The sequence below is a fragment of the Suricata suricatta genome, chromosome 3 (genome assembly GCF_006229205.1).
Source record: "Suricata suricatta isolate VVHF042 chromosome 3, meerkat_22Aug2017_6uvM2_HiC, whole genome shotgun sequence".
In the NCBI taxonomy this organism is placed as follows: domain Eukaryota; kingdom Metazoa; phylum Chordata; class Mammalia; order Carnivora; family Herpestidae; genus Suricata; species Suricata suricatta.
Window position 1 is genome coordinate 154,425,081 of NC_043702.1, and position 70,372 is coordinate 154,495,452.

The following is a 70,372-nucleotide window of genomic DNA, read 5'->3' on the forward strand; positions in this document are numbered from 1 at the left end:
CCAGCCCTGCAGGTGGCTGATCTTAGGTCAGGGCACACATCTCTTCCCCCAGCAGCTCTTCTGGCAGCTCTCCACAGCCTGTAATTGTTTTTTTATTGAAGTATCTTTACCTGTAATTTTTTTTTTGGTAGTATCTTTATTATCTTGATAATCAGGGCAAAGCTGACATTGTAAAATGAGTTTGGAAGTCATTCTTCCTCTTCAGTATTTTGGAAGAAGTTAAAAAATGTTAGTATGGAGTATTTAAAATTTTGATAGTATTCACCAGTGATGCCATCTCATTCTGGACTTTTCTTTGTTGGGAGATATTTGATTATGAATCCAATCTCCCTACTTGTTATTGGTCTGTCCAGATTTTTTTATTTCTTTGTGATTCAGTCTTGGTAGGTTTTATGTTTCCAATAATTTTATCCATTTCTTCTAGGTTACCCAATTTGTTGACATAATTGTTCACAATAGTCTCATGATATATTTATTTGCAATAAATATAATGTGTCTTCTTTTATTTACAATTGTATTTGTTGAAACTCCTTTTATTTCTTGGTTAGTCTAGTTACAAGTTTGTTGATTTTATTTATCTTTTCAAAACCCCCTTAGTTTCACTGATCTTTTGTGTTGTTTTTCTGATCTGTTTCATTTATTTCTGCTCTGATCTTCTTTTTTTATTTTCCTTCACATTACTGTGGCTAAGCTTATTCTTTTTCTTTTTCCTTGTGGTAAAGCATTAGGTAATTTATTTGAGATCTTTCTCTTAGTTTAATGTAGGTCTTAATGGCTATAAACTTCCCCCTTAGAACTGCATTTTTCCATTCCCCATATTTTGGTGTGCTGTGTTTTCATTTTCATTTGTTTCCAGATATTTTTCTATTTCACTGATTTCTTCGTTAAACCTTTGACCTTTCTGACTCATTGACTATTCAGGTATGTATTATTTAATTTCCAAGGATTTGTGAATATTCTAGGTTTCTTCCTGCTACTTTCATGTCCTTATAGTCAGAAAATGTACTTGTTTATTGGTATTGATTTATACCACCATTGTTTTCTGACTGTTTAATATTTCTTCTTCCTCTCATGCTTTGTGATTTGATGATTTTCTTTAGTGGTATGCTTCTTTCTTCCTTTTAGGTTTCAGGTTAACTACTATAGGTTTTGCTTTGGGGTTACCATAAGGCTTACCTAAGACTATTATAGTTACTGTAATAGTTAACTGTAGTTATTACTATTATAGTTATAATAGTTTAAGTTGATAACTTTCATCACATACAAAACCTCTACACTTTCACTTCTCCCCTAATTTTATATTTTGATATCAAAATTTACACCTTTTTATATTATATATCTACCAACACATTATTATAAATGTAGTTATTTTTAAGGCTTTGACCTTTTAACCTTATACTACTGTTAAAAGGTGATTTATATACCAAAACTACAGTATTCGTGTTTCAAGTGTGGATACCATACCCTCACCAGTTAGTTTTACACTTCCATATGTTTTTATGTTGTTACATATATTTGTTGTATTCTTTACTTCCAGAATTTGTTTTTTTAATAATTTCTATCTTCATTGTTCAAAATATCTAATTTTGTTCATAGACATTGCAACAAAATCTGGAAAATGATACAACTAATTCTCTTACAGCTCTCTGGCTTCCTCAAAATAATGATTTTTAATTCTTTGTTGGGCACAGATAACCCTTTCTTTAGGGTTAGTCGCTGGAAAACTGTGTTCCTTTGGTGGTATCATGTCTCCTTGATTTTCAGTGTTCCCTGAAGTTTTGCACCACTGTCCTTGCATTTGAAGCAGTAATCACCTCCTCCAGTCTGTACTGATTAGCTTCAGGGGAGAAACACTTCTTCAGCCCACCGAGGGATCTCAGGCTTTCTCAGACCTTGTCTATGAGTGTGCATGCTCCACATCCCCCCTTCCCTCTTTCAGGGAAAGCTTTAAGATTGCATGCCCTCTCACAACCTTGCAAAGCCAGGCCAAGTGTTGAGAGCCTTCTTTTTGTTTCCCCTAGGGCAGTTCTCTAGGGAGCTCAAGTTTTTGTTTTCTTCCAAACATGCAAAATTGAACAGGCTTTCTGCACATGCACAATCCATCTGCAAAAACTTACTCTTGCCACCTGTGAGGGTGCATGGGGAGTCAGCCACGAGGTAGGACTGGATGAAGCATGTGGAGTAACGGGATGCCCATGGGCCAGTTGGGGATTCCACATAAAAGGTATCCCAAATAGTTCACAGGCAGGCTTCCTGATGGAGACAGTCAAACATACAGCATCTTCTGGTGAGTTCCAAAGTCCTGGCTGCTATGCTCCCAGCCTCTCCCAACCTCCCAGCTGTGCTGATCATCTCTGTATTGTCAGTGGGGTGAGAAGAAGTGAGCCTTTTGGTGAGTGTTCTGTACATCTGGGGAAGGCAGGTGTTCATTCTCTATGCTTTCAATTCCCTCTGAGGGAGAAATTGTGGGCCAAGAGGGTCTTGAGCTGAGTTGCCTTGGGAAGGAGTGATACAGGAAAAGTAAAACTATTCTTAGACTCTTCAAGGTGTCTTTTCTTGGGGTTTTGCTCCAACAATGTGCTATGACTTCTCCACTACACTCCTGGACTCCCACAAAAGTACTCTCATCTATAAGTGGTTGACAAAAATCAATGTCTGTGGTGGGATAACAGTGAAAAACTCCTATTCTACCACCTTGCTGACATCACTAAAAAGAATCCTATTATAAAAAATTTAGAACACTCAGAGGCACATATAATACAGAGATAATGGCAATGGCTTTACAATTCAACACCGTTAACAGAACTAATATTTGTAAGCTCTCATTTCTAATATTACACATAAATATGAATTATGTTTTAAAAACTCAATGTACTCTTTATTTGCCAGTCTCTACTTCCTTATTTCTTTACACTGAATTAAAAAGAAGTACTTCAAAACCTGTGACAGACATCACAATCAATATTGAGACATTATCCAGCTCCTATCAGGCACTGTTGTCTCATTAACAGGCAACTTCATTAGAGGCTTTAAAAATCAAATATCTAGGATCAAACTTGCCAAAGAACCTCATTTAAAACTCAGAAATAATAACTGGAGGAAAGTAACCATATAAATAAATGTTGTTGAATCATAAAAGCATAAAATGGCATTTTTATATATAAAGTCTGACATCAGGATGAATAAAAGGACACCATTAAATTCTTAAATTAAGAACTGAAATTCACACAATCTTTCAAAAATAACATATTAGTTTCCTTGCCATAATGTTCACCTTTTCCAACCTTGAAACTGTCCTTTCCAAACTTCGCATTAAATCCCCAGAGTGCAGTCTCTAAACCCACATTGATCTGATTTTAACAGCAATCACTCTATCCTTTCTCTTGAACCCTTTATTGAAATAATCATCATCCAAAAAATATACAAAATCTGAAAAAGCTTTGTATAAAACAAATACAATTATGTTCAAGTGCAGTCCTTGAAAGCCTATAAAATATTTAGTACATCAGTAGTAGATTTAAATGTTTGAATCTCAAAGAACCTTATGAAAACAATACTCATCACCAAAATAAGCAGTTGAAAATAAAGTATGCTAGAAATACATAAAAGTCACGTATTCTCTATCTGTTTAACACATTTTTAAGTCCTTAAAATTTTCAAGTCTAGGGGAAAATAACACTTTAATGAGAGAATATTTAATTCCTATTTCTCTATTTTCAAATGATTAGTTTGGATGGATGACTTGCTTTCCATTGTGTTCTAGTTACACGTGGAAGAACTCGCATTTTACAACAGCTAAATAACTAATGTTTAAACTTAATGGATCAAACATACCTGAAATTGTCAAATAAATTCAAAATGAATGTTGGCATAGTGCTAAATGTTTGAAATACTTTTAAATAGCAAATTTTATAGAAAAAAATCAAAGTAATATAAATTAGCCCATTAATGCAGGAAAAATATTAGGAGGAGGAGAAGGGCAAGAGAGAAAGTAGGAACAAAGAAAGTATACAAGGGAGCAGAGGAAGGAGGGTCGGGGTTAAGGAAGAGAAGATAGCAAGGAAAAGAGATACAGTAAGTAGTCTCGAAGGCCCAGTAGATAGCAGGAAGGGGAATAAAGGTAGGTCGCTCAATGGGATGACCTGAACACCATCTGCTGAAGAGGTAATTACGCTTTAAAAAATATGTCACCGACTGTAATATACATCAAATAAAATTTTCAATCTTCATAGCATAAAATTTTAAATCTTACATTATCTGACTCCTGTTCACTTTCTACCCTCAACACTTAGCATTTTCCAGTATAAACCTTCAACTTTAACAATACCAAATTAGCTACATTTGATGACTTTTCCATCCTTTCTCAGACCACTGGGCACTTGCTATTTGGTATTTCCTTTTTCTCCCTGTCTCTTTTCCTTTTCCATGGTCCCTTCTCTAAACTCCTACTCCTACTATTATTCTTCAATTTCAGTTCCAATCTCGACCTCTGTGTTAAGTGTTCCCCGACCTGTCCTGCTCTTCAGGAAATGTCTCCTTCCTCAATGCCCACTTAGCAGCTTGGAAAAACCTCTATTCTGGCATCTAACTCTTGCAATGTGCTGTAAAAATATGAGCTTCATGAGTACTAGAACCAAGTCTTAACCACCATCATCATACCCTCAGTGAGGGATACACATCTAAACTTTTAAAAAGTAAAAACAAAATTAAAAGAAGTGTTTATTGTGGGAATTATTAGACATTATGAGGCTGAGTGAATGAACAAGTCTAATTATGAATTAGATTCCCATTTAAAGAAAGATAAATTAGTTGCAGTATTCAGTGTTATTGGTCAAATTCGCTTGATTGTTTCCAACACTTCCTTAAAGTCTGTTGATTATAGACCAAGACTAACATTTAATTACTGCAAAATGAACTTTTCATAAAGTAGCCTGAATGCTGTGGTCTACGGAGGGTTCACAAAGTTCAAAAACATGCCAATTTTGTACAAAATAAGGTCTGTGGAGCTCAGGGTGCCGTTGCTGCTGAGCTTGCAGGAGTGTCTGATAATTAATCTGAGCTTTGGGGAATTTTCAACGTTGGCAAACATGTTTTAAATTTTAAATATGTTGTTTGATGGGACATCCCTGAGTAGAGGTTATGCTATGGGAAAAAAAAATAGATGTTTAAGCCTAACTTGTGCTTTTTATTTGGTCCAATGAGCCCAACAAATATTTGTGGAAATATAGTTTGATTTCAGAAAAGCATGCTTGGCAGCTCTGGTGAATACAATATAAAGCATTTCTGTATAATGGTTCACTGTGTATGAGCTGCCCACCAGCCATACATTTTTAACTTTCTTATGCTGGATATTACTAGGTTTTATAATATGAACCTGGGGTTCAATGTAAATTTGTTTGGCACCATCTGTCATAGATATGCCAGTAGATCATGGATATTGATTGGGAAGCTACATAACCCTTTATGCAGAATAGGATCAAATATCGCCCAACCAAGCAATCACAGGGAAAGAAGCAATATGCAAAATACATGTTATATGCAAATGAGATGAAATACATTCATCTGGGTACCTCAAACCCAGGAAGCTAGAAAAGATCTGGAGGAATTTCAGAGAGGCACAGCGAAACTGACTTTGTGAAAAATAAGTCATTTATATATTAGGTTAAATCCTTAAATATGTATGGGTTGAGTGAAAGACAGCTAAAAATTATGAGCCCCTGTTAGAAGTACTTGAGAAGTACATTAAGAAGAAAAGGAAAAATTGTTACGGTCATAAAATGCAAACCATTTAAGACATAACAACTGAACTTTGCAGAAGCCAGGACAAACCAGACCAAATAACAATTCTTCAGTATAACTTATAAAAATTTCTGAGCAGAATAATGTAAATCAAACACAAGATTAATATAGAATTCTAGTTTAATACATAAGAGAAAAAATATAGGTGCTTTTTTTGGGGAAGGACTTTGAAGGTTATCTTTTCAATGTCATATCTAATGCTTACTAGATTGAAAACCTCCAAAGATAAAATGATAATATATAAATTATACTCACTGGGGGGCAGGGACTCCACTTACTACCACTAGTCTGGTGCTAGCAATAACATATTAAAATAGATATATAAATAAATGGTTACAATACAATGAGAAAACCTCCACTTGCCCTTCAAAATGAGAGACTTCTTCCTATGTCACTTCATATCTGCCAAAAACATCCAGAGAAAGGTAAGTACCCTTTGCCTCTTCACAAATAGTTCTGTGCTTATTTCTACCATACCACTTTCCACACAGTTTGGTAATTTTTTATTGTGTTCTGAGTGTACCCCGCTGAATGTAAGCTATTTAAAGACTATATTTTTTATCAGGGCACCTGAGTGGCTCAGTCAGTTAAGCATCTGACTTTGGCTCAGGTCATGATCTCGTGGTTTGTGAGTTCAAGCCCAGAGCCTGGAGCCTGCTTTGGAATCTGTGTTTCCCCTTCTCTCTGCCCCTCCCATGCTCATGCTCTGTCTCTCTCTGTCTCTCAAAAGTAAACGTTAAAAATTCTTAAAAGACTATTTTTATTACCCTATTTGTAGTCTATGACACAAGGCCTGGCAAACAATTAGTTACTCAATAAATACTCAAGACTACAAATATGGGAGTTTGGAAAGATAAACTCTTTGGAAATTACCATGCTCAGGCAAAGCATTAAGGGCTTGCACAGATTCATAGGCATAGTTAGACTTCAGATAGTTAGAAGTGAATGAGGATACTCAACATGAGGAAATAATAAAATAGAGTCAGATGTCTGAATTTTCTATGGCATTTTCTATCTTTAGCTACCATTAGTAGGAATAACTATATAAACTTTGGATACTACATTAATCATTAAAAGGATGTGTAAGGGGTGCCTGGGTGGCTCAGTTGGTTAAGTGTCTGACTTCAGCTCAGGTTATGATCTCCTGGTTTGTGAGTTTGAGCCCTGCATCAAGCTCTGTGCTGACAGCTCAGGGCCTGGAGCCTGCTTCAGATTCTGTGTCTCCCTCGTTCTCTGCCCCTCCCCCGCTCTTTCTCCCTTTCGCTCTCTAAAAAATAAATAAACATTAAAAGTCTTTTAAATAAAAAAATAAAAGGCTATCTAAGCATATACAAAGTATGGCACAGGAGACACAGTCAATAGCATTGTATTAGTGCTGTATGGTAACATGGTAGTTACATTTTTGGTGAGCACAGCAGACGGCTATATGCCTAAAACTAACACTGTGTGTCAACTACAATAAAAACAATTACTGTGTTGTATGCCTAAAATGAAAGTAACATTTTATGCCAACTATACTTCAATTAAAAAAGACTATGTAAAAGCATAAAGAAAATTTTTCGGAGGATTCAAAAAATTCATTTTCCCTATTTATAATATAGTAAGCACAACTGGAAACTGGCATGATATTTTCCATGCCCTCCCTCCCTTTCTCCCCATTAAAAATACGAATAAGAAAGATTAACATGGGTAGTTAACAACTTAGGCAAATACTAATTATTTAGTGAATAACTTAACTATTGTATACAGTAGGTTCTCACCCCTTTCATACACACACACACACACACACACACACACACACACACACACACAACGAACGAAAAAAAAGAAAAACAAAAAAAATCATAAGACCGATCTAAAAGGAAATCTAGCAGAGAAAACCTCAGCAACCTCTCACAGGTCCTGGGTATCATCTCTGCCGTGTCCTGAGCTTCTAAGAAATGTCCCTGTCGGAGGGCTCTGCCAGCACAGGGCCCCTGCATAAACATTTCTCATGTACAATTTTTTAATCTAATGCTTTCTTCATACTTCCCCAATGAGAATAAGGAAATAAATGTTTCAGAGTAGAATGTGCATGGAGGAATACAGGTATATTAAGAAGAAAGATATATAAGTCAGGTCAGGTGGGGAACAGATGAAGAAAATTGGGAAAACAATTTTGTCAATTATTGGCAATCACCAACCATGATGCATTTTGGGGCTCAGCATAAGGAAGACATTACTAATAATTAAAGCAATTCAAGATGAAATCATCTTGGAAAGTAATGAACTCCAATGACAGGAAGTGCTCAAGCAACATCTAAATGACCATCTGTCAGGGATATTGTAGAAAAGAGACTTTCATTGAGCAGGAGGTTATGCTAAATTATCTCTAAGGCTATTTCCAACTCCTGAGATTCTATAACTCAGTGAAGTAGAGCTTGAAGAAAACCCCAAAGAACTATTAACTAACTCTGTGTACTCAATATATATACATATATATCAGCAGTTAATTTCAAACCAACCATTAACTTTATCTAAGCATTTAATCTGTCTCAGAAATTTGAAGAAAATGGTCATAAAAAAAGAAACAGAAAAATCCCTTACCTGCATGAATGATCTACTTAAATGGTTTTCAAATTGGGCTCTTCAGATTCTTGGTAACAGAAGAAAACCTTGGAGCTACTTCAGAGGCAGCCTTGTGGCAGAAAAAATTGGAGGACAGAACAGGGAAGCTAAGCAGGTGAGGTTTTAGTTCCCCCAAATCCACTATAACCAGGGCAGCTCAGCCCTTCCATCTTCATATATGTCATTTCTGAGCAACATATAGTATCTGAGTAAGAGAATTTATAGCTTAGAAATTCTGATCAGAATATAGTTAATTCTAGTATTACACAATCAGCATGGGGAAAAAAATAGCAAGTAACAGAATACTCCAGATCCAATGAAAGTTATAGAAAGAAAATAGTTCTTCTTTAGGGCCAATTTAAATATACTATTTAAGCAGCTATTTCAATAATCAACATTTTGGTCTACCAGAATGTGTGGATCATAAGTTAGAGCATCAATAACTATGCATTTTGCTCACTAATGTATTCCCTGAATCTAGAAAAATACTTGGTACAACGTCAGTGATCATTAAGGTTTATTGACCTAATAGAAATGCCAGTGTTCTTCCAATTTAGCCTAATTTTAAAAATACTGCATTGAGAGTTCTACTTTTAGCGAGGACGTAGAAGTTCACAAGAAAACACCACTTCTACCTTAATTCTGAAGAAAACACTGGATAATATAAAATATTATGTATTTCTTTAAAACCATTAAAGGTCTGTGGGTTCAAACAATTCCACAAGTGAATGAACTCTCCTTTTAAAGAAGGCTTTCAAGCAGGGAGTATTAACAGATTCCAAGGGCACCCTGAGAGGGAGTGAGCCTGCTTTAAGGAGAAAATTTTGCTGCTGATAAAGGAGGAACCACTGGAGTTTTAATTGCCATGCATTTGCTGCTGTATAGGATAGGGACCTGAAGGAGTCCCAAATACAGAGTTTATCCTTCCTGTCCACTCATTTTACCTCAAAGAACATTTGTAGAATAAGTGACATTGCTGGATACCAAGAGAAGGGCTGAACACAAGGAGATCATACAATTTAATCATACAAATAGAAGCAGCCTTCTATCTCCCCTAAAACATTTACAACCTGAGGTGAGTTGATAGTCGCTAATCCAACCCAAGCTCAGTTCAATGCTTTAGATTTAAAAAACCAACAAAGCAGACAAAAACAAAAAAACAGAGACCTCCACTCCACTCTAGTTACCTGACAAAGGCAAGTAGAATTGATTTCTGAAAGGAAATTATCTGCCTCAGTTTATTGTTCTTTTAGATGCAATCAATAGCACACAATAAAAATTTATGAGACCAATGAAGGAACAGAGAAACATAACCTATAGTCAAGAGAAAAAAACTCTTTTTTGGAGACAAAACTGTTAACAGTGGCAGATCCAACAAGGACCCAGACCCAGATGATGCATTTAAGCAATTTTTAGCAATTTGTGTACATGTGAATCTATATAAAGAGTGAGTGTGCACACGTGCACACAAGAGGAAGAGAATACTTTACAAAATGGATTAATAAGAATTCCACAAATTGAAAAACCAGAAAATCTAAAATCTAGCCAAAGGAGTTAGAGTATTAAAAAATGCATATTTGAAAATAGAAAATCATTGCATGGGCTTCCAACCGACTAGATAGAGTAGAAGACAAGAGTAGCTAGTGCAAGGGGAGGCTAATAGAAATTATTCAAATGGAACCACAGGAAAAACCCAACAGAGCCTCAGAGACCTCTGGAATAAGACATATTTTAAAATAAAACCCAGATTTTGAGGAGAAAGAGCATGGGGAATGTTTTTATTTTACCTATGGCCATGATTTTTCCAATTTTCCAAACTTAAATTCATCAAACCATATGCTTAGCATATCATAATTTAAAAACCACAAATAAAGGCATCTAAGAGTAGCTGGCAGGGGTGCCTGGGTGGCTCAGTCGGTTAAGCACCCAGTTTCCTGCTTCGGCTCAGGTCATGATCTCACGGTTCGTGGGTTCGAGCCCCGCATCGGGCTCTGTGCTGACAACTTCAGATTCTGTGTCTCCCTCTCTCTCTGACCCTTCCCTGCTCATGCTGTCTCTCTCTGTTTCTCAAAAATAAAGGGGGTCACATTATGTTCAGAGTGACAAGGATAAAAGCTAAAAGACAAGAAACTCACTTTAAAATAATGAAAGAAAACATTCTTCAACTTGAATTCTATATCCAATGAAAATATCCCTGAGATAGGAGAGCAGTTGAAGAAACTTTCAGAAAAACAGAGGTTGAAATAATTTGCTTCCAGAAAAGTACATTGTTAAAAATCCTAAAGAATCTTCTTTTTTTATGTTTTTTTTTTTTTTATAGAGAAAGACAGCACAAGCAGGGGAGGGTCAGAGAGAGAGAGGGAGATACAGAATCCAAAGCAGGCTCCAGGCTCTGAGCTGTCAGCACAGATCCCAACGCAGGGCTCAAACCTACGAACTGTGATATCATGACCTGAGCTAAAGCCGGATGTTTAATCAACTGAGCCACCCAGGCGCCCCTGAATATTCTTTCAAAGAGAAGTGATATGAGATGAGAGTCCAGATAACAAAAACAATCAGAAAAGGATAATGAAAGAGTAAATATACAATATTACTTTAAAATTTATTTAGAAAAGTAGGGACTATGTTAAAGAAATATAGTAATATCATTGTGTTATGTACAATATATATGAGTAGACTATCCAGAAATAGCCAAAACAACAGGAATGGTAGTGCAGCAAAGCTTCTATATTGTGAAGTAGAATAATATTAACTCAAAATGGACTGTGTAAGTACTTAAGCTCCTGCATAATAACTAAGAATACAAGAATGAATAGCAAAAGAACCAATGGAAGGATAGAGTGGAGTACAGTTCCAATTAATCCAAAGCAAGGGGGAAAAAAAGGTACAAAGAAACTGAGAGTAAGTGACACAAGCAGACAACAGAGAGTGGATTTTAACTTCAGTCATATTAAATATAAACAGACTAAACACTCTAATTAAAATATGCAGATTATTAGATTGCTGTCATTATAGGCTATTGACGAGACACACTTAAATCTAAGGACCTTGATGAAAATAACAGAAAAACCACACAAGGGCCATTCATAAGAAATACTTATATATGGCTATAAATAACACACAAAGTAAACTTCAATATGAGATAGTACACAGATAAAAAGGGATATTTCATAACAATACAGTAGTAAGGTGATCAGGAAACATTTTCCTCTTTCTCCTCTCAATGTCCGGGATTTTTCCCACATCATCTCTTTTTATCTTGAGCTTCATCTTCAAGCAAATCTGCTACTGAACATCCAGGATGGCAGCAAAAATGAGACATTTTTACCTGTCTTCAGAGGTAACTTAATTCTCTATCATTTTTTTGACATAGGAACTCGCTTCCATCTAGTAACATACTTTTGCCCAATTTTGTACTGGACTTTAATTTTCAGGATACTCTTTGGTAAATAAAGCTGATTTAAATAAGAAGTTGTTTGGTATACCAGTTAAATGACAAAGCCCTAGGGAGTACAAAGATAAATACCTCCTGTCCCTGAGCAGCCACAGTTCAGCTACAGAGACAAATAAGTGGGTAATTGCAATGCTTTAGGAAAGGTATGCAGGGATTGCTCAGAAGAAGCTAGGGGAGTACAGGCAAAACATCTAATTCATTTTAGATTCTGGGGGAAGGGAGGTCAGGGAGTGAGCGATGCTCTGTGAGTGCCCTGAGCAATGCATGGTAAGCTGGAAGACCATCAACAACAACTAATCTTCTCTGTGCTATCTTGCAAGTAGCTCACAATTATTTTTAATTAAGTGAGGGGCAATTTTAAAGATGCAACAATATCATGCAAAGAGATTTTGATCGATATGAGATACAATCCACTAAAATTCTATTTAGCTAGCTGAAAGTGCACTCTGAATGTATACTTTATCATCCTCTATATCACAATTTATCCTCATCCTTGCAAATTACTATGAAAACCAACCTGTATAAATCATATTTATCTTGACCTACTTACATGTGCTATGCTATTTTTTTCCTTTTAATTCTATCGATGGCCCTAAAAATGTATCAAAAGTACAGTATCAGTACAAAATTTTTAATATTTCACTTTACATAATAGGAAAAAATGAAACTGCATAGATAACATAAATTAATGTATAAATTCAAAATACTCATTTTGGTCAATAAATTCATAAGCTGATGTTCTTTTTTACCTTTTCTCTTCGTACTTCCCACCATTTACATAACAGCAAAGTAGCCCAAAAAGTACAAAAAAATAATAGATGAGAGAATTACTTGGCATGTACACAAATTATGTATTGATGAATAATACTGTAAATTCAATACAAACTTTTATGTGGATTTGGCTAAAGACATTGCGACCTCCATTTCAAGTCTGTAAGTAATGCTGCTCTCAGCTCTGACGTCAGTTTGTGTTTGTGGAAGCTCCCTGAGAGCTGATTTAAAGGGAGTTTCACCCTCAGAGGATACGTATCTTTGCTTCTGCCAGGCAACAGCCCATCCAATTGAAATTAACTTTTTGGTTTCAAGATTTTAGGGCCAGCTGCCCATGTAGCATGAATTCATCATTGAGGATGGGGAAGCCAGCCTGGGAAGCTGGATACCAACTAAGCGGGAAGATAATTATTCTCATTCATTGACTGTCAACAGGAAGTGGGCGTGGTAATTCTAGTTCACTCTTACTTTGAAGAGATGCTTTACATTCAAGTTCTAATTGGGGCTGGGGTCAAGAAGGGTATATCAGTTTCCTATGGCAACTGTAACAAATTAGTGCAAACGTAGGGACTTAAAACAACACAAATTTATTATCATACAGTTTGGTAGTTCATACATCTGAAATGGATGTCAACCAGCTAGAATCATGATGTTATAAATGCCAGGTTTCTTTTTGGAACCTCTACGGTAAGATGTGTTTCCCTATCCTTTCCAGGTGACAGATTCTTCAGCTCCTGAAAGCCAGCAATGGCTAGTCCAGTCTATCTTACGTTGCATTATTTCAATATGGACTCACCTGCCTCCCTCTCCCACTTTCAAGGACATTTTTATTACACTGAGCCCACCTTAAGCTATGAACAACCTCAGTTCCCCTTTGTCATGTAACATGTTTAGGGGTCCCATGAAATAGGACATGGGTATCTTTGAGTGCAGTCATTATTCTGCCTATTACAAAAAGTCTCTTCTTGGAGTTTTGTCCTTGAGTGGACACTTGATTTTCTCCCTTATTCTGTAAGCCCTGAAAGTCATAAAGAATGAAGTTCAATTTCACCAGATTTGTTAACTGCCTTCAAGGCTAAACCTGGATCAATGCTCCATTTACCACTCTACATTCCCTAATTGACTTACTATTTGCCTGGATTCTGCTTATTTCTTACATTCTTGGCAGCCCACTTGATACATTTAAAAATGTATTTTTATAGTCTTTCTTTCATTTTAGGTGTTTTGGGGAAAAAAACATCAGGATAACTTGTATATCATTTTAGGTGTTTTGGAAAAAAAATGATCAGGATAGTCCTACTATAAATGGATGACAAGGTACTATTTATCTGAAGACTCTTACTGGTTAATTTCAATTAAAAATGAAAGTAAATAACAAAATCTTTATACAGTTATCTTATATATGAGTGTATAAATACGTATATTAATCATAGTAAGCTTATCTTGTTTCACCTAAAATATTCTTCTCTGGTTTTTCATTAGCAGAGGTTAATCAAAAGATAGTGTGCCTTCCAGTCATACCATTGTTGACAGGATTTGCTAAAGTACCACCTCACTACCACTTCCTGATATACTCCTTGACATGTAGGAGGGGTTCTGGTTTCTTCTTCAATTTATTTCCACTCCACAAACTTTTAACGAATATCCATCTATACAATTAATTTACTAGAAGTAAACGAAAGCTAAATTAAATAGAACACTACCTCTGCTCCCAAAGAACTCTGAATCTAATACCAAATACAGTATGTAAAAATAATAAGGCTATGATATCATACAAGCAATAATAGAACATTTTTACCGAGTACAACAGTAACAAAAAGTTATCTACTACACTTCAGTATATAATAGGAAAGAAACCACAAAGCAAAAGCTCACTCTGACTTTAAAAAATTGTAATATGTGCCCCAATGAGAGGAAAGGAAAGTCGCATGCCAGGAAAAAAGGATGAATTTCAAGTAGCTCAACATAACCTGAAGGCATATTACATTTCACAGAGAAGTGAACGATGCAGTGAGAAAGGCAGGCAAGGATCATATCCCTTCTGGGATAACCACACAAAAAATGTAAAAAGGTTTTCCGATAGTGGTTTGCAAACCCGGCTGCCAATCAAAATTTTCGGTGGAAACCGTCCATACATGGATTGCTGAACTTATTCTCTGAACTTACTGAGTCAGAAACACCATGGGGTAAGTAATTTTAACAAACTTTCTGATACGTGATATTAATTTTATCATTTAGGATGCTAAGGTCTACAAGTAACAGAAAACTTTATAAGTAGCAACTTAAAAAGATGTATTATATACCTATTATATAGTCTCAAGATAGGATAGTTCTATTATCCAATAAAGTAGTGGCTCAATGGTATCAAGAAGAAATCAGATTACTTCTGTTTTTCTGCTTTGCATGTTATCATGTGTCAGCCACTCCTCCTCCCTATTCTGACATGAGTTCATAGCTTTAGGCTTTTTACCTTCACACAAGAATACTCAATGAAAGAAATCTTTTCTTCTATGTATCTCTCTTCTTGTGAGAAAGAAAAACTATCACAGAGATGCCCCTGCTGGTAGACACTTCCTTATGTTTCACTCTCCAAAATTTCAATATGTATCCACTTTTAAACCATTCACTACCAAGGGCAAAGGATTTGTTGTGACTGCTAATCAATACTGGTCCCTTATGTCTAAGGAGAGACATGGGCTACCATGAAATACACAAGCACTCAATATCTGAATAATGTAAGTGAATGATGTCAAGGTTCTGATATAATAGAAATGTAACATATTGCTGGTGGGCAATCAACAGTATCTACCATAAAGAGGGTCAATGGACCAGTATCTGGGAACTACTGTGTAAATGATATTAGCAGTTTATATTAGAGATAAACATAGTTCGGTTGGCAGTTTCAAAAAAATCAGCGGGCATTTTGAGAATCATACAACTAAGTCAGATCATTCCTACTTTTCAAGCAGAAAAAGTTACTAGAATCTTTTACTAAGCCAAAAAAAATGATAGTAACATTTTTACCTAAGAAAGTAATATTGGTGATGAACAGAATATGTGTATGTTTCTATACTCATTTTGTATCTAAGTATAAGCATTAGTAGTTGGGATCCCATTAAATTGCAGTGGTATGAAGAAAAGAGATGAATATTTCTACCAGGTTCCTCGGTGGCTGGTGGGTTAGGGCACTAACCAAAGAATCACAAATAGCTTATTAAGTGAAGTTTATTTTAGTGAGAAGAGAATGACCATAAGGCCAAATGTTATGAGGAGGTCAAGTAGGCTAAAGACCAAGAAGTAGTTTTGAGCGAGTCACTGCTGACACTGCAAGAGTGATTTTAATGCAGTAAAAAAACAGAAGTCAAATTACAGTAATTGAAATGGATATTTTAAAACACAGATGATGAGGTAGACTCCTTTTTCAAGTACTTAATTGTGAAGGGAAAGGAGCAATAGGTTGATGGCTAGAGCTGGTCAGCTTGAAGAAGGGCAGTATTTGGATGGCAAGTTTTTAAAACGTAGATCATACATAAAACAAAAAATCTCTGAAGATATAGATGGACACATGAACTAAAACGTGAGCAAAGAGACTGTTCCTGTGCACAAGACTCTTTTCCCTAACTGAAGGGAAAAGAAAGCAAATATAGATACATTTGGAGGCTGAAGTGACGAGAATTAAGGTGATTGAGTAAGATCTCTATCAAGTACAAAAACATGCACTGATAAAACAGTTGTGATAGGGACCAGGAGAAAACTCATGAAAGCCCCAGTGTTCTCCATAGGCAATAGCAGAGCAAGCTGGCCACAAAATTAATTAGGATTACTGAGTGGGCCTGTGTGTCCACATGTCCATATCACACACACACACTTTGGGGACATTCTCAAAAAGTTTAGAGAAATCTAAATAAGGTAGCAGAGGGTAGACATTAGATTGAAACGTCGAATTTGGATAACATGCAAGAGCCAGCCAATTAAAGAGCTGATGGTATTATCTGGTGTTGGGGGGGAAGACATGCACAGCCTAGTAAGAAAGAAAATGGGGTGTAGAATAATGTGGAAGTCTAGTTTAAAAGGGGGTGAGTGAGGAAACTATAAAATTAGGAGACCATGGTTATAAGTAGTCTTCTTTCCCATTAAATAGTTCACTCCTCACATCATTTGTTTAAGACCTTGCTAGTTATACCAGCTGCTCTGACAAATTTCATATCAAGTGTTAATGAGTGGGAGAAGTTGTAATGTTACCCTTTTGAGTGTAATACTCTTCACAGGTTGAACACAGCCTTTGAAAGCTTTAATTTCAGGAGTAACTGATAAGGAAGTTTCAAGCCTAGCACAGCAGAAGAATTCTGGGAAGAAGACATAAATCTACCCTTCTCTGGGAGCCACTGGTGGTTTACAGCTGCTAAAGTGAAGCTCTCTCCTGTATCCCCCACTTCCATGAGGTGGGAAGGGAAGGAGAGGACACCATGGTCAATAAGTTACCTCAGGAGTAGCACCACATGACAGGAAAACCAAGGTGTGGCTTTCAACACAACTTAGGACATGTTTCTGAATAGCCAAAAAGTGCATGGTAGAAAAACCTCACAGGTTTGGGGAAGTCATAATATAACCCTGTCACTGTCAAAACAGTTATTCCGTCCCCAACCTGGGGTCCACATGCCATACTTGTGCATGTTATCCAATTTGCTGATGGAATTTACTTCCCTTCGAAGATAATAAGTCTCAAAAAAAGTCACCAAAGTAGCTACTATTTTGGTTATAGCTTATTCTTGCATTTTCCCAAGTACAGCACATGCACATACTTCTTTGCACTGAACAGGATTAACATATTTATAAATGGGCTAAGTGAGCTCGAACTTGTGCTGACTATAAAACAGAAAAAGCAAATAACAACAAAAACTCCACTTAATCTCTAAGTGAAACTGGGCTACAGTGAAATGATGGAGAACTCATTAGGGGTCAGTGCCTTTGTCAGGATCTAAAATAGGAAAAGTATTAACTATCTTCTTGTTAAAAATTCCTTGAAGGTATATTGGATATTTGTTGTGAAATTTTAAGATCACTGAAATATAATTTATCAAATAGGCATTTCATGATCAAAATTCTCTTGTCATAGTATTAGGATATCATTTTTAAATATCCTCTTTTCTTCTCTTCATGCTTTAATTTTCCCTTGCTTCACAGATTACAGAAATTGCCCACTTACTAGAATAGACACATATAGAAAGATATATACGAAATCAGAATATGATAGGACAAAATAAAAGCTGTCAAATTGTGACATTACAAATCTTTATCTGAATCAGAAATCTAAAAGCAAACCTGAACACTCCAAGCATTACTTTGATTTATAAAATCTCAATGAAATTTTGGGTCCATAAATCAAAAGAGATTACACTGGAGTATTTTCAACTGTAACAAATATAACTTTGTTCCAATCCTTTGAACACTATTTAAAATACAATGGCACTCCTTTTGCTATACTCAGCAGTCTTAAAGGTCAAAAGTTTTTTAAAATTTCCCATTAGGAAAATAGTGTAAAATAAATGTAAAAAATTAATATAAAACATCAAATTACCATAAACAATTATATGCTAACACATCAGATACCTTAAGGGATAAAACAGTTCATTCCTAAAAATGTACAAATTAAGATGAAATCATGAGTCTTGCATCCAAGATATAGATTTTCTTAGACTAATAAGAATGAAAGTTGAATTAAGGAATCAAAAATGCCTCAGCACAGAAAAGCCTAAAACCACATGGCTTCATTGGTGAATTCTAACACTTTTTTAAACATGACAATCTTTATCAAAATTATACAAGTAATGAAATAAAAGGAACACATTCAAAATCGTTTCTTGAGGCCAGTACCACCCATATAGCCAAACAGGATAATAACAATACAAACAACATTAGTCTAGTTTGTCCAATATAAGTACTGCTACTCCCACTTTCTTTTGATAACCAACTTTATCTTTCTTTTGATATCTAAATGGTTCTCCACCCCCACTCTTTCAATCTGCAAGTGTCTTTAGGTCTAAAATGAGTCTCTTGTAGGCACATAGATGGGTCTTTTTTTTTTTCTTCTATCCATTCAGATACTCTGTCTTTTGATTGGAGCATTTAGTCCATTCACATTCAGAGTAATTATTGATAGATCTGTATTTATTGTCATTTTATTATTTGTTTTGTCATTGTTTCTAGAAATTTTCTCTGATCCTTTCTCGGTTTTGTAACCTTTGGTCTCTACTTTGCAATCGAAGAATCCCCTTTATTACTAATTGCAGGGCTGGTGTAGCAGTCATGAACTTGTTTAGTTTTTTGTCTGGGAAAGCCTATTTTTCCTTCTATTCTGAATGATAGCCTTGCTGGATAGGGTATTCCTGGCTGAAGATTTTTCTGTGGTTATCTGTTGTATTGTTTTCTCTCCAATTTCTCATTTTGGTGCTTTAGCTTCTCTTTTTCTTAGTTCATGCAGTTAAAGCATTGCCTATTTTATTTTTTGGAAAAACTGGTCATTACTTTCAATGTCAGGTTATTGTTTTTTCAGGCCTCTATTTATATATAATTTTTCTTTATTTCCTTTCTCTGCTAAATGTGTACTAGAAGAAAAGATGTATTCTATTTTCTTAGATGCAATGTTATATATATCTTTTAGAACCATGTATTCTGAAGTACGCTTCAAGCAAAAAATGTTCTTATTGAAAAAAATTAACTTTAAAATAAAGCTTATCAGAGAGAAAATGAATGGGGGATGGGTGAAATAGGTGATGGGGATTAAGAGTCACTTACTTCGATGAGCACAGAGTAACACGTAGAATTGTTGAATCACTGTATGGCAGTCCTAAGACTAATTGAACACTGTGTGTTAACTATGTCAGAATTAAAATTAAAAACAAGATTAATATAAAAATTCAAACATATTTGAAACACATTTTTCAAATCTGTTCTGGATATACTTGTAGTGAAAACCTCTCTCACTTTTCAAAGGAAGGCACATACTACTGACACAAATATTTACAATAAGTTTTTAATAATGCAGGAAAAAAATCTTTTACTATACACAGGACATATATGATTTTGGCACATTATTCTATTTGAATACTTTTTTTTCTGATTAATGCTGATAAAAATTCAAACATTCTCACACTCTTTTCATAAGTGTAGATCTCTTGACTTTTTATTAAGTAATTTAAATAAAATCAAGTTTCCTTGCAACCAGACTTGAATATTTACAACTTGCTTTTCCATTTATTCAATAAGGTCAGGTAAATAAAGTAATTTGATCAGATAAACCTAGCTATAATTTCAGTTCATTTTTCTCTGACTGTACCACAAAAAACTAGTGATTGATTCCTAGTTAAAGCTGAGTAAAGCTTTTACAAGAACTTGATATAAAAAAGAAAATCTGAAGTGTAACACAGTCTCGAGTTACACAACAAAAATGCATTTTATTAGGCAGAAAAGGCATAGATTTTGAAGTAAAAGTTATGTTGGTTTAAATTCTGGCTCTAATGTTTATAAGCATGTGGTCTTGGTCAAGAGACTGAAACTCTTAGCCTCAGTGCCCCCACTTTTAAAATGGGAACAATGGTCATTGTGCAGGATGTTCATGAGAATAGGAGTCAAGTATATCACATTATCTGACATTTAGTAAGCAAATGAAAGTTATTAATTGAATATAACAAGGTAATTATGGGTGAGATGGAAAAATTAAATTTTTGTACCCAAACGTATGAATGTTTATGATTTAGCTGTTGAACTAAATAATGATGCTGTTTACCCTTGAGAAGTTGGTATATCCACTGTCATCCTGTGAAATCATCTTCATGACAACAGGAGAGGAAAGGGACAGAGGTGGGGGAGGTAACTCTGAGCAGGTGCATCAGACAGGCCTGACACCTGTCTTGCTGCTGCCCCATTCCTGGAAGATGGCCCTTGATGACCATCCCTTGATTCCCTGGGTCCTTCCCTCAGTGCTCCCTTGGTCAAGCTCGCCTACTGAGTCTGCTGGGACCCCAGGTGTTACAGCTCTGGGTTTTACTACCTTTCCAGCTCACATTTGTGTGTTTTCTTGAAGTCTAGAGTACCAGCAAGGCTAGATCAGGAACCACATGCTTCAATACTAATCAGAAATGAGAGAATAACCTATGTCCTTGGGTCCTGGGAACCATGCCCAACTTCATTTTTTTTAATATGCTAAGTTCCATGATGCCATCTGGAAAAATATGGTTGAATATAAAACATGTTTTGGTGTGTGTAATTAGAGACCCTACCCAAATTCCTTTAGGCCAGCCAACTGTCTCAGTACCATTTATTGAGTAATTTCTCCTTTCCTCATTGATACAAAATTGTATGTTTATCATAAATTGCATTAATCATTAAATCAGTTTATAGATATGGGAACTAAATATAATACTCTGTTTAGATTAAATGCCACTGTTTAGATTATTATATAAATGATCTAAAAAAAATACTAAATCCAGGTGGGATCTTCCCAAGCCATTCAGCATAAATCTGCAGACATTATCACTTCGTACAGGATCTAGAAATATACGGTGTTAAAACAAAATGAAAAAAGTAATTAAAATACGGACTTAAAATAGGCTGCTTACACTTTTTATTTTAACGCATCAATGTCTTATAAAATGATCTAATGTGTACATTCCTGCCTACATCGCTAGTAAGGAAAACTCCACGCTACAGTGTGAGTCTGAGATTTGATTGGATATAATTGAGTTTCTCTGCCTTGCCTAATCACTACCAGAGAGGGAGAGGGCACTGACAGTTTTATCACTTTCAATTCTCTTCTAAATTATGCAAATGCTATTGGTTCTTTTAAATAGTCCTCGGCATCATCCCTTATAAATTGCTTAAAAACCCAAGACTGATTAACCATCAGAATGAGTGAATGTGCTGAGAATGGAGTTAGCTACCCATTATGCTCAGCCACTCCTCAATTAGCCTAAGATAGACTCCAGCCCACTCAGCTGTGCAGTCTTGGATAAGTTCCTTAATTGCTCTATGCTTCATTTTCCTCATCTGTAATATGGGAATGATAATAATAGTATCTACCTCATATGATTATAAGGATTGAATATGTTAATACTGTAGAACATTTACAGGAAAAAAAGCCTTGCACACACTAAGTACTATATTACTTTTTGTTATCTAATTGAATTTATCCTTAATAATGTGTATTTTCTATTTTCCTCACTCATGGTATTCCCTGACCAATCCCATGTTCCTCAGTATGTTCAGAAGTCACATTATACCTCACAAAAAGATTCAATGGTGTCTTTAAAGTGTGAATATCCAATAAGGCTATACATATTGGATCTTGCATGGTGAGTTTGGATTTAAAGAATGAATAAATTACTCTCTGATGTATACTTAAATGTTTAGAGGGAGTTAGGTAGCAGAAGAGGCAGGTACATAGAAGGAACCTTCCAGCCTTTCTGAAACCCTGTCATAAAGCAGCTACCAAGGTACCTAAAATTAAAGGTACAAAGGTGGGAGATAGAAAGGTCAATTTCTATCACTTATATAAGTCAATATTATTTAAATGAGGATCAAAATACACACACACACACACACACACACACACACACAATCCTAAGAAGCAACTGTTTCCAACACAGTGAAAATTTAAAAACCCAACTGAAATATGCACAACCATACACATGGACCTTCCTGGTATCAGTGTCTTAACAGATGAGCTAAGATGATTCTGCCCAGAAAGACAGCCTGATACTACCAAAGACCATGGCTGGGTCCAACAAAGAGACAGAAAAAGTGGAGAAGCAAGTAATCTCATTCCCTTTCTGCTCCCCTCAGCTCCTAAAACACTCAACCCCATCAGATAGCACCTGACCTATACGAGAGCAAAGCCTTTCTTCGTTTCCCCAAACTTTACTCCCTGCATTATCTCAAGAATCAGAGAACTGGAGATTAATTCTTCAGAAACCCCCATGTTATGTACTGTTTTTGGTCATACTGTTACCTAATTTGTTCCACATTCTTCTGTAGTTTCTCACCTGGTTCAAATTATCATTGCTTCTTCCTTTAGGAAACCTCTTGACAGTGTCTTGGAAATCCCTCAATTGGTGCTCACCAATCCTCCCCTCCCCTCCTCCATTCCTTCAGGGCCTATTTGAGAGCTGGTGTTTCCCTCAGCCTTCTGCAATCGAAGCTGCTCACTCCGCCGAACCTTATGTATTCGAACTACTGCTTCAAGATAATTTTATCTCTACTTAGTTAAAATCTGTTACGTTGAGCCTTGTGCCATCTTGCCAGAATGTCTTGTCAGAATGACCTCCTCTAAGTCATTCATTTTCATCAAGTTTTAAATGCTTAATTTTCTTCGTATCTAACCCTGTTGAGCCTACACTTAGAATCGGTTTCATCAGTCCTGTACATGCCAACATCCTCTGTTCCATTCTTGCTTCCGCCACATATACTCTTGACTAAACCCCAACAGGTGAGCATCGCTCAATCTAAAATGATGAATAATGTTGGAGAAAATAATGAAAAAAGGCAGTTAGATACCTTCAAAACTTCATTCACTTCCACTTGATATGAATGTTGACCAGAGATCTTATCTTATATGTTCCCAGAGACCCTTTTTATGATATTTTTCTTAAATATCAGAGATTCAGAATTTTTCCACTCTTTTACTACTCCCCCATATTCTTAACAAATAACCGTGACATTTTTAGTCACAGAGGAAATAAGAGATATGATATACCAAATCTCTTTTCTCCCCCTAAAATACATATCAAAGACTTTAACTTTCATCATGCAACCTTCAACAAGAGATATAACCCTGTCCCTCCTTGGAGTTCTTGGAGTCACCTTTAGAACTGTAGTTTTGGCCCTTCGGCCTTGGAGAAGACTCTGGGTCCTTCCATTTTTACTGTATTTTGGAAACAGTAAAGTTGTTTTTGTGCTTAAAAAACCAAAAGAAAAAGACTGCCAGGTGGTAAAGCCAACTTTAGGACAATTTGGAATAATCAAAGTCTTGACAATTAGCCTTTATATTGTAAGAAAAGATGCATTCTTGAAATGTAAAGTCTACCCAAGCCTTGCATAGATTCTAGAGACCTGAGAAAAGGCACAAATATTACATGCCCTTTGGAGGGAGAGGTATGAGTCTTTCCAGGGAGTCTGAGAAAATAGCTGCGGGTATCCTAGTTCAAGCAAATCACCTAAGAAAAGTGTGAAAGGGAGGCCGATGTAAACAGGGATTGAAAAGTCAGGGCTGCTCCCTTCTCAAGAGATGGGGCTTTGGGAACTCCCATTTTCTGGACAGCATAACATCTGGGATTCTTGGAATTCTCTTCATCCTGCCTTTGCTTCTGAAACAAAACCTTGTCAAAGTTCTTACTTTGCGGTAACACCTGAGCAGTTGTTTAAAGATTCCAAAACTGAGGTCTTACCAGGTAGATTTCTACCTCCTCATGACTTTCAGTACACACCATCCTTTAAGATTTTACTATTTTCCCTCAAAAACATTCTCTCTCACTGCCAATTCCTTCCACTTTATTCAGGAACCATGATGCCATATGTATATCATAAAACCTTAGCCTGATACGTAATATAAAATTAGAAGGAATAAATGCCACCAAGAAATAAAGGTAATGGGGGGTACCTGGGTAATGGGGGAACCACCTGAATGGTGGTTTGGTCAGTTGAGTGTCTGACTTCCGCTCAAATCATGATCTCAGGGTTCGTGACTTTGAGTCCCACTTTGGGCTCACCACTGCCAGCACAGAGCCATTTTCACATCCTCTATCCTTCTCTCTGCCCCCCTCCCCTGCTCACTCTTTCACAAATAAACAAGTATTTTTTTAAAAAGAAAGGTAATGGAACAAAGAAAGATGGGGAAAAACATGTGATCTTGGCAAAGTTGGTCAGAAAGGCACATGGAGATAGTTGAGTAGTGACCTGAACGCAGTGGGAGAGTGAGTCATGCAGACACTGCAGCAGACAACAGTTTTAACAGGCAAAGGGAAACATGCCAAGTAAAGACAAATAAAAGACAGAAGAGCATTTCACATGTTTAAGACAGCAAGGAAGCCACTTAGGCTAAAGCTAAGTGAGCAGGGAGAAGTATTTTGTAAGATGAAGCCAAATCATTAAGGTCCTAGGGGTCCACTGTTATGCATTTGGATTTCATTCTAAATATAATGGGAAAGCATCAGATCTGAATGTGTCATATATATATATATATATTTTTTTTTTTTTACTTTCTGTATATTATGGTGTTTTGATATCTCAAAAAAAAAAAAAAAGCCTTCTAGCTCAGAGAGCTTGCTAGCCAATTCTTAGAGAGAGCCAAGGGTCTAGCTGGGACTATGCCTTTCATATGCAAACTCACCAGTACAGAGCCATACCTCCTCTATCTGACCCACGTGCCCTACAAGGCAACATTCCCCAGTCTCCATCCAGAGCCAGGCAGTGGCCCACTAGAGATCACCCCTGTAGCTTAAAGCTGACCAAAACTATTCACATTAGCCAAATCTAAACTGTTTACCCTGCCCTGCCTGGCTCTCTCCTCATTCCTGACCCTCTGCCTCCTGACCACCATCAGTGCTGGTGTCACCGGTGTCACGTGTCCCACAGAGGCAGTGACCCTGCCCTTATGGGACACGGGAGTAATTTAAACTTCTTTCTTCCAAGCGTCATTCTTTCCTCCTGTGGCTTCATCTGCCTTTACCATACCACATCCAACATTTACATTCTTAGAACATGACTTGTTATGTTTTTAAGATGACACCCTGGCTGTTTTATGGGGCAGAGAGCAGAGAGGGCATGGGAGGAAGCATAGAACAGTTGGAAGGCTCTTTCAGTATTCTAAGGGGGAAATGACCAGCTGTTCAAAGTTCAGTGCTGAAAGGCTGAGTTAGAAAAGGACCAAATCTGGCAATGTGCCAGTCACTAGTGAACTTGAAATGAGTAATTTCAAGAAGTGAGGGCAATCCTTTCATTAGAGTGGATTCAATAAAAACTGGAAGTAGAAAAAACAGAGATAATGGGTAAGCTCTTTTTCATTCTGTGCGAGACAGAAAAAATGGTAAATTAGTTGTAGGGAATTGTTGGTTAAGGAGTAGTTTCTAACCAGGCATTACCATGTGTATGTATGCTGACGAGAAGGATCAGTAAAAAGAAAAGCAGTGATCATGCAGATGGGAAGGGAATCATGCAAGAGCAAAGTCATAAAGCAGGAAGAAGGGGGCAGATGCCAGGCACAAATGAAGGGTTTACCTTTGGCCACAAGGAAAGACAGTCCCATGATACTGATAGGAGGAAAGCCAGTTGTATAGAAAGAGGCAGGAGGAGCAAAGTTTGTAAATTTAGGAGTATAGGGATACGAACTTTTCTCCAAAGTGTTTCTAGTATCTAAAGAAAGAAGGCATGTCATTATCTGGAAGAGAAGGAAATTTGTTTCAGGCTTGAGGAGAAAGAAAAATAGTATGATTCATACCCAGTGCATGCTGGGGCTGGTCCTTTGAGTTCCAGGCAGGCAAGTATGCGTATCTCTTCCCAGCTCCACCTTCAGTGAGGTCATAATGGCGACTGAAAATCAGCCTATGACATCACATGACAAAATCAGCAAAAGTTACAAATCAGGGCTTCCCCCCCCCCCCCCGCCGCCCCGAGAGCTAATCTTAAAGCATTGACCAGCATACCCACAGGAATTAGTCATCTGTATCAAAAGCAAAATAAACTCATGCAGGAAATACAGTATGAAAGGATTACTAGGAACCACTACGGGCTCACGTGAGGTTCATGGTACTGGATTCAAGGTGACAAGAGTCAGCATGGGAGTGTGTATATGCTGGTCTTTCTCCAATCATTGTCTAAATGCTCAGGTGAGCTCTGGAATTCGCACTTCAGCCAGCTCTGGGGTGTTAACAGCTGTGTACAAGCAAAGGCACTAAGGAATTAAGAAAGTAACTACGGTGTTGGACCTGAGAATACATGGAAGATAAAGAAGGAAAGATGACATGAAGATACGATGCATCATGAGAAGATAATGGTTCAGCTCACTGGAAGTTCTGGTGGGGCCAGAGAACTGGATGTAAGCACAAGAGAGGGGTAAGTGGATTGCTGGAATCCTAAAATTTAGAGATTCCATCTACTTTGTCTGTAGTCTGAAATACTAACAAAGAGCCTGGCACATACAGAGATCTCAATATATGTTTATTTTATGAAAAAATAAGTGTCATGAAGAATAAAGTGCCAGTCTTTGTTGTAAGTTAAATAAATGCTCTCTGTGGGAGACTGTGCTACTTTGCCCAGAACCTTAAAGGATTGATTAGGAGGGACTGATTGCCCCAACTACTGAGAGGACTGTCAGTACCTTAGGGATGTCCTCAGGATCACAGCCCCCTCGCTCAAGTCATACCCTTTCCAGGGTGGCCCATACCCAATGAGTATTTGATGCAAGTATATACAGGACCAGCCATTTCAGCCTAGCTCCCAGAGAGTCCGCAAGAGTGTTGTCAGGATGGCACTTCAGCTCAGCTTCTTCTTGTGTCAAACTCTGCATCCTTTCCCTCTTGGGATTTGTTTCCAAGGGCACTCCCTAATAAACATCTGACACACTGAACCCTCAAAGTCGGCTTCCTCCCAGACAATCCAATCTGATCCTTTGCAACTTAATAAAGATATGTTTCTAAGATGACAGCATGCATACATGTATTTTTTAAGCCCCAGATGAGATTATGTTTAATCCATGTGATTCCAGTTTACATGTGCTGACATCTTCAATGATCAACAGATGCTTGAGGGATCATATTCATTTTTCACTAAAAAGTGAAAGAACAGGAAATAAGTAAAGAAGTAGGGTTAGAAGGGAACTTAATGGAAACATTTTTCTTCCAGATACTTTAGTTCATCTAATTGTTTCAATTTATCTTCTTGACTTTTTCCTTCGAATAATGACATTGAGTAAGAAGTGGAATTCACATTATGCAGGCATGAGCTTAGTTCATGCAATATTCTTTTTATTATTAGCCACTTAAGAAATCTATTAACTGTCTCTGAATTTCATAGATAATATAATCTGTTGATGTTTTCCCTCCACTGCACAAATATTACTGAGCATTCAATTAATATCTTAATCACAGATCTTTGCTAACTAAATCTCTTAAGAATTAAAAGAATACCTTTGTTTCACATGACAATTACACCACAGGTTTGTTTTTCCTATAGCCTTCAAAGAAATCTTTCTTATTGTTTAAAGTTTATTTGTTTTGAGAGACAGAGACAAAGAGAGAGACAGAAAGAGAGAGCACACAAACAGGAGGGTCAGAGAGAGAGGAAAGAGAGAGAATCCCAAGCAGGCTCCACACTGTCAGTGTGAGCCCAATGCAGGGCTCGATCCCACAAGCCATGAGATCATGACCTGAGCCTACAGCAGCAGTGGGATGCTTAACAGATGGAGCTGCCCAGGCACCCCTCCAATCTGGTGTATTTTAACAGAATAGTTTCCTGGTGGTGCAAGGCTATTTGCATAGATTAATAGATTAAGAAAAAGGTATTAATATTATATATGCATTTGGAATTGTATCATGCCAAGGGTACCATTTCTCACTTACTATTATTCATGCTGCAGGATTAATGTCAGGCACCACTTGCAGTGACAGTCAAATACTACCAAAAACTATTTTTTTAAATCTGTCCTCTGTATGTGATATTTGAGCCCTTAATAAGAAATATTAGTTTCTGGGGTGCCTGGGTGGCTCAGTTGGTTAAGCATCTGAATCTTTATTTTGGCTCAGGTCATGTGAGATCAAGGCCTGCATTACGCTCAGTGTAAACAGGAAGAAGTCTGCTAGGGATTCTCTCTCTCCCTTCTCTGCCTCTCCCTGGCTCTCTCTCTAAAAATAAATAAATAAAGCTTAAAAAATATACACCAGATTGGAAGTCTTTACAAAAATGTTCTGCATACAGGCAAATTATTCCAGGCCAAGTAAACAAGAGAACAACATGAGCTAAGTACTGACCTCTTAAGTTGTAAAGGTGTGAAGCTAGAGTGACAACTCAATCATGGGACATTCAGAAAATGAGAGGGCAACAGATCCCAACCATACCTGCAAACTTAGGAGGCTCACATTATGACAAAGAGTTCAGGAGTGGGAAATACAGTTACTAGACTCTAGACAAGCACTGTCCGACAGAAACTTAATGTAAGCCACAGGAGTGATTTTAAATTTTGTAATAGCCACAATAAAAAGAAACAGGTGATACCAGTGTTAGTAATATATTTAATTTAATATATTTTAAATGTCATTTCATCATGCAATTAACAAAAAATATTCCATATTCTTTTTAATGTTAAATCTTCAAAAATCCAGTGTTTTTCATACTTGGAGTGCACTTCCACTTACATAGCACATTCCAAGGAAGGGCTAAATAGTCACACGTGGCTATTAGCCACCGATATGAGTGGCCTAAAATACCGCACAGTTCTAGGATCTCTGGATTGGCCATTCAGTACTTCTTAAATCACCGTATACCCACAATCCATCTGTTAACAACCAGATATATTTTATTCTATTTTCAAGAAAAAAATGTTCATTTATCTTGTGCTATGTTAGACCTGTTTTAAACTGTTTTATGAATTCAGATTGAGTGGTATTACTTTAATATAGTGCTCTTCAATGTATTTTCTTTATCTTTCTACCTTTTGAAAATGTTTGTGAATCTTGTATTTTTGTTATTTAGAGTTCAACTGAAGATATGCCACAGAGGCAAGAGGCACTTGCTGTATTTTATAAGCTACTCTCGTGGTTATTTATTTCATTTTCAAAGACCACTGTCAGAGAAAAAACATTTCAGTCAGAATTACTCAGGCTGACTTTAGAGGTCTTTTTCTCCAGGAAGCAAGATTAGAATCATTTTCCAAAGGCACAGTTTAGGAGTGAGATGATATGGTACCGGTCACCGTGCTAAAAGTACCCGGGTAGCTAACTAAAAAGAGTGTTCATTATCTTTTTCATTTCCTTTCATTCATTTCATTATGCTATAATACATAGCATTCTGCACTTGACTGTGGTAACAGAGAGCAACAGGCAAATCTAAAAACCATTTCAAAGGTGCCAGAAGACTGAATAAGTGGAAAGGGTTTTTGATGCCATCACATTATGTTTTCAATACCATTATCATCAGAAAACAGAAACTACAAACTATCACGTTACACACTGTAATCACTGTTTTGCATATATTATTTATTCTTTATGACTGCTACTATGATAACTGTTTTAGAAACATTGTTTTATGCATCATTTATAATAAATGTTAATAAAATTTATACATTAGAGATTAACAGTCACATTTTAAAAATGAGAAGATTTACTTGAGGGGTAGTAAAATGCATCCAAATAACATCAAGGAGGAAGAAATCAAAAGCAAGTTTTTTAGAATAAATGAAAGAGAATTCAAAGAGCACTGTTTCTCTTTAAAATCCTTGTATTAAAAAAATGATGATGCACAAACACAAGCTTGGGGAGATTAGCAGAGTCTAGCGGCTTAGCAAAATAAGTATGAAGTGTGAGTGTTTACCTACCTCACACATTGTTCTGAGGATTAAATGATACAAAAGATTATGTATTAATTTGAAACCTTGTACAAAATCGCCTTGAATGTAGCAGGCACTCAACAGAGATGTGCTAAAATAAAAAATAGTTCCCTAATAATTTTCAAATTTTTTAAATAGCCCTCAAAGGAGACACCAATGAAATTATGTCAGTTTGATGCTCAGTGACACAGTTATACCTGTCTAATGGCATCATCAATTACCCAGGCTTTACTTCACCGTTTTGTAAAGAAGTAGATCATGAAATTTCTCAATGAGAAATAGTAGACAGATATTTTCTCAAAAACCTCATTATAGTGACAATTTTTTTCTCAGATTTTAAAATATTTGCATTCTGATATCAAGCCCGAGTAACACGGACACTAGAAATCATGATGTACAATGCTGGCCCAAAGCTATATTCAGAAGTGTACGATATGAAAAAAAATGTATTATTAAGGGTAAGCCGTTTTCTAATGAATATTTTTCTCCAAATTCAAACCTCAACCTTGTCATTCCATTAAATAAGGCAGCTTTCTGGATGTGTTTTTAAAAGGTTTGCTTTTTTTCCCCCCACTGAGAAAGTGCTTCTTCACGCAGTCATGCTGCACCACATTGAAACTCAATAAAAGTACAGTTTAGAATAGCTTAGTGAGATTATAGGCAATTGAACTTTACAAGCTTCATTTTAATGCAAATTACTCTTCGTTTTAAAATGCATATTTTTCACCTTATTAACCATATGATTCATTTGGAAAAAAATTATGTTCATGGCAAATAAAGCTAGGTATATAATGAAATATGATTTCTACTTGCTAATAAAAACATAAATACATTTTTGCACGAACATTTCCAGGTCTAACATAATAAACTGCATAACATGTGGAACAAAGGGAAATACTTCAGGACAAACGGTTCTTCCCTGTTTCTTTGCAGGACAGGCTCTTTCTCCACTTTGAGTTCTTGGCTTAGTGCTAATGAGCATCCTATCAGATTAGATCTCCTCATTACACTCAACCACATAATCCTATTTATTTTACTGAGCCTATTTTTGTAATCTATATACAAATGCCATCTCCTGCCACTAAAACACAGGCTCTCAGGGGAGAGACGGAGAACTTGTTGGGCCTTCACCACTGAAGACCAGGAGCTTGTCTGGCCCAGAGCAGACATTTACTAATGAACAAATTTTGAGGCAAAAATTGCCTTTTATTGTTTTTAAGGAAATACTATCAAAAATACTAAATACTATTCAAACTATTTTTCTTTTTTTTCACCTAGTGAGTCTCAAAAAAATGCTTTTCATAAATTTTCATGCCTAATACATTTGCCATTAGACATTAGTATCCAAATGCATTTAATAACAGTCTGGTTTTAAATTTCACATATTTTATGGGATAAATGTTAGGTTATTACATAATTTGAATTTTATCTTAAAGGCTTAGATTGACCTATAATAAAAATATCTGGGTTTTTAAATATTTTCCCTTCATTTCAACAAGTTTTGCTTAACTGAGCATTTTTCCTTTTTTAGTAAAATTCCAGAGAACATATTTTTCTATTTAAAAGAAATATAAATGTCTTTACCAATATACTTAGTATGCCAGAAAACTAAAAAAATCTGGATATGGTATAAATAAAAGTAACAGCAAATGATGGGTAGGTCAATACAAATAAAAATGATGACTTGTCTTTATAGAAGTAACATGTAGGGCAGATTGTAATTAAGATGATTGAAATCCTTTTTTTTCCCTGAGTACTATTTCATCATGAACAAATCTCTTTACTATAACTCAGCACAGATATAAACAAACTCTCGGGGGCCATGTTTTGTCATCCTGTATATTTAAGACCAGAGGACAGGATTCATGCTTCCCACTCAAACCTGTACCCACCTTGATAGACATACAGCACAGGAGTGGGTACAAAGGGAACATTCAGTGAGTGATTTCAAGTGTATGGATACAACCTTAGGTTAAAATATAAGGCAGCTTTTTATTAAGATATTATTTATAAAAGAAAATATAATAAACAAGGTACTGATAAGAAAAAACAATGCCAATCTTCGAAGCCTAATGCTCACAACAAGTTAAATCTCTAGGCAAGATTATTAAAATAAGCCACAAATTAAATTGTTATATAAGCCAGTTCGTTGCATTGTTTCAAGGTTCTTGGTTTGTACTGTTAAACCTGGCCTGCCATATGATGAAAGAATTACTGGCAAGAGAGAAGATATAGTTTATTATTAATCTATCTCCTTTACTAGGAAAGCAAAGAAGCATAACAGTTTGTGTCAGTAGGTTTATCTTCCTATATGAACTGTAAAATGTAAATCTAATATCAAGCTGTCACCAATTCAATTCTAAAACATTTATCAAACGTCTGTTCTATGCAATGTACAAGACACAAGGGAGACCCAAACCTCAGTGTACCCAAGTCTTCACTTATGTGATCTTACAGTCTAGTTTGTGTGACAGACATGTAGACTACCAACTATAACAGATGTAAAAACTAAGTAAGCTAAACATAAAAGGGTCATGCTCTGGAAACACATAAAATGGAACAAATAATTTTACAACAGCCTATCTAATATAACTGCACATGAGGGATCTTCTTGGATAGATCATGGAATGCCAAACTAAAAATGGCCAAGGGCTTACAAGGTGTGAATTCTGATAAGAGATTTTCTAGAGCAGTAGTAATTTCCTGTGGCTGTTATGGGCTGAAGGTTAAACAGCAAACCTGAAGATGTAATCTGTCTTAGAATCATGGAGGGCACTGAGGACACACCAAGTAATTTCAAGTTCAAGTTCTTAGTAGTAAATGTAAATTTATGATCATAAATGCCAATGCTAATAGATGTTGTTAGACCATTCTCTCCCATTTTCCATACCAATTATGACAAGCCTATGTTAACTACACTGAACTCTACATGATTCTTAGACATAGCTGATGAAACTACTTCACAAAAATAAGTAAAAACTGTCAGAATGGAACTTCCCACCAACACATCTACCTTCATCAGCACTCATCTTTTCCTTATTTTCCACATGTACAATGGAAGCTCTAGTCGGTTGGAGAGGGTATCCCAAAGTTGTGTACCAATCTTCCTCAAGATGAGGTTATGTCCCAATAAACCCAAGTAGTTGAAAATGCCATTAAATCAAAAATGCATTTAATACACCCAACCTACCAAATACCATAGCTTAGCCTAGCATTAGCCTACACGTGGGCAAAATCATCTAACACAAATCCCATTTTATAATAAAGTGTTGAGTATCTCATGTATTTGTTGAATATTACATTAATAGTGGGAAAGAGGACGGTGTGAGGGTACAGGGTGATTATAAATGTCTTGGTTGTTTGCTCCTATGATCCTGTTGCTGATTGAGAGCTGTCGCTCTCTGTCACTGGCCAGCATCCTCAGAGAGTACTGCACAGCACATCACTAGCCTGGGAAACAGATAAAAACCCAAACTTTCAAGCATAGTTACAACTGAATGTGCAACATCTCACACCATTGTGAAGTCAAAACATCATAAAAGCTTAGGGGCGCCTTGGTGGCTCAGTCAGTTGAGCATCTGACTTTAGCTCAAGTCATGATCTCGTGGTCCAGGGTTCCTTAGGCCCTTTCCTGACAGCTTGGACCTGGACCCTGTTTTAGATTCTATGTTTCCCTCTCTCTTTGCCCCTGGCTCATTCTCTCAATCCTCATTCTGTCATTCTCTCTCTCTCTCTCTCTCTCTCTCTCAAAAATTTCTTTTGAACCACTGTAAGTCAGTTACCTCCGGAAGCTAATAAAGTGTGATTTCTACTTTACAACAAAACACAGATACAGTTCCAGATTTAGAAATAGGGTCTTTGTGATATAATGAATCAAGGAAACTTGAAATAAACCCATCTTGGATGTGGCATGGGTCCCGAATCCAATGACTGGTTGTCCTTATAAAAAGTAGAGAAGATATAGAGGCCCAACAGAGAAGGGACACAGAGAATAAAGTGTTAGAAAGATGGGAATAATTCATTTATAGGCTAACGGACACCTAGTTTATGGTGGTTGCTGGCAATCCTAAGAGAGACATGGGGCAGTTTTTTCCTCTGACCCTTCAGAAGCAACGAACTTGACTGACCTGTTAATTTCAGACTCTTGAACTGTGAGAGAAAACAGTTGTTTTAAGTCACTGATTGTAGTATTTGTAATGACAACCCTGGAAAACTAATAAAGATTTTGGTGTCAGGAAGTGGAATGCTGCTATAGCAAATACCGAAAACCATGAACATGGCTTAAGAGCAGAGTAAGAGTCAGAGGCTAGATGGATTTTGAAATGTGTAAATGATGCAGCTACAAACCAAAGAATGCTAATAGTTGCCATGAGCCACCAGAAGCCGAAAGAGAAGCATCAGAATGTTTCTCCCTCAGAGCACCCAGAAGAAAACAACTTGACTAACATCTTGATTTCAGATCTCTGGCCTCTTGAACAGTGAGAAAATAAATTTCTGTTGTCTTCAGCCACGTAGACTACAGTAATTTATAATACATATTACGTAGATGGTGCAGGAGGTATGTAAAGTCATACCACCCACATTAAACAGAAACATCATACCCACAGGGTCAAAAAGGCAAACAAATTGACAAGGTTAATATCTCATCTATCAGGATGACATTTAAAAATCTGTTGTAAGAACTCTTACATTAGATTAGATTTTTAATTCATTTTACTCAGTTGAGCTAAATGAAAAAAAACCAAAAGGATCTCATTTTCTCAGTAAAGTATTTTCAGATCTAGCATTTAATGTTTAGACAAAAAAACAATGGTATCACAAAATAAAATCTTTTCTGATGCTTAAAATGCCTTTTTAAATTTTTTTTAATTTATTTTTGAGAAACAGAGAGACAGCACACGCAGGGGAGGGCCAGAGAGAGAGGGAGAGACAGAATCTGAAGCAGGTTCCAGGCTCTGAGCTAGCTGTCAGCACAGAACCTGATGTGGGGCTCGAACCCACGAACCGTGAGATCATGACCTGAGCCGAAGCCGGATGCGTAACCGACTGAGCCACCCAGGTGCCTCTAAAATGCTTTTTTAAAAATATGTTTGTTGCACTTTGTATGTCTTGCTTGGTATTTTCGATTTCTGTCATAAACTTTACACTCATTTAATCTTGAAATTTCCCTTCGCTAATCATAGCACGGCAGTAAGAGCTCTCTCTTTGACTACCTGCATGCTTGACATTGTGGTGTATGTGTGGGTGGACAGAAAATAGTGAAGTACCCTCCAAGAACACTGTAATAAACCCATCAACCTTATCATCTGAAATAAAAACAAAATGTCAACAAGAAAACAACCAAAATACTTTTTGAAATATTAACTTAAAATAAAAGCAATGTCACTCAGAAAAGAATCACATGACTAGGACTATAATTTTAGTAATGTTAATATTGTTAATAATGACGACTAATAAGTGAGTGCTTAGTGGGTGCCAGGCATTATTCAAAGTTCTTCTAGACATATGCTATCACTAATTATTACAACAATACTGAGAGATGGTTGCTATTATGTTTTTTATATATGTGACAAAAGCAGTAGGAAGGCCAAGTAACTTTCCCAAAAAAACCTCAGTAGTAAATGTGAGAACCTGAATTAGAATCCACACAGCTCGTATTCCTAACCACTAAGGCAACTAAAAGGCAATCACTCATTCCAGGAAGCCAGGAAGAACAGCTGAATGAGAAACACAGGCAGCTCCAGTAAATGCAAACCAAGGGAAAGGGTAATAATACAAGACCTGCTGTGTCCAGGTGGCAGTTTATATCCCCGTATAGAGAAGGATACATCCAACTCTAATACTATCAAATATTAAATTCCTATGGTTATCTCTGGGTGTTTGAATCCCATGCTCTCAATCATCTGGTTTTAATAGAGCTTCCAATATAATGTGCATACAAGAATCTGTGTTGACCAGAATAACTGAATATAAATAAAAATAGAAATATATTCCACTAGCTGGTTTATTTCTCATTTTTAATGAATAAACTGGCATTGTGGTTTCATCCATCAGTCTCATGTAAACTGCACTGCAGTGTGTAAGCTTTCCAGAGTGTTATAAACACTGGCAGAATGAAAAAGCCATGTTTGTGCTATGCAGAACTGAGGCTTGGATGGAGCTACATGTCAGAGATGATGTCCAGCTGTGAGGACAGTTCAGGAGACTTCCATCAATGATGCCCGCTATCTTGATAGGGCCATGCCCACCTTTCCACAGAGCTCTGGACTGTATCACATAATCTAAATCACAGGGTTAAAGGATTTAAGTTTTGGGTCTGAAAAGATTTTAGAGATTTCCTAGTTGTTATCGGGTACTTGACTGTCCTCTAAAATATCACTTACAGACAGTTCCTGAATCAATGCTTGAAAACCCCTAAAGGCCTTCCCATTTTCACTTCCCTGATACTTGCACACAGTCAAGAACTGCTTAAACTAGGCCCGTTCTTCCCCATGGCAAACCTGTGGTGTCTAAAGAAACTTCCTACATCCACATAAGACTGCCCTTCTCGAAGCTAGGCATCTCTAACTTCTTAAAATGTTCATCAACAGCCAAAGTTTTTATCTTGTCATTATCCAAGTCACTTTCAAAAAACCCACTGAGTTTAACCAATCTCCTTTCAGAGTGTATTCAGCAAAAGCAGTTCTACTGTGAACTGACTAGTACAAAGAACATTTTCTACATAATTAACTTCTAATGCACTAGAATTGCATCAGAATTATTGAGGGCACATAAGCATAAGATATCAGGCCACTGAAATGATAGGATTTGGCTTGCTGCAGTGGTCTAATACAGACATATCTAAATCAAGTTCAACTCATGACAACAACATCGTCACCTTCTCCACTTCCTTCAAAATTCACACACACAGGAATACAGGAACTACAGAAACATGAAGGCTTTGAAAGTAACATTTACATCACCATCCATTTTTCCAGTCTATGAAGATGAAACTAACAGTTAAAGTTCAGTAATAGAACATAAGACAATCTAATAAAGCCTATAAAACAGAAGTGGCGGGCCTCTCAAAAATGGAAAAGCTAAGCGTAGTCTCGAGTGTATTCTGCAGAGAAGCAGGGAAATCTGCTGGAGAATATGTGGGAAACACTGCTTTCTTTCTCGAATTTAAACATAAGAGAAAGCTCTTTAGTCATTCTGACCCTACAGCTGCAGGCCGTGAGCTTGGTAATGAGAAAACAGAAAGCCAAGAGACACAACAGCCAAGTTGCAACAATGAAAGGACAGACCCGTGAACACAAGGCCACTACTTTGATGACAGCAATGGAGCAAGATGTCAGGGAGCTGTTGAATGAACACTAGAAGCACTCACGTACAGACTACACTAGAAGCACTCACATCCAGACTTCTAGTCTGAGGAATAATCAAATGTTATTTTTAATCATGTAGACCACTGGTTATTTTGTTATACTATACCTGCAGCCCGATGTTTTAAAACAGGCTGTTGCCACAAGATCTGGCTACCAGTCAAAATCACAAGTTGTTACACTGCAATGAAAATCACATTAAAAGAATTTAAAATATAAAAACTTATGAAATAGGGGTGCCTGGGTGGCTCAGTCGGCTGAGTGTCTGACTTCGGCTCAGGTCATGATTTCATGGTTTGTGGGTTCGGCCCTGCGTCGGGCTCTGTGCTGACAGCTAGCTCAGAGCCTGGAGCCTGCTTCAGATTCTGTGTCTCCCTCTCTCTCTCTGACCCTCCCCTGTTCAAGCTCTGTCTTTCTCTGTCTCTCAAAAATAAATAAATGTAAAAAATGTAAAAAAAAAAGATTTAAAAAACTTTTTAAATAAATGATTTAAAACTTTTATAGACAGTAAGCACACATGAGCTCCTTTATAATATCACAGGTAAAAATCCTAAAATTAAAGACCATATCACACCTGCTTTGACTTATTATCTACCTACACATGTTAAGGAAAATACCTCATCAAGACATAAATGGCTGAACAATAAGAAATGGTCTGAGTTAGGCATTTAGTAAGGCAATCAGTGTTTATTTACTCCATCATCATCATCACCATACATTCAGAATGCCTTCTATAACTAAATTTCCAAGATTATAAATAAGGATCTACATAAGCTATGATTCTTATAATCTAAATCTTCATAAACCAATTCATCCTATGGGAAGAAACTAGTGAAATAATAAAACCTACAATGAATACATGTTTCTGAGTTCTATTCAGAAGGTGCTACGTGTGCTCCAGGTGCAAGATAAACTGGTCCTACCACTTTGTTTTCAAGATAAATGATAAAGACAATTAGAGTGGAGGTGCCTGTTTGGCTCAGTCAGTTAAGTGTCAGACTTTGGCTCAGGTCATGATCCCACCACTTGTGGGTTCGAGTCCCAAATCAGGCTCTGTGCTGACAGCTCAGAGCCTGAAGCCTGCTTTGGATTCTGTGTCTCCCTCTCTCTCTGTGCCTCTCCCACTCGAACTCTCTCTCTCTCTCTCAAAATGAATAAATGTTAAGAAAAATAATAATAATGAGAGTGGGTACTTATATTTGAAAAAAAAGATGAATAAATACCTAAATAAAGGAATGGCAGATATGACTATAAATCTTTCTGCTTTGTCAGCTTGAATAGGATAATGTTAGATATGATTGCTGTTATTTTGCTATTGCTATTCATATTCAGTGAACTCACAATCTGTTTCCATGAAAACTGCAATAAGATGCCAATTTATATTGTTCTCAAAAATGTAGATTTTTATCATTTTCTATGGGTGCAGCCCTAAAATATTACTATACTTGATACTATTACAGAGAGAAAAGATATAATAAAATTTCAGTGGAGTTTTTGTTCATCAAAATAAAACTCAATGTGATAGCTATAATCCATTCATCAGTTTTAATCGAGAACTGTTTAGAGGAGTGCCTGGGTGGCTCAACTGGTTAGGTGTCTGACTCTTGATTCTGGCTCAGGTCATTATCTCACAGTTTGTGAGTTCTGAGCCCCACGTCGGGTTTGGTGCTGACAGCTCAGAGCCTGGAGCCTGCTTCAGAATCTGTGTCTCCCTCTCTTTCCGCTCCTTTCCCATTCATGCTTTCTCTCTCTCTCTCTCTTTCTCTCTCTCTCAAAAATAAACAAAAACATAAAAGAAATGTTTAGAGAAAAAACAGTAAATTCCGTTTACCCTATGGGAAGACTACTCAAAGCCCAAACTAACAGGGGCAACTCTAGTTTTGAGGCATGCCAAGGCAGAAAAATGAAACATGGTGAAACATACAAAAGTACTGAAATGCTGAAGGGATAGAAATCACTTCCACTATATTTTACAATCCAAAGAAAATCACATGGTTTCACCTGTATTCAAATATAGCAGAGAAGTGCAATTCTAGTGCCCAGAAGAAGAAACAATTGAGTATTTAGGAATGGTCTCATAGTATAATACCTCACCTATAACAACATAAGTACACTGGGAGACTCTGTTTTCTATATATTTACATAAGTTTATTTTAACCTTATAAAGACTCTGTCCAAGAATAGTATTAAAAGCTACCTTATTTTATAGATTGATTGATTTTGAGAGAGAGCATGTGCACACAAGCAGAGGGTGGGCAGACAGAGAGGGAGAGAGAGAGTCCTAAGCAGGATCCATGCCGAAGCACAGAGCCCAACACAGGGTTCAATCATGACCCTCAATCATGAGGTCATGACCCGAGCTGAAATCAGGAGTGGAAGCTCAACAGACGGAGCCACTCAGGCCTTCCTAAAGGCTATGCTTTTCAGCCTCAACTTCCTTGCTCTCCTCCAGTATTTGATACCATTGGCAACTCCATCCTTCTTATAGCACTCCCTTCCATTTGTTTCTATAAAGCAGTTTAGCCTTGCCCCCTCTAATTCCTGTTCTTTCTCAAGTCCTTTTATGGTTTCTTCTTTCTGTATCAACTCATATACGGCGGTGTTTCTTCAGAGAGCTGATATTCAAATGCTTCTCATTTGCTCTGTGTACAGAGTAGTGTAACAGTCAAGAAAACAGCACCTGGATCTAGAAAGGCTCAATTTGAACATCAGCTCCTCCCCAGTTAGTTATACTTTGGACAATTATCTTCTGTGGGTTTAACTTTTCTCAACGATAAGACATAGATGATAAAATAAAACCTACCTCACAGAACTGTGATAATTTAAGGAGTTAACACAGATAGAGCAACAACTAGAACAGTGCTTAGTACACAGTAATTCTTTTATGTTAGTTATTATTAACTTTCCAGGCATTACGTATGCCAAGGCTTTCATTACTGCCTCTTGACTGATGACATTCCAATCCCTGTTCCAACTAGAGAAGTGACTTCATGAATTACACAACCATAGAGTCTATTCCACTGAAGTTATCGCCAGCAGTTCAATTTCAACTCATTAACAAAATAAGCCATGCTCTTTCTTCACTAACCTGCTTTTTTCTGTGTTTTCTGAGATATCTAAACTAAAAAATGTCACAAATGTGATTTATAAGCAATTTTAAAGTTCCACCTTAAAATCCATCCTTTTCTCACTTTTCCTATTATTCTTTCTTGATTCATTTTTTCTGTGATCTCCTAATTATTCTGTTTTCCTCAGTTCTGGTTCTGTCACTTCCGTCTACCAAGTATCATTACCAGGAAGACCTTTCTAAAATTAAGATCTCATACTAACCACATTCTTTAGTAAATTCAAACATGAAATACCCAGCTTCTCAGACTTTCCTCTCCACTGCAACCTCTTATTCATAACAGGCATTCAGGCGGATGGCTCAGACCTGAGAAAATACAGACATGAGAAGTGCCAGCATTGTGCACTGGAGAATGAAACAAATCAGAAGTCACAATCCACAACTCAAAGAAAATAAAAGTTTCAGACCATGTCTCCCAAGGGAGAAGCCAGGAAATCAGAACTGAATCTGAACTAAATTGTCTTCTATAAAAAGAAAAAGCAAACAAAATCAGGAGATGAGAAAAAATTTTAGAGGTCATAATAGGTGTTGAGAGAGATTTTCCATGGCAAGAAGTTTAAAGAAAGGAGCATTATGTGGCCTGGAGGACACTGAATGTTTGCCTCCCACTTCACTTTCACCTCCCGTCGCCAACTTAGAAGCATTCTGACAGCAACAGCAATGCCGAACTACTTTCCCAAATGCAGCAGTTTTTTCACCTTGTATATTCTGTCCCCACCATGTGGACCAACTCCTCCTTCCTCTTTCTTTACCTGACGCACTATCACTTACTGCTCTGCTGAGGCACTCCTCCTACCAAGATTTATCTCACTACCTGATGGGCCAAATGTTGTCACCCTCCTTTGTGTTTCTACGTCCCCATGATGCTATCACAGTTCTTTCTATACCAAGGTTGTCACACTTTATTTACTTACCTGTCCAAGTCTACTGAGTTGTGAAATAGTTCAGGGCAGAGGCTCTAATTCTTTCTCTGTACCTACTACAAATGTTCTGGAAACAAATTCTCAAAGCTACTGTGTTTAAAAAAATGTGAATACTGAATTAGCAAATACATTAGTGAGTTGATTAGTATATAATAGGATGGATCTGAGTCAATCTGTCCATTGTCCCATTCTCATAATTCCCCTTGTGGTAAATATGTGTGCGCCACAAGGTATTTAAACAGTGACCAGCCAATAGAAAATTACAGGGATGTCAAAATGCTATTTGGAAAATTGAACTTTGCCTCATTAGCGTTATGTTTTATGGGAAACCTAACTGAATGACTTCACAAAAGGCCTGACTATAACAGTGAATCTTAGTTTTCCTGGATTTGTTTGTTCTTTTCAAAGACTATTCTTATTAATTCCCATCCATTTAAATTCCAATCTCTCAGACAATATGAGCCACTAATGACTAGTTAATTCAATTCAGACTATCAGAGTAATAGGGACAATCCACAGAATGCAACAGAATACATGCAATCTAAGCAGAGCAGATAACAAGTTAAGATATGCCAAGTTCAAATAAAGAGGAAAGCTATGATGAAAACATGTTTTACAGCCTTTTCTCTTGCTTTAATGGGAAGTTTGATTCTTAAGTCTCTTAGGAAACCTGAAAAAACCAACAGACTTACTTGATTTGGCTAATGACAAAGATTGTTGTGAGAATACAATGTTTTCAATATTGCATAAGTTCTCAAATAGAGTAAAAGCATGAACTTGAACAATAAGAGCATTGTAGGATCGGCTCAATGCTGCACTGTGCACGCTGCAGGCATGTAGGCTAAATGCTTGGCAGTCACTGTCTGATATTCTTTGTCCCTCTAGATTTCAAAACAATAAAAACCTTCATAGAACTCATAGGCTTTTCAGTCTAATAAATACAGACAAAACCTTACAATATATTCCATGACCAAGATTTACACTATTGTTTTCTCCCTCTAACTGGCACCATCCATTATTGAGAATGATTTCTTAATATTTTATCAATGCATATGTATCTGAAACATCCTTCCTCAAGATTAGATATTACATGTAATATTTCTAAATAATTTAAGCTGTCATTGAAGTTAGAGAGTATCTCCCTTTTCAAACTTTATTCCATCAGAAAACTTTTATTTATTTAAAAACTAAAGACTTTCAAAAGTTGCAAAAACAATGAAATAATGTTATGAATAATCTCGTAAGTCACCATTTATATGTTTTTCATCTGATACTGAAATATTAAACACTCTTAGTTTTGTTAGTTTAGCTCCTCCAAGAAGATGGCAAAATAGAACTCGGGGTGTGTGTGTGTGTGTGTGTGTGTGTGTGTGTGTGTGTGTGTGTGTGTGTCTGTGTGTGTGTCTGTGTGAGAGTCTCCTGCTGCTGTTGTAACAGGGTAACTGCAAATTTAGGGGCCCCAACAACACAGATTTTTTTATCTTATAATTCTGCAAGTCAGAAGTCTGTAACAGATCTTTCTGGCTAAAATAAAAAAGGCTGCTGTCCTCTGCGTGCTCCATGAGAGAATCCATTCTCGCCTTTTTCAGTTCTGCGGATGCCAGGGTTCCTGGGCCCCTGGCTGCATCACTCTCTCCTCTGCTGCCTTCATCACACCTTTCTTTCTGCGTCTGTTGGCATATTGCCTTTCTCTCTCTGACCCCTTCTGCTTCCCTCTTAACAAAGACACATAAACGCACGGATCCATCCAGCTCTTCATGATAAACCCCCAGCCCCAAATCCGTAATTTAATCACATCTGCAAAGTGTCTTTGACATGTCAAATAACCTATTCATAGGTTCTAGGACCAGGGACATAGACATCTTCAGGAGGGATTATTCAACCTACAACAATCTGCAAGAGCTTCATGGGGGGAAATGCAAAAAAAAAAAAAAAAAAAAAAAAAAAGCAATGGGGGAAACCGCACCATCAGACTGTGACAGAGATCTAATGCCTATGAAGGAAAACTGGGCAGGAAAGAATCTGACAGCAGTCTAATGCTAAGAAAGTTTTTCTAGGTCTGTGGGGAGTCCTCAAACTAAAGTCTGTTAAAAGAATGAATGAATAAATATGAAAACTGTCTTGCTGGAATGAGCCTACATCAGCATCCCCACTGCTCAGAAGCAGCCTGGTGCAAAGGGGAGGGTGAATCCAGAAGGGCACAAGCTGGGGAATGCAGGCAATTTTGCTACCCGCAGCAATAAATCTGAGTGTGAAGCTCCTGCATGACTGTCCCTTTATAACTGAAAAGAATGTTATATTCTATTCTAGCTCCTTCTTTTTCTTACTTATATATTCCTCCACTTCATTTTTATTTCATTACAATAAGCATTTATAAGATGTAGGTAATGGGGTCCAAAATTAAAATACATAATCAACACCCACATAGAAAGTTAGCAGGATAGTGGAAAACATCGAAATACTTATAATGCTATCCCAGAACAAAAATATTATAGCATGGCCATACCTTCTAGTTTACCTAGAAAAATATTGCTTATGCTCATTTTTCAGTGCCCCCCTTCAATTAGCACCTCCTTTGACTCTCAGAGTATCTCAGTTAAGATAACAACTTATGTGATCACTTTTTAAAAATATTTTTTAGTATTTATTTTTGAGAGAGAGACAGTGTGAGCAGTGGAGGAGGGAGACACAGAATCTGAAGCAGGCTCTAGACTCTGAGCTGTCTGCACAGAGCCTGACATGTGGCTCAAACTCACGAACCATGAGATCATGACCTGAGCCAAAGTCAGTTGCTTAACTGAACCACCCACACCCGACAACTTATATAACTTTATATATAACTTTAATCATGAGAGCACATACACTTAATACAGACTAGGGAGAAGGAGTAAATAGTTATAATGTCATTTAAATTCAAGAATAGAAATAATATCACTATTTGAGAATTAAGGAAACTAGAACAAGTACTTGAAGTTAGGATAACTTTCTTCAATGTTAAATTTAGAGATGACCTGCAGAGTTAATCATAAGGAAAACAAAACATTGCACAAATTTATAACATACAGATTAATTATAGCTTGAAAAAGTTTGAAAAGAACAACCAAATGTCTAACTCAGTTATAAAAATAAATAAAAACACATCTATAAAGGACTCATAGAATACCCACCTCATAAAATAGTGCTACTTCTTACTAAACCTTCCAAGACAGTCTTTTTGGGGACGAAATAAAACTATCTGAAAGAAATGACCTGATGTGTCACTATTTTCCATAAATTAAGATATAATGATGCTCCCTAAAACACTGAGCTATCATTTTTACTATTATTTTTAACCCCAATAGCAAATAATAATTAGACACTCTGTCTAGCTATGTGTTAAACAATTCCTAAATTGACATAATACAGCCAGATTGTTGTCATATGGTCAAGGTTATTTGTATGCCAGGATCCTTAGAAAGAAATCTGATCTAGATCATATTTGCAGTAACATTCAGAATAAATTACTCTAGTAAAACTAATGTCTTTAGTACCATATACCTAAAACATGAAAGGGAATGTAGTAAGGAATGGGTTACAATTATAAGTGACTATCAACTTAATATAAACTGCTATATGCAGAAGATGTATATACAAACCTGAGGGTAATCACACACACAAATCAAAATCCACTAACAGATATGCAAAAGAAAAAAAAAAAGAAAGAGAGAGAGAGAGGAATCCAAATATACCACTAAAGCAAAACAAAAACCATGAAAGACAGAAATGATCAGAGAAAAACTACAAAAAGAACCACAAAACAAGTAATAGAATGGCAATACATACATATCTATCAATAATTATTTGGAATGTAAATGGACTAAATTCTCTAATCAAAAGACACAGGATGACAGAAGAGATACAAAAATAAGACCCACCCATATGCTGCCTAAAAGAAACTTATTTCATACACAAAGATACCTGCAGATGCAGTGCAAATATGGGGCACCTGGGTGACTCAGTTGGCTGACCATCCAACTTCAGTTCAGGTCATGATCTCACAGTTTGTGGGTTCGAGACCTGTGTCGGACTCTGTGCTGACAGCTAGCTCGGAGCCTGGGGCCTGTCTTCAAATTCTGTGCTTCCCCTCTCTCTGACCTTTCCCTGCTTGCATTGTCTCTCTCTCTCAAAAATAAGTAAAACATTTTTTAAAAAATTGTAAAGAGCAAATGGATGACAATAGAAAGCTGGAGTAGCAATACTTGCATTGGACAAAATAGATTTTAAAACAAAGTCTGTAAAAAGGTTCAAACAAGAACAGTATGTAATGATAAAGGGAACAAACAGGAAGATATAACAATTATAACTACTTATATATGGAAGCACCCAAATATACACAATAGTTAATAACAAAGTAATGAATAAATAGTAACACAATAATAGTGAGGGACTTTAACACCCACTTAAATCAATGGTCAAATCATCCAAATAGAAAGTCAACAAGGATGACTCTTAATGACATGCTGAACAGATGAATGTAACAGGTATATTCACGATCACTTCATCCTAAAACAGCAGAATACACATTATTTTCAAGTGTACATGGAGCATTCTCCAGAACAGATTACATATTAAGCTACACAAGTCTCAAACAATTCAAAAAGAGCAAAGTCACACAATTCTGATTTTATGATCATAATGCTATAAAACTAGAAATCAGAAAGAAAAAAAAATCTGTAAAGACCATGAATATATGGAAGTAAATAACATGCTACTAAACAATGAACGGGTCAACCAGGAAATCAAAGACAAATTTAAAAAGTACAGGGAAACAAATATGAAAACACAATAATCCAAATCCTGTGGGATGCAGCAGAAGTGTTTCTAAGAACAAAGTTTATATAGCAGTACAGACCTACTTCAAGAGGCAACAAAAACCTCCAACAACCTAACCAGACACCAAAGAAACTAAAAAAAGAACAAAACTCAAAGCCAGCAGAAAGCAGGAAACAATGAAGATCAGAGCAGAAATAAATGATATAAACAATTTAAGAAGATCAACAAAATTGATAAACTTCTAGCCCGACTCATCAAAAGAGAGAACGACTCAAGAAAAATCACAAATGAGGAAAATAACAACCAACACCACATAAATGCAAACAATTATAAAAGAATACTATGAAAACCTATATGCCAACAAATTAGACAGCATATAAGAAATTGATGAATTCCTGTAAACATATGACCTGTCACAACCAAAGCAGGAATAAACAGAAAATTAGAGCAGCCCAATTACAGGACGGAGACTAAATTAGTAATCAAAAAACCTCAACAAAAAATCTAGCAGCAGACAGCCTCACTAGTGAATTCTACCAAATATTTAATGAAGAGTTAATACCTATTCTTCTCAAACTATTTCAAAAAAATGAAAGTAAAACTTCCAAATTAAATCTGAATCCAGTATCACCCTGATACCAAACCCAGATAAAAACACCATCAAAAAAGAGAACTGAAGGCCAATGCTTCTGATGAACAGATCTAAGAATCCTCAACAAAATACCAGCAAATCAAAACCAACAATAGATTTTTAAAAAAATCATTCACTATAATCAAATGGGATTTACTCCTTAAACACAAAGATAGTTGAATATTTGTGAATCAATCAACATGATAAATCATATCAGTAAGAAGATTTTAAAAACCATATGATAATTTCAATAGACATGGAGAAAGTATTTGACAAAACACAACACCCATCATGACAAAAGCCCTCAATAAACTAGGTGTACAGGGAACATACTTCAGCACAATAAAGGTCATATATGAAAAACACAGTGACCATCATAGTCACTAAGGGAACAAGAGAAGGCTACCCCTTCTCACCATTTTTATTAAACATAGTACTGGAAATCCTAGCCACAGCAATCAGACAACAAAAGAAAATTAAAGGCATCCAAATTGGTAAGGAAGAAGTAAAACTTTCAGTATGTGCAGACAACATGACACCTTATAGAGAAAGCCTGAAAGACTCTACCCAAAACCTACTAGAACTAATAAATTCAGAAAAGTTACAGGAATCAAAACTTACTGTGTGGAAATCTGCTACACTTCCATACACCAATAATAAAGCAGTAGAAAGAGAAATTAACAATCCCATTTACAACTACATCAAAACTAGTAAGATACCTTGGAATAAACCTAACTAAAGAGGTAAGAGACTTTTACTCTAAATACTACAAAACACCGATAAAAGAAATTCAAGATGATTCAAAGAAATGGCAAGATATTCCATGTTCATGGATTGGAAGAACAAACATTGTTAAAATGTATATACTAATCAAAGCAATCTACAGACTTAATGCAATCCCAATAAAAATACCAACAGCATTTTTCACAGAATTACAATTAACCTAAAATTTACATAGAGCCACAAAAGACCTCAAATAGCATAACAACCTTGAAAAAGAGAAGTAAAACAGGAGGCATCACAATTTCAGACTTCAAGTTATATTAAAAAGCTGTAGTAATCAAAACAGTATGGTACTGGTACAAAAACAAATAGATCAACAGAACAAAATAGAAAGCCCAGAAATAAACCTACAATTATTTGGCTAATTAATCATTAAGAAAAGAACAACAATATTCAATGAGATAAAGAGTCCCCTCAACAAATAATGTTGGGGAAGGACTCCTGGGTGACTCAGTCAGTTGAGCATCTGACTTTGGCTCAGATCATGATCTCAAGGTCTGTGGGTTCAAGCCCCACATCAGGCTCTGTGCTGACAGCTCAGAGCCTGGAGTCTGCTTCAGATTCTGTGTCTCCTTCTCTCTCTGCCCCTCCCCCACTCACTCTCTGTCTGTCTCTCTCAAAATAGAGACATAAAACAATTTTTTTTAAATGATATTGGGGAAAATGGAAAGCAACAAGAATGAAACTGGACCACTGTCTTACACCATATACAAAAATAAATTCAAATGGATAAAAGACCTACATATGAGACAGGGAACCATCAAAATCCTAGAAGAGAGCACAAGCAGTAATTTCTCTAACACTTGCTGTATAATATTTTTCTAGATATGTCTCCTAAGACAAGAGAAATAAAAGCAAAACTTAACTATTTGGACTACATCAAAACAAAACATTTCTGCACAGTGAAGGAATCAATAAAACTAAAAGACAACCTACAGAATAAGATATTTGCAAATGACCAATCTGATAAAGCGATAGTATCCAAAATGTATAAAGAATTGATACACCTCAATACAAAAAAAAACATAAGCCAATTAAAAAATGGGCAGAAGACATGAACAGACATTTCTCCAAAGAAAACATAAAAATGGCCAACAGACATATGAAAAGATGCTTAATATCACTCATCATCGGGGAAATTAAGATCAAAATACAATGAGTTATCACCTCACACCTGTCAGAATGGCTAAAATCAATACCACAAAAAACAAGTCTTGTGAGGATGTGAGAAAAAGGAACCCTCTCTACCACTGGTGGGAATGCACACTGGTGCAGCCACTGTGGAAGGCAGTATGGAGGTTCCTCAAAAAGTTAAATATAGAACTACCTTACTACCACGCAGGAATTGTACTACTGGGTATTTACCCCAAAAAATAGCTTTGTTTGCAGCATTATCTACAAAAGCCAAATTATGGAACAGCCCAATCATCCATCCTATCCGTGAATGGATAGAGAAGTGGTTATATATATTTACAATGGAATGTTATTCCACCATAAAAAAAGAATGAAGTCTTGTCATTTGCAATGACATGGATGAAGCTAAAGAGCATTAAGCTAACCAAAATAAGCCAGTTATAGACAAATACTATATGATGTCACTCATATGTGGAATTTAAAAAACAAAACAAATGAGCAAGTTGGGGGGCAGAGGAGAAAGACAATTCAAGAAAGAGACTCTCAACTATAGAGAACAAACTGATGGTTACCAGAAGGGGGATGGGCTAAACAGGTGATGAAGATAAGAAGGGCTCTTAATGATGCACTTGAGATGAGCACTAGGTAATGTATGGAAATATCAAATCACTGTGTTGTACACTTGAAACTACTATAACACTGCATGTTAACTACACTGGAATTAAAATTTTTTTAAAAACCACACCCTAATGTCTCAGAGAAAACTGGGAATCTCAGCTGTTTACCATTAGAGTAATATCTGTTTTCTGAAGGCAATTTAAGAGACTAACAAAGAAAGCAAAAAAACAAGCTTTTAACTCTAAGTATAAACCTCATAATTCCTCACACCTAAATGAGCTGCATTCTTAGAGTTTGAATCTTATTGAGAATTCCTTTGTTTTCATCTGTGTCTAGAAACATATCAAAAAAATTTCTGATAATATAACAACCAAGTGTCAATGACATTTAGACTTTTAGTCTATTAGGTAATGAACCAAAATGTTTATATCAAGCCCATAATAAGTAATTTGTCTTCCCCTTCCATTCAACTCTTTGGCAATATTTTTGTCTATCTTCTCTATAGTGTACTGCATTGTATATATGCAAGTCCTTTCCCCTATTCTGTGAATGTAACCTTATTTAAAAACTGGATCTTTGTAGATGTAATCACATTATGCTGAGGTCATAATGGATCAGGGTGAGTCCCCAATCCAATAACTGGTATCTTTAGAAGGGAAAGGAGTAGGACATTTGAGCACAGATAGATAAGACACTCAAGAAAGAGGGCCATTTGATAATAAAGAAAGACTGAAATGATGCAGCCATAAGTCGAGGAACACCAAATATTGCCACGAGTCCCCAGAAGCTAGGCAAGAAGCAAAGAATGAGTTCTCTGACAGAGCGTCTGGATGGAACCAACCACATCAATACCTTGATTGCAGATGTCTAGCGTTCTGTACCATGAGAAAACTTCCATTGTTTTAAGCCAGTAAGTTTGTGATAATTTTGAAAGCAGCCCTGGGAAACTAATACATTCTCATTTTTAAACAAAGTCCCAGTCATCAGGAACACTACAGTGAAAGCAGTTATAAATGATGCTTATTCCAAAAAAACAAAAACAAAAACAAAAACAAAAACAAAAAAAACCCTTTAATCTCACCTTTTTAAAAAAGAGGGATTTCCAGGGAGACAAAGCAGTTTCTGTGTAATATTGGTACAACAGTGAGGTTGGAGAGAGATGCTCAGGAAACACATGTTAATTGGCAGCATTATTGCTCTTAATGTATGAGCATTATTATTACCCTATGGAACATGTTTATTAAGAACAATAACCGTTCTTATAGTGAGGCACCTGGGTGGCTCAGTCATTGAGTGTCTGCCTTCGGCTCAGGTCATGATCTCACAGTTCGTGGGTTCGAGCCCCGCATCAGGCTCTGTTCTGACAGCTCAGAGCCTGGAGCCTGCTTCGGATTCTGTGTCTTCCCCTCTCTCTGACCCTCCCTTGTTTGTGCTGTCTCTCTCTGTCTCTCAATAATAAAACTAAAAAAAAAAAAAATTTAAATAAAGAACAGTTATAGTGATTAAAATAAAATTTGCTTCTTTGAGTGACTTCCATATCTCTAGAAAGCATCTGCTTTTATTCTAAGTGGAATCTTAGAAAGCTGAATTAAATTTAGTAAAAGAAAGGGCACCTGGATGGCTCAGTCAGTTAGGCATCTGACTTCTTCTCAGGTCACGATCTCATAGATAGTGAGTTTGAGCCCCACATCGGGCTCTGTGCTGACAGCTCAGAACCTGGATCCTGCTTCAGATTCTGTGTATCCCTTTCTCCCAGCTCACATTGTGTCTCTCTCAAAAATAAATATTAATTTTTTTTAATTTAGTAAAAGCCTTGGAGAAGAGCGTCAATGGGAATTCAGAATACACTGCCAATGCTCTTTAACGAGTCATCTTTAGGAAGGCAGACATAACAAAGTCATTAACTAGTGATAAATTTAGAATTATTTGAAGCAAATTAATGACACTCAACTTGAAATAAACCAACAATGGCTTAATGGTTATTATACCAGATAATTTCCATTAATTATACTGAATGGACTTTTACAGGTTTTATTGATCATGTTTAATATTACTTCTTTGACTTGTAAAATAAGTAGTAAAGCTTTGGAATAATCCAGTGGTCATTATAGAAAGGCAGCAAACAATTAAATCCATTGTAAATCGAGGCACAATTTAAATATCTTATTTTCCAAAGTTGACCCAGTTTAAGAGCCTCTTCTCTAAAGTCTAACCCTAGAGAAGATACAGGGGCCTGAAAACAGCCGAGAGAGAAAGGTACCACCGGCCTGGCTGTGTGAATAGTTAAAACACAAGTGATTTATTTTTTAGAAACTTAACACAAATCCCATAGATTTATATTCAAAAATAATAAAGTGTAAAACAGAGTATTAATAATGGTGCTATATAAAAACAGTTCTAGAATAATTTAGTTTAGGTTTTTAATGTAAGAATTTAATAGACTGGGACAATTCTGCCTCAGAAAGTACTATATGCCAAGACAGTTTGGGGTGAGCAAGAGTTTTTGATCATTCCAAATGCAGAATTTGGTGCGCCTGGGTGGCTCAGTTGGTTAAGCAGCCGGCTTCAGCTCAGGTCATGATCTCACAGTTTGTGAGTTCCAGCCCCGCGTCGGGCTCCGTGCTGACAGCTAGCTCAGAGCCTGGAGCCTGCTTCAGATTCTGTGTCTCCCTCTCTCTCTGACCCTCCCCTGCTCACACTATCTCTGTCTCTCAAAAATAAATTTTAAAAATATCATTAAAAAAAATTTTTAAAAAAACCAAATGCAGAATGTTTTATTTTTAAATTTTTTCAATGTTACATACCTAATTTTGTAACTGTGTCCCTTGGAGACTGTCAACTTTCCTCTACATAGGTCCAATTCTCACTTCAACATGATAACCACTTACAACCCAACTACTGGTAACCCAACTCAACCATGAGGCCTTTTCTAGATCAGGTTGTGTGATCCTTTATTCCAAAAAAAAAATGACAACAGAGAAAATCAAACATACAGGATACAGTGTGGAGTCATGTGTTGGCTCTCAAACGAAAGAAGAGTCATCACTACTGAAAAAAAGAAATCTTTGACTAAGATTTTATATTTCTCTTCAGGGACATAAGAGCAAGTTGGTTCTGGCCCTAACAACCAAAATTTAACCCCACTTGACAGCTTTAAAAGAAAAAATGACCAGTTCATGCTGGTAATCAGAAGAAATGGCTTTAATGCTATAACACTAAAAGAACTGTGGTCCCCTTTTAATGATAAAGCAATCTCTGAAGTGAGCCACAAAGACACAATTTTATAAGGCAATTATAGGTTTCAGTACATGTCTTTGTAATCTTTAAAAAAGCCTTGATGTCTTCTTTGTAATGATATGCAAGCATCTATTTCATATGTTTCTTTGACTAAAAAAAAAATTTAATCTTATTAGAATGATCAGATGTCTTAGAGGTGAACTTTCACAAGAGACCTATTCATTAACCAGCCTTTAAGTGGGTTTTTAGGGAAGCCCCTACAGCTAGAAATATTTTTTTCTCTAGTTTGCAAGAAGTCTAGTGCACTGAACACAGCTGAGTGTTTTCCCTGATTTGTTTTATTTGAGCCTCAGTCATAATTTCAGGCTCTTCCTTGATCTTGGCAGATAAAAGAGAATCCATCTCTTTCTGTTCACTACAACAGTGTCTAATTCATTTAAAAAAAATAGTACTAAGTTAAAATGTTTTTGAGGTAACGAAAGAAAATATTTCTCTTTTATGTCAATAAAAGGAAATCACCTACTAATTTTTTTCCTCTGAATGCCTTCTTTTTTTTAATAGTTTATTGTCAAATTGGTTTCCATATAACACCTAGTGCTTCTTCCCCACAAGTGCCCCCCTCCGTGACCATCACCTCCTCCCTCCCTCCCCATCCCCTACTAATTAAGAGACCACAGGCACAGCCTGACTCTCCAGGAGCTACTGCAATTCAGGTTCCATAAAAACATTGATTATTAGGAGTTTATGTTGAGCCAACTAAACTTAGCAATCTCTCTCCCCAGAATCAAGACTGAGCAAAAGTTAATACAGTAAAAATCTATCATTCCTGGCTGTTTGCCCCCATATCTCATAAAGAAAATAACGGTGCTCTCCAGTGCACAACCTTACCCAAAACTTGAGAACTTTTAAAATAGACTGAAAAACAGACTTACGTGTCATCAGATTTGAAACTATTTTCTGTGTATATGGAATACATGATAAGTAAGCATATTTAGAGTATATAAAATTTAGTCTCTAATTTGAAGTATATAAAACACTAATATTTTAATGCATATAAACTACCTCTATGTCTACCCAGATAGAACTCCATGAGCAGTATTCTACAGGCAAACAAATCTGCAGTGACCGAGACTACTCTTTACTGATCAGCTGACTGCTGATGAAGAATGACTTCAAGAAACTGTGCAAAGTGCTGAGGAAGCAGGCTTGAGAAGAGGGGTGCTGATCTGAAATGTGTATTTGTGTGAATAGAAGAAAAATAATAGCTAATAGTAAACATTGCTCTAAGTGTCAATTCATTCAATCCACCAAAGCACCACTATGACGCTGGTAAGAGCACATTATGATGTAGAGACATTATGTCTATTTTAGGCATGAAGGAAACAAAAAAATTTAATCAGCCAAAATAAGGCTCAGTGATGAGTAAGTGCCATAATTGGAATGTCGACTGAAGAAACAGGACTTGGGAATTCATCCTCTCAACCAGTGTTATATTGCAACTTAACAGTTAAAAGGTAACTAATGGCCTCTGGAATTAGAGACTAGAATTTATATCATTCTGTTGTAAATACTTCAGATTCTCTTAACATCAAATTCCTATCCATCTTGATTCTACTGTATTTTCCTTATTCTGGATGTGACATCATCACAATGATCTATGAATAATTAAAAGATCAATGTTTCTTAAAATCATAAATAGGAGATTTTAAAACTTCTGCACATCACATACAGAAAGGATAAACACTGCTATATTGATACAACAAAACAATATTCTGCGATAAAAAGGACAGTACTAACAATTCATATAACAAGCATACCACTCAAAAGTATCAGAGTAAAAGAAGTCAAACACAAACACCCATTATGTTGTAGGACTCTATATATGACATCCTTGAAAATTTGAGGCTATGAGAGACAGAAATCTGAACCTAGGTTTCCACGGGAAAGAGGTTAAGAGAGGACATTGATGACAAAGGACACAAGAAAAATCTGGGGGGAAATAGAAATAATCTGTATCTTGATTGTGGCGGTCACTAAAGCACTATATCTTTTGTAAAGACCATAAACCTAAAGACCATGGATTTTTGTTGAATCATTATATTGTACCCCTGAAACTACTATTACATTGTATGTTAACCAACTGGAATTTAAATAAAAACTTTTTAAAAAGAGAATGGACTTTACTGTATGTAAATTATATCTCAGGAAACCTAATTAAAAAAAAATATGTAATATCCCAAGACAATTTCTAAGTAGCCAAAGTACAGTGTGACTATATTCACTTAAAAAGTTTCCACTGTAAGAACTCATACTTGATGCTGAGAATTTAACTGGGTTATATAAATATATAACTTTACATCAGCTGACCATCAGGAGGACCTGATGATTATGAAGATATATTTGGCTAACTCAGCTATTTTCTCTGATATGTCCTTGTCCACCACAATGAATCTAAAAATTCTGGGGCATTGTCATGAAACAAAGACACCAACAAGGTACATCTAAGAATAGAAATCAAGGCCAAAGCTATATAAATAGTTTATACTCCCTAAAGGAAATTATGGGCTTATATACACAGTAAGACTATGATTAGGCCAATAAGAAAGAAAAAGATCTCTGTGTCCATCCAAATAGGTAATTTTTATCTAAAACAAAAATAAACATAAGATAGAAATAAAAACAAAATTTTGGTAACTTGAAAGCATACTTTTACATATATATGTAAAATATATAAATATAAATATACATAAATATATTTATATATATATATATCTCCATCTTCATCAAGAAACATGAGCACATCTGAGTCTCTCAGAAATCTAGGCTAATGAAGAAATCACTACCACAGATATTATTGGTTATTATAGGAGAAGGAAAAAAGTATGGGGACGCACAGAATGTGTTTTATTCCTAGGAGAAATGACATATGTGACCTATGCTCACACGTCCTTAACCAAAGAAAATCTTGGCCAACTCTAAATGAGTGAAAAAGTTCAATTCTATCTATAAAAAATGTGAAAAATTCAAGACAAACCAACTGTTTTCCAAATATCAAGAATCTTTTACTGTTTTAGATTTTTTAAAATTTTTTTAATGTTTTATTTATTTTAGATACAGAGAGAAGCAGAGCATAAGAGGGGGAGGGGCAGAGAGAGAAGGAGACACAGAACCGGAAGCAGGCTCCAGGCTCTGAGCTAGCTGTCAGCACAGAGCCTGATGCGGGGCTCGAACCCACAAGAGTGAGATCAGACCTGAGCTGAAGTCGGAGGCTTAACCACCTGAGCCACCCAGGCACCCCTACTGTTTTAGATTTTTAAAATCAATGTTATTGAGATATAATTTATACACAATTAAAATACAGAATGTTTTAAGTACAGAATGTTTTATACCGTGTGTGTATATAGGTATCTGCATAACTACTATCACAGCAAAGAACAATTTTACTATCCCCAAAAAGTCCTCTAGGGCTCTTTTGCCATTATTATTATATCCCTAACACAGGACCCAAGCAAACGCTAATCTGTATATTATCACCATGGATGGTTTTCCTTCTCAGAATTTCATGTAAGTCACACAGGATGTGACCTTTTGCTCCAGCTTCCTGTACTAGCACAACGGTCCTGAGGCTCATCCACGTCGTTCTATGTATCTACAGTTCATCTGCTTTTACTACTAAGTAGCATTCCATTATACAGACATACCACAATATGTTTAGCTATTTACTTATGAGCATTTCGGCTGTGTCCAGTTTTTCAAGTTATAAATATTTAGATTGCTTTTCAGAAACATGTATCTGTATAGACATTTGTTTTTATTCCTTTTAGGAATGTAGAATTGCAAAATGTGTCATTGTACATTCTCACCTGTAATATCTGAGAGTTCCAGTTGCTCCACATTCTCATCAGTTTTCTTATGGTTTTGATTTTGCTTTCCTACCTAAAAATATACTGCCCATTCTGAGTTTATGAAAAACATCTCCTTGGTTTTCTTATCAAGAAATTTCATTAAGAGCTTTGTAATATTTCAAATGACACATGTGTAGGTCTATTTCTGGACTCCATGAAGTTTTATTGGGATATATGTATACCCTTGTGCCAAAATTACATTTTCCTTATTACTGTAGTTTTATAGTAGGTCTTAAAATCATGTAGTATAAATCTTCAATATTTTTCCAAAATTATTTTAGCAACTACATAAAGGTCCTTTTAATTTCCTTTTGGATTTTAGAACTCACTTATGAATTTCAACAAAATTAAAGTTTCTGAAGATTGCATTGATCATACAAATCTATATTTCAACAATATTGACTCTTAGTCATGATATTTCATGTTTCTTCATTTAAGTCCTTGTTAATTTCTCTTGGCAATATTTTATAGTTAACAGTATAAATGTCATCTATAGATTTTGCTAAATTTATTCATATGTATTTCATGAAATTACCCTAAGAAGTATTTTTTAAACTTCAGTGCTTGATTACTAACAGATTATTGCTAAAACATTCAAACCAGTGTTTAGTTAGCATATAGAAACAGAATTAATTTTTTTATATTGACCTAAAAATCTTTCAATCTTGTTACAAGATTCACTTCTGATAATAGCCTTTTTATAGATGACATAAATGTTTCTATGTACATGATTATATTGTCCACAAATACAGTTTTACCTTTTCATTTACAATCTGTATGGGTGTTCTTGGGTGGGTCAGTCAATTAAGCATCCACCTCTTGGTTAGAGCTCAGTCATCATCTCACAGTTTGTGAGTTTGAGTGCCTTGTTGTGCTCTACATTGATAACAAGAAACCTGCTTGGGATTCTCTTTCTCCCTCTCTCTCTCTCTCTCTCTCTCTGTCCCTCCTCTGCTAAATGTATCTCTCAAAATAAACAAACACTAAAAATATAAATAAATAAAAATAAAATCTGATTGGCCAGGGGCACCTGGATGGCTCAGTCAGTTAAGCATCCAACTCTAGATTTCAGTTCAGGTCATGGTCTCCCAGGTTCCAGAGTTTGAGTCCTGCACTGGGCTCCACACTGACAGTGCAGAGTTTGAATTCTCTCCCCCGACCCCTCTCCTGCTGTGCTCTCTCTCTCTAAATAAACTTTAAAATCTATGTGCTTGGGGCACCTGGGTAGCACAGTCAGTTAAGAGTGTGACATCAGCTCAGGTCATGATCTCATGGTTCCTGAGTCCTCACATAGGGCTCTCTGCTGTCAGTACATAGGCTGCTTTAAATCCTTCATCCCCCTCTCTCTCTGCCCCTCCCCAACTTTCACTTTCTTTCTCAAAATAAACTTTTAAGAATCTATGTGCCTTTATGTCTATTCCTTGCCTTATTATACTGGCAAGAAGCTCCTGTGTAACACTACATAGAAGAAGCAAATGTGAACAATTTTGTACTTGAAGGTAAAGAATTAAAATTTTCACCATTAAGTATGGTATAAGCTTAGGATCAGTGTATTAATTCTATTAGTATGAAAAGTTTCCTTCTGAGTTTAAAGAATTCTTTACATCATGAATTGGTGCCTATTTTTTTCTTCTGCAAAGATTATGATGATGGTTTTTCTTTTTGTTCTGTTAATAAATTGTGCCTAGGTGGCTCAGTAGGTTGAGCGTCAGACTCTCCATTTCAGCTCCATTCATGATCTCATCATTCATGAGAGTTCATGAGACGGAGCACCGCCTGGGCTCTGCACTAGCACAGCAGAGCCTGCTTGGGATTTTCTCCTCGTCTCTCTCTCTCTACATCTTCCCTCAAAATAAATAAAACATTTTTAAAGGTGAATTATACTGATTTTCAAATATATAACCAAACTTGCATTACTGGAATAAACTCCACTTGGTCATAATGTATTATGTTTATGTATCGCTAGATTCAACTTGTCATTGTTTAAAGAATACTCATATCTACTCTTTCTTGTAAAGTCTTTGTATTAGAGTTATCAAGATCTGATAAAATAATATGGGATGCATTATCTTCCTGTATTTTCTCCCAAATGCTTATGTAGGCTTGGTATTATTTCACTAATGTGTAATAAATTTCATGCATGAAACCATCAGGCTCTAGACTTTTTGCAGGAACATTTTTATTTACAAATTTAACATATTTGAACCGAACTGTATCTCTGCAAAATTTGTGTTGATGCTCTAACTACCAGTACCTCAAAATGTGACAATGTTTGCAAACAGGGCCTTTAGAAAGGTAATTAGAAAGATATGTATAATGGAATATTACTTGGCAATGAGAGAGAATGAAATCTTGCCATTTACAGTAACGTGGATGTAATTGGAAGGTAATATGCTGAGTGAAAGAAGTCAGAAAAAATAACATATGCTTTCACTCATATGTGGATCTTGAGAAACTTAACAGAAGACCATCGGGAAAGGGAAGGGGAAACAAAAATAGTTACAGAGAGGGAGGGCAAACCACAAGAGACTCTTAAACACAGAAAAACTGAGAGTGGACTGGGAGGTGGGGGAGAGGGAAAATGGGTGGTGGGCACTGAGACGGGGCACTTGCTCGGATGAGCACTGGGTGTTGTATATAAGCCTATTTGACAATAAATCTTATTAAAAAACAAAAAAACATTAAAATAAACATTTTATTTATTTTTTTTTAATAATAGTTTATTGTCCCGGGCGCCTGGGTAGCTCAGTCGGTTAAGCCTCCGACTTCGGCTCAGGTCAGATCTCACGTCCGTGGGTTCAAGCCCCACGTCAGGCTCTGTGCTGACAGCTAGCTCAGAGCCTGGAGCCTGCTTCCCGTTCTGTGTCTCCTTCTCTCTCTGCCCCTCCCCCTCTCATGCTCTGTCTCTGTCTGTATCCAAAATAAATAAAACATTAAAAAAAATTTTTTTAATAATAGTTTAGTGTCAAACTGGTTTCCATATAACACCCAGTGCTTCTCCCCACAAGTGACCCCCCCTCCATGACCATCACCCCCTACCCCTCTCCCCCTCCCTGTTCAGTAAAATAAACATTTTAAAAAAAGAGATCATTAAACTCCATCTAATATGACTGGCATCCTTACATAAAGGGGGAGTTAGGGCAGATACAGACAGAGGAAATCCCATCTGAAGACACAGAGGAAAAAGACAGCCATCTGCAAACCAAGGAAAAGGGCTTCAGAAGAAATTAAGCCTGACTATACTTTGATCTCACACTTCCGATTCTAGAATTGTGAAAAATACATTTCTGTTAAGATTTTCTATTTCTTCCTGTGTCAGCTTGGTTATTTTTCTGTTTCAAGAGTCTGTCCATTTCACCCAACTTGTCTATTCAACTGGCAATATAGTTGCTTATAAGACTCTTATTTTCCACCTAATTTCTCTATCATCTATGGGACTATCTCTTCTTTCATCACTGCTGTTCATTTATTTTATCTCTCATCTTTATCAGTTTGGCTACAGATTCACCAATTTTAATTATCCTTTCAAGGACTAGCTTTTAGTTTTTTTCCTTTTCTCTATTTTTTTTCTCTTTTATTGATATCCTTTCCCCCTTTATTCTACACATTTTGAGTTTAATTTGTCCTTCCAACTTTTTTAAATAGATGGTTAAATCATAGATTTTGTACCTCAATTATCTTCTAACATAAGCATTTAAAGCAATAAATCTGTCCAAAAACGGTTTTAACTGTATTCCTAACATTTTTATATTTTGTTTCCATTACCATTCAATTCCAAATATTTTCCATTATATCTTCCATTTTTATCTTCTTTGAGCTATAGCCTTTCAAAGTTTCTTTCTTTTTTTATTTTGTTAAATTTTTTTAATATTTATTTTTGACAAACAGAGTGCAAGTGGGGGAAGGGCAGACAGAGAGGAAGACACAGAATCTGAAGCAGGCTCCAGGCTCTGCGCTGTCAGTACAGAATCCGATGCAGGGCTCAAACTCATGAGTCGTGAGATCATGACCTGAGCTGATGTCAAACGTTCAACCAACTGAGCCACCAAGGCACTCCTCAAGTTGCTTTCTAAAGTAGATTCTAGAGGCACTGGGTGGCTCAGCTAGTTAAGCATCTGACTTCAGCTCAGGTTATGATCTCACGGTTTGTGAATTCAAACTCTACATCAGGATCTCAGCTGTCAGCACAGAGCCTGCCTCAGATCCACTGCCCCCCACCCGCCTCGTTCTGCCCCTCCATTGCTGGCACACACCTTTTCATTTTCTTTCTCTCTCTCTCAAAAATAAAAACATTTTATAAAGATTTTAATGATTTATGAGAATTGTTTAAGCTGGTTAGAGGCACGACTGAGGTCAAAACTGCAGGTTGGCCACATTCTGTTGTTTGAAGTCCTGCTGATAATAATTAAATGTTCCGTGAGATAAAGAGACTGAATTTGGTCCAAGATGCTGACAGCTACATAAATCAAAGTGGCAAACAGAGTGGCTTACTCATGTGAAAATTTACAAGACAAAATGATATTGAAATGATGGTGAATATTGTTGGAACACAATTTCCACAGGTCTCGCACATTTCTGCACATGTGGTGAACAGGCATGAATTGCTCCTTGTTTTGTACTATCTTTTCAATGATATTTTAATAGCAAGCAACCTTGGAAGATAGAGAAGTGGTCTCCTCTGGAGCAAATGGCAGGGATCCTCACCGTCCACTATAATAAAGGTAACGTCTCCCTCTGAAGCAAAAGATACACATGCTTATTTCCCATTATGAAAGGTTCAGATTCCTTACGATCTGGATTCTTTCCTGTACCATAATCCACTGTTACAGATGATGCTCTTGCATTGCCTGTGGGAACGGAGACTCAGGAAACCCACAGAAAAATACTTATGCTCTGGTTACTATTACTGCTTCAAAGAATTAACTGTCCTTTGTCTCAAATCCAGGAGCCTTGTGTCTCCTGGCAGCTTCCATGAAAGTATGGCGGGCTCAAAGGTTAACACACAAGCAGGGCAAATTTTTGCTCAAATTCAGAGTAAGTTTCTTGCAAAAACAGTTTAATATTTTCAAGGCTTGCTTTTTAAGCCGTGGTGTGGTTCCAGGCAACCTTGACTCTGTAGCAAGTTCAGCCATACTACTAAGGTGTGAGACCTTTATTGTTTGTCTCTCAAATGTCTCCAATATTTAAAAAGATTTCTTGAAGGGCGCCTGGGTGGCTCAATCGGTTAAGCGTCTGGCTTTGGCTCAGGTCATGATCTCACAGTCCGTGGGTTCAAGCCCCGTGTGACAGGCTCTGTGCTGACAGCTAGCTCAGACCCTGGAGCCTGCTTCGAATTCTGTGTCTCCCTCTCTCTCTGACCCTCCCCTGCTCACGCTGTCCCTGTCTCTCAAAAATAAATTTTAAAAAAACATTAAAAATTAAAAACAAAAAAGATTTCTTGACTGGTAGGAATGCAGATATATCCCAGACATGGAGAAGTTTCAGCTTCCTCACAACTGTTCTTTCCTTGGTTTTGCAGAACTTCCTCCGACACAAATACTTGACAGGCCCGCTTTGCTGACTTTTGGCGCACTCTGTGTAAATCACAATTCTCTAACACTCTGCCCCATCAATTCCACCTGCTATAATCTCCCTAAGCTACTGCCTCTAGGTCCTCAAGTCAGCACGAATGCCAGAGTCTGGCTACGCCTCCCCACACTGCAGTCCGGACATTTCCGTTGTTCAGAAAGCCATGGTGAGTAGAGATCACCATGCTTGTTTCCCTTCTCTTAGAGACCAAAATTGTGCGCTGGCTTTCTATGTATTAACCAGATGCTTCACATATCTTGGTCCCTTTCTAGATGTTTAGTCACATAAAGGCCAGCCCACAACAAATCCTCCAGCAGCAGCTTCTACCTTATCATTTGAGAGGTTTTTTTTTTTTTAATGAGGTATAGTTTTTCCCCCTTAAGTATATTCCCGAATCATTAATCTATATTTTCCATACAGAATCTGTTTTTCCTAATTCCAAAGTTTTGTAAACTATCCCTCTTCCAACTACAAAATACAATTTCCAACTTTTCAACCTTAACATAAGTATTTTTTCTCTTGCTTTATGTCTAAACTCACAAATTATGTCTTACATTAAATATCCAAGCATTCTTTCAAGTAGGAATAAGTCTTCCATCTAAAACTAATAATTTGCTCCAGTTCTATGAATAATCCGCATTCTATGCTCCACCAATAATTCCTTTATTTTCTTAAACCAAAATGAAGGAATACAAATTTAATTTAATGCTCTGTTCAGTTTAGACACACTCTATTTAATTCCACATTTAATTTTCATAAAAGTAGTGCTAAATCTTATGCTTTCACTAATTTACCAAACACCTCTCACAATCCGTGACATGGTACTGTCTATACATTATTAAGGAAACAGTAGAGAGCCTGATTTCATCTGCAGACAGCAAATAGAATGAGGCATACATTATTTAAATTTAAAAAAATAATAACGGGGAGGCTGTATGGGTTCAGTCAGTTAGGCACCCAACTTTGGCTCAGCTCGTGATCTGGTGGTTCATGGGTTTGAGCTTCACATCAGGCTATGTGCCTACAGCACGGAGCCTAGAACTTGCTTCAGATTCTGTCTCCCTCTCTCACTGTGCCCCTTCCCTGTTCATGCTCTGTCTGTCTCTGTCTGTCCCTCTCTCTCAAGAATAAACATTAAAATTTTTTTTTAAACACTGAGAAAAATATACCTCATTTGACTACAAATATGTAACCTAACTCAGGCCATGGAAATGCTTGCCAGAAACTTCATACCTGCTTAGTAGGAGAATGATAGTCTCTATACCATATTACTCCACAAAAAGTGCATTTAAATGGAAATACTTTGTCAGACTCCATCATTATTGAAAGTCACTAGAGATTATCCTGTTGAAAATGATGAGATCATTTTTCATAGCTATGTCTCTCTTGTTCCAAAATCTAAGTTGAAAACCTCTCCATTTCATCTAGGGTGGTGACAAAGGACTATCACCAATGTCAGCTTAAAACTTTCATATTTTTTTCCACACATCGAATGACACCCTTGAGAAAAAGAAGTCATCTGTGCTTCTATTTTAACCTTATAAGCATGTTTTTCTTACAAGCAACTGCATTTTTAAAGAATATAAATGTACCTGAGTTTTTAAAAATAATTCAATGTGACTATCAATTCAACTTAGTTCCTAAAAGACAATTGGTACACAAATAAAAATAACAAAAATAATATATCCAATACTTCTTTGCATTGAACAATTTCATTGAGGATGAAAGGACACTTGCCCTTTTTGCATTGTTACTTCGCAGATCTATACCTAATGATTTGGGGCTATTGCACATAGCAGGTCCAGGCTTATCTCTCAACCCCTTATTATAGTCCTAATCAATTCCTAGCTCTTCTCTAGTTGAGTTAATCCATTTTGCTACACAGGGGAACCAAGTTAGAGTCCCTTCTCTCCAATGCATACCTACATAAAGTGCTATATTGAAATTCAGATCATGCAAGTGAACTTTAACACTTATAAGAAAATTTTAAATTGGATCCCAAATATTACGGTCTCCAGAGTCCCTTCACAGACAAACCCCCCTAGGCTGACTATATAACATCTAACACAATGCCATTATTTCCCTACAAGGTTAAGTTTCTATCATGTCCCTATTTCTCCCTTGTAGACTAGCAGTTGCTCATCCTCAGCTGTCTATCAGATGCATCGATGCAGACTCTCTACCCAAATACACTGTAGGTTGAGATATAAAATCAAATTGGCATTTTACTCAATAACTTTTAGAATATTAATGACTCATGGAATCAGAAACTAACACCCTCTGGCCATTACACAGTCAACCTGAGTGTCCTTCTGAGAAACGAAAATATAAACTGAAGATTACCTGATATCCACAAATCAAACAAGGGAAGTGAGACATAAAAATCAAATGTTTAAATGGCATCTGGCAACCTAAAACATCCCTCTTCACCCAAGCAAGACACGTAATGCCTATAAATCAGATCATTCTCCCCAAAATTTAGTATATGTTCCCATCTTCATTTATCTCAGAATATTTTTTAAATTTGATTTATTCTTTAGCCCACTGGTTATTCTGGTGTATGCTGTTTAATCTCCACATATTTGTGAATTTTCCAGTTTTCTAGTTATAAATTTCTACTTTCACACAAATGTGGTCAGAAGGATGTTAAGATGTCAATCTTCCAAAACTTATTAAGACTTGTTTTGTGGAATAACATATGATCTATCCTAGAGAGCATTCCATGTGCAAAATGTGTATTCTGCTGTTTGTTACATGGAATGTTTTGTATAGGTCTCTTCAGCTTGAATGTATAGTTTAAATTCAATGTTTCCTTATTGATATTCTGTCTCAATGATCTATCTATTGCTGAAAGTGGAGTATTGAAATCCCTTGCTATTATTGTATTGCTGTCTATTTCTCCCTTCAGATTTGTTAATATTTAGTTTATATATTTATGTGCTTATACAGGTTGGGTGCATAATATTTACAAATGTTATATCTTCCTGATGACCTGACTGACCCCTTTATCATTACAAATTACCTTCTTGGTCCCTTGTTTCAATCTTTAGTTTAAATTCTATTTTGTCTGATAGGAGTATACAGAAAACTCATGGGCCGCAGGTAAGCAGCTCTAAGAGGGAAGTTTATAGCAACAAACACGTTAAAAAACAAGAATAATGTCATACCAAAAAAAAATCTAACTTTACACATCAAAGAACTAGAAGAAAAAGAGAGCAAACTAAGCAGAAGGACATAACAAAGGAAATAAATGAAATAGACATCAGAAAGACAATAGAAAAGATCAATAAAACTAAGAGCTGATTTTTTGAAAAGATAAACAAAACTGGGAAATGTTTACCTAAACTAAGAAAAAAAAATGAAAGAGGGGACATAATACTTGATACTTCGGAATACAAAAAATCATGGGACTACATTGAATAATTATCTGGCAACATAATGGACAACCCAGAAGCAATGGATAAGTTCCTAGAAATATTACAACCTACTAAGATGAATCACTGAGAAGCCAAAAATCTAGAGGCCAATAATGAGTAAGGATATTGAATCAATAATCAAAAACCTATCAACAGAAAGAGTCTAGGACCAGAAGACTTCACTAGTTAATTCCATCTCAATTGGTTCCAAAACAAGAGAAGAGGAGGAAATACTTCCGACCTCATTTTATGAGGCCAGGATTAGCCTGAGACCAAAGCCAGACACGGACACTACAAGAAATTAGAGGCCAATATCCCTGACAAATACAGAGGCAAAAATCATTAACAAAATATTAGCAGACCAAATCCAACAATAAATTAGAACAATACTTTCAACAATGCAATACATACAACATGATCAAGTGGGATTTATCTCAGGAACAAAAGAATAGTTCATCTGCAAATCAACTGACGTGATACTATTAACATATTAATAAAATGAAGAATAAAAATCATAAGATTATCTCAACAGATGGAGAAAATCCAATATCCTTTAATAACAAAAACCCTAACAAACTAGGTATCAAAGAAATGTACTTCAACATAGTATCACAAGCCCACAGCTAACATCACAGTCAATGGTGAAATGCTGCAAGGTTTTCCTCTGAGACAAGGAACAATACAAGGACACTCACTGTCACTACTTTTATTCAACACACTACTGGAAATCTTACAGCAATCAGGCAAGAAGTAAAAGGCACCATGTTGGGAAGACGTAAAACTGTCTCTATTACACATATTTTATAACATTATATATAGAAAGATTTGAAAAACAAAACAAAACCTAAATGAATTCAGTAAAGGTGTAGGATACAAAATCAACATAAAAAACTCAGTTGCATTTCCATATCCAACAACAAACTATGAAGAGAGAAATGAAGAAAAATTATCCTATTTATAATAGCATCAAGTAAAAAATTAGGAATAAATTGAACCAAGGTGGTAAAAGTTTTGTACACTAGAAACTGTAAAACATTAATGAAACTGAAGAAGATACAACAAAATGGAAAGACAGTCCATATTTATGGACTGGAAGGATTAATACAGTTTAAATTCCTTAATACTGAGACTCCATATCAAATTCAAGGGTATTTTTTTTTTCACAGAAAAAGAACAAACAATCCTAAAATGTGTACGGACCCTGAATAACCAAAGCAATCTTGGGGGAAAAGATAAAGGTTTCTTGGGAATAAAGTTGGAGGCAGCACACTTCCTGATTTAAAACTATATTAAAAAACTACTGTAATCAAAACAATATGGCATGAGCATAAAACAGATTCACATCAATGTGAATAAAAGGCCTAGAAATAAACTCACAAATGTATAATCAATTAATTTATAACAAAGGAGCCAACAGTAGGGAAGAGAGTCTCTCTTCAATAAACAGTGCTGGGAAAAATGGATAATCACATGCAAACAAAGTAAAACTGGACCACTATCTTATATCATACACAAAACTCAACTCAAAATGCATTAAAGACATGAACATAAGACCTGAAGTCCTTTAACTCCTAGCAGAAAATTTTGGGGATAAACTTCTTGACATTTAATAATAATTTGACACCAAAAGCAAAGGCAATAAATAAATAAAGCATCCAAGCAAGCAAAACTAAACAATTGGGATAGTAGAAAATTATGAAGCTTCTGCACAGCAAAGGAAACCATCAACGAAATGAAAAGGCAACCTATGAAATGGGAGAAAATATTTACAAAAATATATCCAATAAGAAGTTAATATCCAAACAATAGAAGAACTCATGTAACTCAGTAGCAAAACATATATATACACACACTGAAAAAAAAAAAAAACACCACCCTAATTTTAAGATTAGCAAAGTATCGAAAACAGTTTTCTAAAGATGGCATTTAAATGGCCAACAGGTACATGAAGAGGTATTCAACATCACTTATCAGGGAAATGCAAAACCAAACCTCAATGAGATATCACCTCATATCTGTGAGGATTTTTATTATCAAAAACACAAGAGAAAGAGACACCCAATGCTGGCCAGGATATGTAGAAAAGGGGACCTCATGTATCATGTGTGGAAAGTACACTGTGACAGCCACTGTGAAAAAGAGTATGGAGTTCCTCTAGAACTTAAAACTAGAACTCCCATATGATACAGCAATCTCACTTCTAGGAATGCACTCAAAGGAAATGAAACCATCACCTCAAACAGGTATCTGGAGTCCCATGCTCACTGCAGCATAATTCGCAATAGCTATGGTATAGAAACAATATAAATGTCCATCAGCAGATGAATGGATAAAAAATGTGGAATATATATGTAATAAATTATTATTCAGTCTTAAAGGAAGGAAGTCCTGGTATTTGCACCAACATAGATAAACCTCAAGGGCATTATGCTAAGTGAAATGAGCTGGAAAGAGACAAGTACCGCATGGTATCATGTAACACGTGGTCTCACCTGCACATGGAAATTTTAAAACCGGTGGGGGGGGGGGACAATGAAAAGGAAAAAAGAGAACATTCTCTTCTCTCAGCACTACTGAGTCTTCTTTGCATGTGCCTGAATCATCAATTTTCTTTGGGCATCTTTCCACTACTGACCAACCCCTCTCCTGAATGACAAATTCATCCTTTAAACAGATCACTATTTTCAAATTATTTTAGTCCCACAAGTAACTTTTGCTGTGAAAGCCATTGTGTTCCCTAACCTAATGTTGAGTATGTCTATTTTGATACATGATGTACTGATTGTATAATTTAGCTTACAAAAAGCAGCCTTAAGTCTATGTTCATTTTTTATACTTATTTATTTACTTAGAGAGACAGCAAGCATGAACAGGGGAGGGGCAGAGAAAGAGGAAGAGAGAATCCTGGTGCAGAGCCAGATGAGGGGCTCAATCCCAGGAGCCGTGGGAGCATAACCTAAGCCGAAATCAAGTCTGATCCTTAACTGACTGCACTGCCCTAGTGCCCCTAATTGCACTTTATTGAAAGGGATCTCTTTTTTTAGTAAATCTAACAATTGATATTCAGTCAAAAGATAGAAAAAAACTATTCACAACTTCTCACGTTCTTGTAACTACCCTAGATGCTTGATTTCTGCAGTTACTTCTCTATTTTTTAGCAGAGTCACCCTGCTAAAAAATAGAGAAGAGTCTAATTCCTTGGGATTTATGTACATATCCCTCCCTTAATTTGGGCAGTAGACAATTAGGCATGATATCAATGTACAGTCTTAGAAAGTCTTTAAGCATTGTTTAGAACCAATCTTAGATGGAACAAAGAATTAGATTTAACAATTAACAATCCACTTAGTCCCTGGACATTTCTTTCTAAAAGGTTTCCTTTAGAGATTAAAAAAAAAAATTTTTTTTAGCCAACCAGAGTTGATTCATTTATTTATTTTAAAGTACCATTTATGGTGTCTGAAACAAAACTTTTAGTGTAGTGGAAGGAACTGAAAACCTGCACCAAAAGTTCAAAGATCTGGATCAAGATTCTACCTTACCATTCACTGTGTGCCTTGAACACTTGAACAATATCTCCCTGGGGGCTGTAATGTTTTCTTAATATGTAAAATGTGAAACTTTTAGCAGATGGCATCTAAATTTATTCTAGTTATTGACGCTATGTGAAATGTGCCTTAGAATAAAACCTGTTGAAAGCCTTTAAAAAAAATAGGAATAAGCAGCAGTAATTTATAAGGAGAGAGAATTTGCCACCCCACTTCCCACATTTATTCACCTATCTTTCATTACTTAATTGAAATATGCATTTATTAAGAATCTACCAATTCTTGATATATCTTTGTTATGGAGTATCCCCTCACCAGCCAGTCTTCAATGCATTCATGTTGTTGCACATCTTCATTCCTTATTCAGGATGCCCCACCACCAAGTTTCAGTCTTTATGATGCCTCCTTTCCAGTTCCCATTTCCTTAGTTGCTTGGAAACTCAGTCTCTCCAAATTATCATTAAATGTTAAGAGGTAATCAGGATAAAAGTAAAATAAAAACAGTATTAAAGATATTTACTTGTTTTAGGGGCCGCACGGTGGCTCAGTTGGTTAAGCATCTGACTCTTGATTTCGGCTCTGGTCATGATCTCACAGTTGTGAAACTTAATATATTCTCTCTCTCTCTCTCTCTCTCTCTCTCTCTCTCTCTCTTCCCTCTCCCTCCCTCTCCCTCTCTCCCATTCACATGCATGTTGCTCTCTCACTCTCAAAAAAATAATATTTAAGTGTCCTATTCCAATGAAGAGTGCATAAATAGATCCATACATATATATCCAACTGCAGTAAAGTGGACAAAGTTATTCAGTGCAGAAAGAGAGCTTTCAAATAGTGCCATATGGAACAAATAACTATGTGGCACCATAAGCATAACCATATGGAAAAAAATAAATGCATCTTGACCTTTACCACACATAATACAGAAAAAGGATCTTAAAATGGATCAAAGACCTACATGTAAAAGTTAAAACTATTAAGAAAATTACATAAGAGAAAAATTTCCAACCTTGGGCACAACCAAAGATATTTTAGATGTGACACAAAAAGCATACACCATTTAAGAAAAACATTAATAAATCATACTT

General features: G+C 36.3%; 1 long non-coding RNA gene across 1 annotated transcript; it reads left to right on the forward strand.

Annotated features, from left to right (window-relative positions):
- The first annotated feature begins 26,292 nt into the window (after positions 1-26,292).
- On the forward strand, positions 26,293-54,131 carry LOC115286800. Its single transcript, XR_003906274.1, has 2 exons — positions 26,293-26,734; positions 53,929-54,131. It is a non-coding gene; the product is annotated as an uncharacterized LOC115286800 (long non-coding RNA).
- The last annotated feature ends 16,241 nt before the right edge of the window (positions 54,132-70,372 follow it).